The sequence below is a fragment of the Garra rufa genome, chromosome 12 (assembly GCF_049309525.1).
Source record: "Garra rufa chromosome 12, GarRuf1.0, whole genome shotgun sequence".
NCBI classification, from domain to species: Eukaryota; Metazoa; Chordata; class Actinopteri; order Cypriniformes; family Cyprinidae; genus Garra; species Garra rufa.
Window position 1 is genome coordinate 32,329,700 of NC_133372.1, and position 55,886 is coordinate 32,385,585.

At 35.9% G+C, this 55,886-nt stretch overlaps 5 protein-coding genes across 5 annotated transcripts; 3 read left to right on the forward strand and 2 right to left on the reverse strand.

Moving 5' to 3' along the window:
• The first annotated feature begins 8,255 nt into the window (after positions 1 to 8,255).
• LOC141347446 (serine protease 27-like) lies at positions 8,256 to 11,947 on the forward strand. Its single transcript, XM_073852468.1, is given in 8 exon segments — positions 8,256 to 8,304; positions 8,611 to 8,631; positions 8,723 to 8,885; positions 9,557 to 9,825; positions 10,823 to 10,968; positions 11,091 to 11,352; positions 11,394 to 11,507; positions 11,587 to 11,947. Coding segments are annotated over 8 exon segments (1,029 nt in total). The 3' UTR covers positions 11,592 to 11,947.
• A 2,927-nt stretch (positions 11,948 to 14,874) lies between these two features.
• Positions 14,875 to 20,292, forward strand: LOC141347445 (trypsin-like). Its single transcript, XM_073852467.1, has 8 exons — positions 14,875 to 14,946; positions 17,203 to 17,223; positions 17,313 to 17,481; positions 18,395 to 18,663; positions 18,784 to 18,929; positions 19,049 to 19,262; positions 19,348 to 19,461; positions 19,590 to 20,292. Exons 1-8 carry the CDS (start codon positions 14,898 to 14,900, stop codon positions 19,592 to 19,594), a joined length of 987 nt encoding a protein of 328 aa, XP_073708568.1. The 5' UTR covers positions 14,875 to 14,897; the 3' UTR covers positions 19,595 to 20,292.
• An 11,618-nt stretch (positions 20,293 to 31,910) lies between these two features.
• gpr84 (G protein-coupled receptor 84) lies at positions 31,911 to 33,399 on the forward strand. The gene has a single exon (XM_073852638.1). It carries the CDS (start codon positions 31,911 to 31,913, stop codon positions 33,129 to 33,131), a length of 1,221 nt encoding a protein of 406 aa, XP_073708739.1. The 3' UTR covers positions 33,132 to 33,399.
• A 2,876-nt stretch (positions 33,400 to 36,275) lies between these two features.
• On the reverse strand, positions 36,276 to 50,033 carry stat2 (signal transducer and activator of transcription 2). The gene is made up of 24 exons (XM_073852337.1): positions 49,893 to 50,033; positions 48,642 to 48,773; positions 48,347 to 48,494; positions 48,012 to 48,107; positions 47,836 to 47,928; positions 47,681 to 47,759; positions 47,512 to 47,588; positions 47,010 to 47,161; positions 46,767 to 46,925; positions 46,586 to 46,675; positions 46,183 to 46,242; positions 45,750 to 45,770; positions 45,568 to 45,661; positions 45,291 to 45,338; positions 43,718 to 43,801; positions 43,515 to 43,613; positions 43,263 to 43,398; positions 43,125 to 43,177; positions 42,949 to 43,043; positions 42,688 to 42,827; positions 42,395 to 42,583; positions 42,020 to 42,083; positions 39,903 to 39,961; positions 36,276 to 38,592 (listed from the first exon to the last, which is right to left on the reverse strand). The coding sequence occupies exons 2-24, from the start codon at positions 48,770 to 48,772 to the stop codon at positions 38,213 to 38,215; spliced, it is 2,547 nt and encodes an 848-aa protein (XP_073708438.1). The 5' UTR covers position 48,773; positions 49,893 to 50,033; the 3' UTR covers positions 36,276 to 38,212.
• Positions 50,034 to 51,857: 1,824 nt separating this feature from the next.
• apof (apolipoprotein F) lies at positions 51,858 to 54,655 on the reverse strand. Its single transcript, XM_073852301.1, has 2 exons — positions 54,551 to 54,655; positions 51,858 to 53,281 (listed from the first exon to the last, which is right to left on the reverse strand). The coding sequence occupies exon 2, from the start codon at positions 53,270 to 53,272 to the stop codon at positions 52,073 to 52,075; it is 1,200 nt and encodes a 399-aa protein (XP_073708402.1). The 5' UTR covers positions 53,273 to 53,281; positions 54,551 to 54,655; the 3' UTR covers positions 51,858 to 52,072.
• Positions 54,656 to 55,886: the final 1,231 nt, after the last annotated feature.

The following is a 55,886-nucleotide window of genomic DNA, read 5'->3' on the forward strand; positions in this document are numbered from 1 at the left end:
AATAAATTGACACCCGTTTGAAACTCTCTGCGTCTTGATATATCTGAGGGGCCGCTACACATGTGATCAGAGGATTAACTGCAAAATTTAATAGATAATAGAGTGAAAGTTTATCATTTGTATGTGTTTACAAACTCAAGCGCAAGAAAAGGCAAAAGTGAACACACTCAGAAGACTTGGACAAACTAAAGAGGAGTTTCAACATCTGAAAGAGCGCCTGGAAAATAAGGAAATCCGGGCAACAATGGTAAAAAAACAACCCTCTCCATAACAACATTTCCTTACTAATGCTCTCATCTTTGACAAAGTCAATCATTAATTTTAACTGTTATATTGAATTTATGTCTGAGCTAATTGAATAGAAAATCTTTGTCATTGTACAAGCACATTAAGATTTAATTTGAAACTTCCAAATTGATACAAAATCTTAAAAAATACAAATGATTGAAGATTTATTTCTTTTAAATATTTATGAGTTACTAAAAAAAAAATCACTTTTATATTTTTATTTTATTGTTAAAAATCCATATTTTTGTCATAATATTTATATTTAAGTGTATTGTATTTATAATATTTTATTCTGCATTAAAAATATCATTTTGTATTGTCTTAAAATTGTTTTAAAATATATTTTTATTAATAAAAACTGTATATTTAATTTGTTTGGATGGATTGCCATTTTGTTGTCTATTAGATGTATATATGTAGGCATTTATTAGCTGTCTATCCGATGACTAGTCTATTTTTGGGCTTTGTTTAGATGTCTATTAAATTTTCACTGACAGCCCAAATTCAGTCTTGTTTTAGCCTAGACCCATATTTACTGTCTATTAGACATATACATGTAGTCGTGTAATAGTGGTCTAACTGATGTCTAGTCTATTCTTGGGCTATGGTGAGACGTCTATTAAATTTTCACTGACAGCCCAAATTCAGTCTTGTTTTAGCCTAGACCCATATTCACTGTCTATTAGACGTATACATGTAGTCGTTCAAAAGTGGTTAGACGTCTATTAAATTTTCACTGACAGCCCAAATTCAGTCTTGTTTTAGCCTAGACCCATATTCACTGTCTATTAGACGTATACATGTAGTCGTTCAATAGTGGTCTAACTGATGTCTAGTCTATTCTTGGGCTATGGTTAGACGTCTATTAAATTTTCACTGACAGCCCAAATTCAGTCTTGTTTTAGCCTAGACCCATATTCACTGTCTATTAGACGTATACATGTAGTCGTTCAATAGTGGTCTAACTGATGTCTAGTCTATTCTTGGGCTATGGTTAGACGTCTATTAAATTTTCATTGACAGCCCAAATTCAGTCTTGTTTTAGCCTAGACCCATATTCACTGACTATTAGACGTATACATGTAGTCGTTCAATAGTGGTCTAACTGATGTCTAGTCTATTCTTGGGCTATGGTTAGACGTCTATTAAATTTTCACTGACAGCCCAAATTCAGTCTTGTTTTAGCCTAGACCCATATTCACTGTCTATTAGACGTATACATGTAGTCGTTCAATAGTGGTCTAACTGATGTCTAGTCTATTCTTGGGCTATGGTTAGACGTCTATTAAATTTTCACTGACAGCCCAAATTCAGTCTTGTTTTAGCCTAGACCCATATTCACTGTCTATTAGACGTATACATGTAGTCGTTCAATAGTGGTCTAACTGATGTCTAGTCTATTCTTGGGCTATGGTTAGACGTCTATTAAATTTTCACTGACAGCCCAAATTCAGTCTTGTTTTAGCCTAGACCCATATTCACTGTCTATTAGACGTATACATGTAGTCGTGTAATAGTGGTCTAACTGATGTCTAGTCTATTCTTGGGCTATGGTTAGACGTCTATTAAATTTTCACTGACAGACCACATTTTGCCTTGTTTTAGCCTAGACGTCAGGGGCTGTGTTTGAACGGCTAATAGACGTCTTTTAAACGCAAAATTGCTTGCTGGGTTATTACTGATGCGCAAACGCACTGTATATGCACTACTCACTATACATCATATTTCTGCTTGAACACAGTTCAGTATATTCACGTAGTTGTATACAGCGAGTGTTTTATAATGGATGCTCACGTGTTTTGAAGAAGTTTGTCAGGATCAGTGGTGTTCAAGCCCGGATTAACCATACGGGCAACTGGGCAATTGCCCAGGGGCCCACGACATCTAAAGGGCCCAGGACAGCAAGGGCACGAGCAAAATAAATTGCCTTATGTTATTTATCTTATTTACACGAAGGCATGTCATTTCTGTCTCTACATAGTTGCGCGTTTACAATGTCTCCTCTGCGAAAACACGGACGGGATCGCGCGCTCCATTCATAAAAACGGAATTTACTATAGCGCGGAATACTACGGAATTCGTCGATTTTTGGATTAATAAATCAAAAGTTGGTCTGTCACTTAATTCAAATCGCGATATGAACTAGTGTCTGTGAAAACTTAAATGCAAAAAGACCGTTTTAATATGAATGGTGGAGACGCGTTTTTTTTACTACGCACGTACTGAAGCACGCGTGATGCTCACGGTAATTTTTTGCATTTTCATCTCACATGAACATATAAACTCAATCTCCAAAACTGCTGTGAATGTCACTTTTACCGTTTCATTTAAGAAAACTAGCATCATATCATACTGTACACACAGAAACTTCACGGCAACCTGTCAAAATAAAAGTACGGTTCAACATGTAACAACAATATTAGTCTTGTATTCCTTTTGTACAGTATAATGTAGGTGTTTATATATTCCTATTTAAATAATTTACATAAAACAATATATATGATAAAAAATAAATATTACAACAAGATTAACCACTTAATTGTAGAAAAAAATACTACAATTATTATTTAAACGTTTTAAACTGAATATAATTTTTCTTCCATGTATTGATTTTAACAGTAAACCTCTGTTTGTTTGCCAAAAATTAAAAGGGTTTATTTTTCATTTGATTAAAAATAAATAAATGTTTATGCTTTCATTTGATTATCAGAAAAATTAAAACATAAAAATTTCAAAAAAAAAAAAAAAAGCAAAAGATTGTTCAAAATGTTAAAATAGAGAGTTTTGGACTTATTTTTCACTGAAATAAATGTTTTCGTTTTTACACAAAGTAGGCTAAAGTACCGGGAAAAAAAGTAACGTTGGCTACTGGCAAATGGTTTGAAAGTGGTTGCTTATCTATTCATTTTTTGTGAAAATGGAGGATACTTCCCTCCCTCTCAATGTAGTGGGTCAATTTTACCAGATTATACTGTACAGATGCTGATGTGTTTTGTTTTCATAGCATCATATGTGAGTGAATGTCTTTGATAGGGGACATAGTAGTGCATTTGTAGTTCTATGAGCATTTAAATATTTGTAAATCAAAATATGATGACAGTTAGGATTTGAAGTATTGAGTATATTTACTGTATATTATAGTAATATATTCTATATATGACCATATTATGGTGATCCTGGGGTCGTGATGATGGGGCCCTTGAATATTGTTGCCCAGGGTACAACAAAGTGTTAATCTGGCCCTGGTGGTGTTTATATACATATGGGCATCAGACGCTCCAAAACACCCTTTTCTTTTTTCATCTGTGAGGACCGATCTGCCAGAACCGTGCTTGCTAATCTAATCTAAAATTATAATACTTTTAACAGACGATTACCTACACCGACTTCACTGGAGCTAAGTTATACTCTATAAAAATATTGGCCTGACGCTTACTATTGGGGGCTCTGGCAGCTAACGTTAGCTATAATGGATAATCAAATCTATTCAACGGCATCACCGAACTACAGACGGGCTTAGCTAACGTTACGTATTTAAATGGGTGAGCATGAGAAGAGAGACTACATAAATTCACTTGTGACTGAGTTTAAGATGTTAAATTAGTTATTTTACTCAGTAAAAAAAATTGTTGTTCGCCATGGCGGATAGAAGTCAGTCAGACTGGCGGCGGCAGTGGCGGGGGAACGTAGTGGGCGTGGTCACTAGTCGAAAGTGACCAATAGAAAAAGGCTTTTTATCCTGTTAGAGACTGCCCACTGAGATACAGCTTTACTCGCAAGCAAAACTTTTCAACTTGCAAACAAAAATTTTAGACCTGCAAAAAAAGACAGCAGAAAAGAGAGCAACATTTGTGCTTTCGCAATGAAAAATGTGTACAATAAAAAAAATAAAAAAAAAGATTGTAAAAAAATTTACACACACTTTAAATAATTTTGTTATCAATTTCTTTATTTTTGAGATTTAAGAAGACTTTTTTTTGCAAACTTTTATTTTTTAATTACAAAATAAATAGTTTTACTCTTAAACACAGTATGTTTGTTTGAATAATAAAGACACAAAAATAACCCCATACACTACACCACTAGTTCTGAAGTATCCATTAAATTATTGCATGGTCAAATCAATGAACCTCATTCCAATACATAAAGCATCAGCGCTCTGGCTGTAGGCTAATTCTCCTCCCCCGGCAGCAATGGTACGGACCAACCGCGAGCGCAAAGTTAGAATAATGAGTCATGTTTTATGTGATCAAAAATCTTATTCGGATGCTTCAACAAACTTGTAGAACAGAAAATTAAACAGAGAGACAAATATCTGTTTGTGAAGTAAAAAAAAAAAAACAAAGTTTGAAAAATGAAAGTTTGAAGCCAGTTTTTATCTGGTTAATTTTGATGGCGCAAATTGAACAAAGAACTGCAAACCGTTACACGGACCCTTTTTCTTATTTCTGCTTATTTCGTTTCAATTTGAAAATGAAATTAATAAAACGTACACGGACCAATGTGATTTCCGGATTTTTATTTTTAGATTCTGTCTCTCACAGTGGAAATGCACCTATGCTGAAAATTGTAGATCTCTCCATGATTTCTAAGTAAGAGAACTTGCACAATCACAGGGTGATCAAATACTTATTGACCTCACTGTATGTTTGAAATTTGTTTTTTTTAGAAGTGAGATTTAAAAGTCCTGGTTTGAATGAATACTGTATTACTGTCACGATGCAGGCAGGAACACACGAACAACGACGGAGTAAAAGTGAAGGTATTTAATAATCCAATGGAAACACAAGCAGACACAGGAACAGCAGGGTAAGACATCCATATAACATTAAAGACCGACAAGACTACAGGGGAAACACACACCTATTATACACACAGACTAATTACACAGACAGGTGCAGACAATGACGGAGAAACCAAAACACTCAGAACAGCGGGGAAAATGGGAAAAACCAAACAAGGAAGTCCGGGGGGGTGACAATTACTGGTGCTTTTTCATACTATTGTGCTACTATATGCAAGTAAATGACAACGTTTGTTTTTTTTTTTTTTTTTTTTGATGGCTTTGGGCCAATTTTCTAAGTAATAATCACACAACAGATCATAAAAAATTACCTTTTCCAAAGATGCCTGCATTTTTTCAAAAGACAAATTACATATCCTAGTTTAATTTATTAATCACACTTTTATAACGCTAATATTACTAGTCTTTTCACTGATTCAGTTAAATGTGTATTATCAGTCAAATTTGTGTAGCATTTAAGCTTCTCTTAATTCTTAATCAGTGAGTCATTTGGTTTAGTACATCATCTACAGATTTCTAGAGATTTGCAACTTCCGAAATTAATAACTAAATATAATGAATTAAGTGTAAGGTATTTACATTATTATAACCAAAATGTTCACAAGGTGTGTTTGTCCTTGTCTTTGTGATATTTGAGGAAACAAACATTTTTTGAAAACAAATAAAGGGTGAAGGGCAGGCTTAAGGATAGAACATACAGTTCGTACAGTATAAATAATGGAAAATAACATGTTCTTGTGTATGTGTGTGTGTGTGTGTGTGTGTGTGTGTGTGTGTGTGTGTGTCTGTGTGAGAGAGAGAGATTTGTAATTGTGAACACAGAGCAGGATACAATAGAGATGATACAATGATGTAACCATCAGGTTGATCAAAGATGCATTTTTCATTCACGAACAAGGGTGATATGAAACTTGTGCCTTGCATTATTTGCTAGTTAAATAACTGATTGTTAGAAAGAAGATCACACTGTTGTGGTTTGGTGATTCAACCACATGTCCTCAGTATATATTACAATGATCTGTGTTTTGAAACAATGATTAGGAGGAAAAAAAATTATTTGTAGCTGTAATGAAGCATGAAATCAAAAAGGCAAAAAAGGTTCTGAAAGATTACACTGTAAATTCTGTAAAATTTACATTAAAAACTGGCAGCTGTGGTTGCCAGAAAGAATATGGTAGCAACATTTCCGGTTGTACGGATTTTCTTTACAATTACATTCAATTATATAATGTTCATAACCTAGCCTATTGAAGTACTAAAATCTGTAAAAAATAATACTGATTTAACAACATTAGATGTAACATACAACCCTAATGAACATAACTGGTAAGAAAAAAACTATGAAGAAACATAGTTATTTCAATGTACATTTTTATTTTCACTGTAAATTATTAAAAGGTCCATTACAGTTTTCACCGTATTATGTAAGGGAAATTACCATTAACCATTACCATTAAGTAGCATTTTTACAGTCTTTTACTGTTAAAATTATGATTTTTTTTTTAAGTGAACAGTTTTGAAAATGTACACCATGTCTTATTTTATTTACAAATATATTTTAAATAAATTAAATAAAAATATATTAAATGCAATTTATGACTTGAACACACCTCTTCTTGATATAAAAAAAAATCTTTAAATTGAAATTCCTGAAACATTTTAGCAAAACTGCTTATTAAAAATGGTAAAATGTTTATCTGCCAAATCAAAGTATAATCTTTTTTTTAATACCAAAAACAATGTTTTTTTATATCAACAATTAATTAAAAAAAAAACATATTTATAACATTTTTTTTAATTAATTGAAACTAAAGGCTTTCGAAACAATATGAATGTAAGAACTTGGCACATGTTTAAAACTGGATTTTAAAATAATAACATATTACGAGATCAAAAATGTAAAGTCATCATTTAAAATCCTGTTTTGTTCTTGTGACCTTGAACAAAGTACTTAAGTAAAAGTTGATCTGAATCACAAACAAGAAGTAATTCTCTGTTTGATGTGTTCTATATTTAGCGTTTTAGTCGGCTCTGATGACTACTGAGCTCTGATTAATGAGCGAATTTAAAGACAATATGATTTTAGGCTGACAAAAGGCTTATTCTAAGGCCAACTTTCAGGATTCTGTATTCTTCATTTTGCCGGATCTTAAAATCTGTGATGCTTCAACGTCATAGTTATGTTAAAGCGGAGCAGAACCCGAAAGCCAGACTGATCACATCTACATAACCATTAAACAATCACAAAAAGCATCAAAGAGATCCTAGACACTGTAAATGCCAAACATAAGTGCAATATAAATCTAACACAAATATTCTTAAGCACACAATTGTGTCCCTAGTACTAAAGAAATATTGCAAGTTTTACAGCTTTGGCTGACTTGGTTGGCAGTATAGAAGCCAACTGCTCTTTGATATTTCATTCATCTGCCTTTATGTAAAACTACTGAAATGTGAATGAAAAAAAAATCAACACACTGACTCATCTATCCTGTGTATGGCTTTTATGATGAGTAATTGTGACTCCCATCTGACAATAAGTTGTCATACGTAATGCATTGTCTGTGTCTTGGTTTCTAATGGGTATTATATTCATCATGCCCTATATGTGCCTTTTCTTTATTTGTGTTACGAGACATAAAGCAAGCAGAAATCAAAGTCAGACTAAAAGAAAAAAGGCATCAAAGAAATTTGAGTTCTTCTATTTCTTCTTTTTCTTGTAAATTAACTTGTTGGTCCAGTTTAAAATTCTTCTAAAGTCCACATGATATCAAATGAGTAAAAAAAGCTATCAGTTTGCTATTTACTGCAATTTAATATCTCGGAGACTTCTCTAACAATGACCTCGTAGTGTAGGTGTTTGCATTTATCATGACTCTACAAACATACGTGCAATTAATTAACAATGCCAAATTGTGAAAAATGTTCTTAGTGAAGTGATTGGATATATACTTTACAGCTTTGTATACTACAAAGAATACTGAGAATAAAAGCGTTCAACAAATAAAGCAGGAGGAGCATTAAGAAAAGTGGGCAGGTGAGTGAGTGACGAGAACCGCAATGTGAGAAGAACTACAGTATATAAAAGGGTCTGTAAGAGTCTCAGGGGACCACATTAAACACTAGCATCCATTCTTCTAGTAAACAGAGGGATTGTGTGAAGATGTGGAGATTAACATGCGTCACTTTGACCCTGCTCCTATGTACCAAAGGTAAGGTTTCATGACACATCTATGAGAATATATTTTTGTTTTCTTTGTGGCACTGCACATTAGAGCAACCTAAGTGCTAGTTTAACAAAAAAAAAAAAAAACACTTGCAGTTCGGTATCATACATTGCAGGGGCGGAAGGTTAGGATAAATCCAAGGGCCCTGATCAGAATAGGGGCCCAATGCATACAAGTTATGCCCATCAACTAACTTGTTAACTCAATCTATCACTATTCATGCAAAAGGGTCAATAATAAGAAACATGAAAATTAATTTGTTCTAATCTGCATTTATTTCTGCCCGTGCAGGTTCAGTTTCTCAGTTGAATGGTAAGAGCTGCTCTCATTCTAAAGATGTCAACATCAAGTCAAATAGTAGAACTGTAGCAATACTTACATGAACAATCTCTCTTTTTCGTAGTTTGTGGACAGGCCCCTCTAAACAGCCGCATTGTTGGTGGTGTTGACGCACCTGATGGGTCATGGCCATGGCAGGTCAGTTTGCACAGGTTTGGATATCATTTTTGCGGAGGATCCCTCATCAACAATGAATACGTGTTGACGGCAGCTCACTGTTTACCTGGGTAAGATTCACCTGAACACACAAATGCACTTGTTTTAATTTAATTGGTAGAAAGACTGAAACAGTTTATCATGTTTAACATCCAGATGCAATGTGAAAACCTTTAGCATTCAAAGGCATTTCAATTTGTTCTGCCACCAAATAGCAAAAATACCAAATGATACCACTACCTGTCCTCATGATAAAAACACGCCTGTGGGAACAAGTGTATAACACTGCAGTTTCCAACAAAAATGAAACACTAGAGGTGGCAAAACTAAGCACTTGTAGTTGTTTTCGTACACAGTTAGGATGCGGAATCCTTGGGTACGAATTATGTGAAAAACATGACTCGTGATGAAAGAGCTGAAAGATGAGAGATCAAAAAACAAGTTGAAACGGCATTTTATGTCACATTCATTTATGGGTAGGTTTAGGTGTAGTGCAGATGGTATGTTATTTTAAAACGCCACAGAGCATGAGGGTATAGCACCATTCAATGGACATTTTACATTGTATAAGTCACAAAATGTACATGGTCGTACGTATTTTTTTCAGCTGGACAACATTACAAAATACTGTTGTTAGCTCAAGTGGTGGAGGTGGTAAAGCATGTAGCAGTGACATTTTGATGTGATTGACCTGAGTTCAAATACGCCTTTTGCCGAACTCATTTTCACATTCTGTTTTCAGTGTCAGTGCATCCAGTCTGCGTGTGTATTTGGGAAGAAGGACACAAGAAGGACCTAATCCCAATGAAATCAGTAGAACTGTGAGAACAATAATCGTTCACCCCTATTACGACAGTTACACAAATAACAACGACATCGCTCTGCTCCGGCTGTCCTCCACAGTTACCTTCACTAACTACATTAGACCTGTGTGTCTGGCGGGCCAGAGCAGTGTCTTCAGTGCTGGCACCAGCAGCTGGATCACAGGCTGGGGAGATGTTCAAGCTGGAGGTACAAACACATACAAACTGCTGTCAATCGATAAAAAATTAACTAATTAATCACACATTGTTCTCTAATTAATTAATTAATCCCATCTAACATTAAAGTTTTCAATTATAATTTTATGTTGCAATAATTTCACATTCAATATTTAAATTATTGTAGAAACAACATAAAGAAACTATATTTTAAATATTTGTTTAATGCCATCTTTTTTATGACTGCAAGTACTTTTTATAATCAAGTATCACTGATACCAATTCATGGCTATGATATTTTGGTGGCTGTTACCTTAAAAGCTGCAGCTGCTGAACTTGAGGCTGATCTGAAACTGCTTTAAATTTAACTCATAAATAATAAATACTTACAGGCAGTTTTTTTTAAGGCAGCTTTAATCGCCTCTTGTAACTTAAACATAACTATGACACTGCGCACACTCCATACTTGTAGTTTAATTTGCGTTTGAATATAATACAGCTTTAATATAGTCTAATACCTCGCGCGGGCACATTTGTGCGTGCACTTGAAGAGCACGCGCAATGAGCACAGTATAACGGCTGACAGAACAGGAAGATCAAGTTTTACTGACATATGGCCTAACATCTCATCTGACCGCAGTTCACTGATGTGATGCTCCTCATCGCCGGTCTCGTTTCCGCCCTAGTTTGACTCGCGCTTGGCGCTGAGGTGAAGTTGGAGCGCGCTTCTAACAAGTCTCCTGTTTGATGTGTTAGCATAGCAAAGACGTTCTGCGTCTAAAAAAACGCATTTCTTTAGCAGTTGTGGGTGGGGTTGTCAAACTTAGCATTCCCTCTGCGTTAATTGGGTTAAACATTTTTAAGGCGTTAAACTGAAAAAAAAAAAAAAAATACAAAAACATAAATAAAAATAATAATCGCCTGCATTAACGCGCTAATTTTGACACCACTAACAAACCCATTAATTCACTTATACATCAACTCCAAAGATCACTAATTAATAATTACATGTGTGTTTTGGTGTTTAGAGAGTTTACCTTCTCCTGGGATCCTGCAGGAGACTGTAGTTCCAGTGGTGGACAATGTTCTATGTAATAGTCTTCTGGGTTCTGGATCTGTAACCAGTAACATGATGTGTGCTGGTTTAACACAGGGAGGCAAAGACACCTGCCAGGTACAACAATTATGTTTTTTTTTTTTAACATAGAATAAATGCTTAAGATTGAGTAGATTCAGTAGTTTAAATAAGAATAGGAATAAGAAAAAAAATGTCTTTCCTCTTGTTCCTCTCTGTAGGGGGATTCTGGTGGTCCGATGGTGAGCAGGCAGTGTACAGTGTGGGTTCAGTCTGGTATCACTAGCTGGGGTTATGGCTGTGCGGATCCCAACTCTCCTGGCGTTTACACTCGTGTGTCTCGATATCAGACTTGGATCACCAACAAAATCGGAACAAACTTGCCGGGATTTATCACCTTCAGCCCCCCAAGCTCATGCTCCTCTGCCAGCCTAAGTAAAACCCTCTTTCAGACACCTACACAGCTTATACCCACTTAACAGAGCATGCTTGTTTGACTAATGCTGTACTATTTGTATATGCAGCGTCAACCTCCTGTAGAGGGAGATGCAATGAGAAATACAACAGTACCTTTCGCTGCAACTGCAATACTATGTGCAGTACAAACTGCTGCACAGATTACCAACAGCGTTGTGCCAGTAAGTTCAAACACACTTATTTCACATAATAACTCTCTCTTGCTTAATCTCTCGACTTACATTTTTGTTTTTTCTGCAGTGTGATATCACGCCATGTCATACATCCATGGAATATTTATAAACAGGCCTAATCACATCACTTGCACATAAATCAGATGATCTTTATCTGCCTATTCTGCAAAGATTTTACTTCAGTGCTGCTTTGGATGCGTTGCAAAATCAGAAACAAGTGTCAATGCAAATAGCCTGTCAAAAAACTGTTGCACTTACTCAGGTGTACAAATGCATATTGTGTTCAACATATGTTTAACAACAGCACTTACCTCACTCCACTAGTAAAATCCTTGTCTCTTTTGTTTTTCTCTTTCTAGTTCTAGTATGTAACCAACAAGATTAAGTGTAGGCACGGGCAATTTTTTTTTTTTTCATTTAGCTTTTGCACTTTTCTTATACTAAAATGTAATGTAATTATCTAATATTTAAAAATGATTTCTCATTTGTGATTTCTGCTGAAAAATAAATGGGAACTTCTTTAAGTTTCAATGAATTTCTGTGTCACACAATTCTTGACCATAATGTTCACAGAAAACATTCAGCATTTTTACACTTTAAAAAAACAAACATTTACTTTGTTTTTATAAATGAGGACGTCTGTTGTGTTAACATGTTTTATGGGGACATTCCACAAGCGTAATGGTTTCCATACTGTACAAACCGTATTTTAGGTTAAGGGTAAGGGTAAGGGTTTTAGGGTAAGTTAGGACAATTCTAAGGGCCCACGCACTTTAGGGGCCCCCAGAGATCTGCTTTAGTGTGGTAGGGGGGCCCAACTTCATATTTTGTCACAGGGCCCAAAATTGCGAGCGGCGCCCCTGCACACACACACACACACACACACAAACATATATATACAATTAGAGGACAACCTGCAATTTCCTATTCAGTGTGACTGCTTTGTATTATAAGAAGTTAGCCTAACAAGAGTAGAATGGTAGTTTTTAAGCATATTTCAAAATTGAATTGTATTCTAGAGCACAGTATAAAAAACTTAAATAAGATATTTAAAAAAGAAATTCCAACACTTACAGATACCTCCAAGTTATTGGTGTTAATCTGGCACCTAATGCATATTTTCTTATTTAAATGACAAACCACATTTATCTGGCTGCATTCCTCCAATTTTCACTGTGATTGCAAGATGGCGGGCCGCTCTAAAATGTCTGAAACCTTGTGACAGGAGGTTTTCCAGATATGAGCCAAAGGAATGACACTTTCAGCCATATCAAGAGGTTTCTAGAATATTGCAGGTTAACAATGACACTGATTAATTCAAGTCCCCCCAAAAGGCTGGTCATCCACATAAGACAAATGCACGAGAAGATAGGATAATGCAGAGACTCTTAATGAGGAATGGGTTCAACCCTGCAGCTGGAATTGCTTGCCAGTTCAGTGCTAAACATGTCTCGACATGTTTGAGAGAAGTCGGACTAAAGGCACACTCGGCAGTGACCAAGTCTCTGATCAGCATAAAGAATCAAAAGGCTAAGCTCACTTTTACTGAGAAGCATGTTGTGAGGAAAGAGAATAACTGATCCAAAGTTCACTTTAGTGATAAGAGCAAGTTTAATTTATTTGGGTCTGATGGGAATCATTTTGTTTGGCATCAGACTGAGGAAAGACTGAAGTCCAAGTGCACAAAGAAGTCAGTAAAGTCAGTGTCATTATTTGGGGGATGTTTTCTACAGGAGGGCCTCTTATACAGTTACATGGCAGGGTGAATGCAAATGTTTATCAGAACCTCCACCAGTTCTTTCCCTGCAGTTCCTCATGCAATACAATACACCTGTAATACTGGACAACAGGCAAAGCAGTTCCTCAAATCTAAGAACTTCAAAATAATGATCTAAATCTGTTTGAAAATCTTTGGCGACAAAGTTAGGGGTAAAAAACCCACTACTATGAAAGAAAGTGGAAGAAAAGTGGACCCAGAACACACCAGCGCAGTGTCAGAAACTACACTCTTAAAAATATAGGTGCTTCACGATGTCATAGAAGAACCTTTTTTGTCTAAATGGTTCCATAAAGAACCTTTAACATCTTCTTTTGTGCTACCGTGGTTACTGTTCTCTAATTTTGATCACTGTGTTTTCCACAAAATTATGTTTTTGTTAAAATACCTTGGATATTTTGAAAAACATGTTAGTAGAAAAGTGGTATACCTACAGCTAACATTCCTTCAAATTTTGAGTGATGAAGATTAACAATATTTCAGAAGAAATCAAGTATTTACACATTGTTTTCGACTTTAAATCTCCACTATTGACAAATGTCCACTCAGCTCACACAGAACACCATAGATATTACATGATAACTAATATTGTTTGTTCTTGTGCACTTAAACAAAGAACTTTTGAGGTTGATTTGATTCACAAACAAATAGTAATTCTCAGCTTGATGTGTTCTACATTTTGTGTTCTGGTCAGCTTTGACACCTTCTGATCTCTGAATAATGAGCAAATTTAAAGACTAAATGATTTTAGGCTAACAAAAGGCATTTTCTAAGGCCAACTTTCTAGATTCTGTATTCCTCATTTTGCCGGATCTTAAGATCTGTGACGTTGCTACATCATAATTATGTCAGAGGTGAGAGAAGTGGAGAAAACCTGAAAGCCAGACTGATCACGTCCACACAGCCATGACACAATCCCTTCAGGTTAAAAAACACACACATACACATACACATACACTGACTTACCTCTACCATTTATGAGTAATTGTGGCTACCATATGACAAGTTGACATACCTAATTATTATGTCTACAGTCTATTGTCTGAGTCTTTGTGTGGTGAAGCTATCGGCATGCCTTTTGTCATGTTTTTCCATTATTCATGTGTTACCAGAAATAACGCAAGCAGGAAAGAAGACAAACTAAAAGAAAAAAGGAAGTGTTGTCATGATGTCTTTTTATTGTCTTATGTCTATTTTTAATGCTTGAATCCTAAAGAAATGTGAATTTCCTTAAGCAAGTTGGAAATTCTTCTTTAAAAAATTACAAAATACAAAATAATATTAAATGAGTAGAAAGCTATCAGTTTACTACATTACAAAAACGTCTGTCTTTCTGTGACTTTTTTGGCAATGTTCTCAGTGAAGTGGATATGCACTCGACAGCTGTGCATACTAAAAAGAATGTGAAGAATGAAAAAAGATGACAAAAAAAGAAGGAGGAGCATTAAAAGAAAAGAAGTGGGCAGGTGAGTGACAGACGAGAAGTGCAACTTGAGAAGCTTAGATTTATACAGAACTATATAAAGGGGATTTCAAGAGGCAAAGTGAACCAGATTAGCACCAGCATCCATTCTTCTAGTGAACAGAGGAACTGTGTGAAGATGTGGAGATTAACGTGTTTTACTTTGACCCTGCTCCTGTGTGCCAAAGGTAAGGTCTCACGATACATCTATTAAAGTGAGGGTAACTGAGAATAAAGACATTTTATAGAAAAGAGAAAATATATTTTTGCTTTCTTTGCTGCACAGCAAATAAGAGCAGCCTAAGGGCTGTGCTAAAATAATAGTGCATTGACATAAAACTTGCAGTTTGGTATCGTGTGTTAATTCGTAGGATTAATTTGACCAACAGCTCCTGGGAATGTGAGTTGTTTTAAACATTTTAAAAGTGCAGACTCATAAGAATCATTGGTGGCTGTGTAATCAGATTCATGAATAAACGACTCTTATGAGTCGGTTCCTGTATTTGCATGAAGCATGTGAATGATTTTTAATGTGTTTGAAAAAAGTCAAAATCACAAAATCAGAGCATAAGAGACTTCTTTCAAAAACGTAACAAAAACAGTAACACTTTACAATAAGGTTTATTAGTTAACTACATGAATGAACATGAACTAAGAATGAACAATACTCTTAGTTAATGGTAATTTCTGAATTTACTAATGCATTATTAAAATCACAATTTGTGTTCTGTTAACATTAGTTAATGCACTAACATTAACAAAGATTAATAAATAGTGTGATTAATGTATTAATCATTGTTCATTCATGTTAGTTGATCAGTAGTCATTAACTAATGTTATCAAATGACACCTTATTGTTGTCAGGCCCATGGACTGTTGTGTTTGTTTCGCTCCCCATGTGCTCCCCTTGACCTAATTTCTCCCTTGTGTTTCATTGTGTTCACTGACTTCAGATTTCTTGTTTATTGCCTAGTCGTTTATGTATAGTGTGGTCTGCCCCTTCCTTTCTGTCCGGTGTTAAACGTCATTCCATGTGCTACGTGTGTTCCTGCTTGCTCTATGTTTCCCTGTTTGGATTAGAAAAGACTGTCGAAAATCCATGTCTCCTCGTTCCTTAGCTCCTTCACAGTGACAATTGTAAAGTGTTACCAAAAAATAAATAATTTTGACTATTAGTGTATGTAAATACAAGTTATGCCCACCAACAAACTTGTTAACCTAATTTTTACAAAAAAAAAAATAAAAAATATATATATATATATATTTATAACATGAACACACCAATTTGTGTGGTGTACAGATTAAAAAAAGCACTGCTAAAATAAATAAATCGCACATGTGTTCATCAACGTTCACAAGAACTATTCTGACATTATATACAAAGCAAAAAGGTTTCTGAACTGTAATGGTCCTGTGAAATAATTCGCTTTTCCAGATCACATTCTTTAAATAGTAAATTATTGTTGTTTCCTTGTTACTATTACAAAAGCTGATAAATGTTTAACATTGTTAGCCACACCTGCTGGTCATGTGGAATGTACTTGGAGGACAAGGGGGTTAAATGTCATTAGTTCATTGGTTTGGGAAAAGTAGACTACTAGTTTTGCATATTATGTATAATTAAACCGGTTTACCCAGAAAAGTTTTCCGCATGTTTAGTTTCAAACATAAATGTGTGTTGGCAGTTTGTGTACACAACCACCCTACAATGATAAAAATCCACCCACTGGTATTTTTCTCATCTTAAAAAATCTTCTTAAAATCAGGTCATTCTCAACTTCTTGTCAGTGTGACGACACACCGACAGAAGCCGCTCCCACAAAAGTTGATTGACATGAGCGCCTAACCTTAGACCCGCCCTCACCGAGCTGAAACAGTCAACTCTGATCGCCATTGTGTTGACTCAGGTGCAGGGAAAGACAAGAATGTCTCAGATTGAGCAAATGAGGTGTTCTGTTGTTGGATGTAATAATGAACATAGCAGTCGTCATTTACTCCCGACATCTGAGTCGCTAAAGATGCAGAGAATTAACGTTACTTTTGCTTTTGAAACGAATCCCACAGAAGAATGCAAATGGCCTTTCTTAATAATGCGCTAGTTAGCAAGTTTCGCAGCTAAACCCGGCTAAATGTGGCTAAAGTAAACATCATGGCTCATCATCCCAGGGCAAATAGGGGCGGGGGCGAGCAGAGCTCATTCGCATTTAAAGAAACATGCAACAGAATAGCTCGCTCTAAAAAGAGCTGATTTTGGTAAAAAGGTAAAAGGTAAAAAGAGTGTTTATTACACCACCATTGAGAAATTAACCAAAGTATGTTATAAATTTCTCATTAAGACCCTAAAGAATCATATCAACTTTTGGAAAATGGGCATTCGATGACCCCTTAAAGGGAAATATGAAAATGAAATTGTTCTAATGTGTTATTTATTTCTCCTCTTACAGGTTCACATTCTCAGTTGAATGGTAAGAGTTTCTCTCAGCTACTTTAAGAGCTTCTCAACATCAAGTCAAATAGTTTATGTAGTAATAACCTCTCTTTCTCTTTCTCATAGCTTGTGGACAGGCCCCTCTAAACACCCGTATTGTTGGTGGTGTGAACGCACCTGATGGGTCATGGCCGTGGCAGGTCAGTCTGCACACCCCCCAATATGGAGGTCATTTTTGTGGAGGCTCCCTCATCAACAATGAATGGGTGCTGACGGCAGCTCACTGTTTATCTGGGTAAGATTCACCTAAACACACATATGCGCCTGTTTTGTTTAAATTTGTTAAAACAATGAAAGAAAATATGTGAATATATTGTGAAACCCGTCAGGTTTGCATTTGTTCTGCCATTCCACATTTTTTTTCTTTTGTCCTTTAAAACTTACTTGTCGGGCTAGTTTGAAATTCTTTTATTGTACTATTAAAGGGGTCATGACATGTATTATTTTAATATGTTCCTTGAGGTTTACTCTTAATGTTAATAAAGGTTTTTGCACAAAAAAAAAAAAAATGTGGAAAATTATTATTTTTATTTTCAACCCTCATTCTGACCCTCTGTCTAAAACAACCTGTTTTTAAGAGGCAGGTCCTTTAAGGCTTTTCAGTTTGGGCCACGATTATGATTGGCTAATGTCATAGAATACAAAACAGTATCAATGCCCTCTCACTTTTGCATGTGAATGTTTGACAACATGAGCAAAATAAAGCAGTCATTTCCAGACAAAGTATTATAACTACTTACAGTTTGTGATACAGCTGCAGTCAGATCTAGTACCGCTTCATCTTCAACAAATGTTTCTTTGCGAACTCTCCATGTGCCTCATTTACAAAACAAAATGATTGGATCAATCCTCAAATAGATAGTGGCAGTAATTGTAATTTCTATTTGCTTTTGATGTGACGCGACACTCGCATTCAGCGTATCAGCAAATTTTGTGCCCGGGTGACGTCACCTTCCATCTCAGATCCAAGCAAGCCATTTTTGGAGCTTGATTAAATAAATGCTTTGTTTATAATGAGGAGAAAGTTTTAAGTTATGAATCTTGGATGTTTTAATGGTACAAAGACCTCTTATATGCCAAAAGATGTCATGACAAATGTTTCTGTTTCCTTGTTTTTTTATACGTTCACATTTTCTGACTAAATGTAGTACCACTGCATCCAGCATCACTGTGTATTTGGGAAGGAAGACACAGCAAGGATCCAATCCCAATGAAATCAGTAGAACAGTGAGAACGGTAATCGTTCACTCCGCTTACAACAGCGTCACAAATGACAATGACATCGCTCTGCTCCGGCTGTCTTCCACAGTTACCTTTAATAACTATATTAGACCAGTTTGTCTGGCGGGCCAGAGCAGTGTCTTCAGTGCTGGCACTAGCAGCTGGATCACAGGCTGGGGAGAACTTCGAGCTGGAGGTACAAAAACATGCAAACCCATTAATTCATGCATACATCTCCTCCTAACATCACTAATAGTAGGTTGTGGTTGTGTGTGTGTGTGTGTGTGTGTGTGTGTGTGTGTGTTTTGGTGTTCAGTGAGTTTACCTTCTCCTGGGATCCTGCAGGAGACCGTAGTTCCAGTGGTGGAAAATAATCAGTGCAATAGTCTTCTGGGTTTGGGATCTGTTACCACCAACATGATTTGTGCTGGATTAACACAGGGAGGCAAAGACACCTGCCAGGTACAACAATTATGTTTTTTTTTAACATAGAATAAATGCTTAAGATTGAGTAGATTCAGTAGTATAAATAAGAATAGGAATAAGAAAAAGAATGTCTTTCCTCTTGTTCCTCTCTGTAGGGGGATTCTGGTGGTCCGATGGTGAACAGGCAGTGTACAGTGTGGGTTCAGTCTGGTATCACTAGCTGGGGTTATGGCTGTGCGGATCCCAACTCTCCTGGCGTTTACACTCGTGTGTCTCGATATCAGACTTGGATCACCAACAAAATCGGAACAAACTTGCCGGGATTTATCACCTTCAGCCCCCCAAGCTCATGCTCCTCTGCCAGCCTAAGTAAAACCCTCTTTCAGACACCTACACAGCTTATACCCACTTAACAGAGCATGCTTGTTTGACTAACGCTGGTTTGTATGTGCAGCCTCAACCTCCTGTAGGGGGAGATGCAATGAGAAGTACAACAGTCGCTTTCGCTGCAACTGCAATACTAAGTGCAGTATAAAATGCTGCACAGATTACCAACAGCGTTGTGCCAGTAAGTCTACATTCATTTTTAAATTGACAAAAAACACATCATAAGATATGATATGATAAAAAGTAAACTAAACACCAAAATAAACTCCCTCTTGCTCAGTCTCTTGATTTATGTTTTTGTCTCTGCAGTGTGAGGTATGTCATACCTTCCATGGATTATTTGAAAATGGGCTTAATGTGTCACTTGCACATAAACCAGATGATCTTTATCCGCCTGTTCTGTAAGGATTTTTTTACTTGATTGCTGCTTTGAATGCGTTGCACAGTCAGAAACAAGCACCAATGCATACCTGTCAAAAACTGCTGCACTGACTTCACTCAGGGATGTAAATGCATATTGTTTATGTTCATCATTTGATTTAACAAGCACTTTCCTTACTCCATTAGTATAACTCTTCTCTCTTTTGTTTTTCTCTTTCTGAATCTAGTTTATACAAACGAGATTAATAGTAGGCACTTTTTTCTTTTCATTTAGCTTTTGCACATTTCTTAAAATGTGTGTGTGTGTGTGTGTGTGTGTGTGTGTGTGTGTGTGTGTGTGTGTGTGTGTGTGTGTGTGTGTGTGTGTGTGTGTGTGTGTGTCTGTGTGTGTGTGTGTGTGTGTGTGTGTGTGTGTGTGTGCATAGGTTTAACAGTGTGAAGTGGTTAAGTGCTTGCGGAAGAGGTGTGTCATTTTTGATGGATAAGTGGCCATTTCTTTATGTTTATATGCCACACATGATTGACCATATGTAGCTTTTGTATTGTAAGCGTAATAATATGAAATGGATTTTATCAGAATAATTAAATACTTTAAAACACTGTCTTTTAATGGCTTTTGCTGTAATAAATCTCTTCATCAGGGGACGATGTGAGTACAGGTGAAACGGGTACTACATACTATGGCAAGCCATTTTAACATTTAATCTATAAACCATACTAGCATCAATTTTCATGCTACTAGTACTTTTTATATACTAGTCAAAACCGAAAAGTTGATATCTCAGTAGTCTCGCGTAGCCAGACTTTCAGACTGACGGCTGAAGGTCTGGAATTCATGGCAGCTTTCATTGGCCAAGGCCCGCCCATAAGACCGTTTGACTGACATGTCAAACAACCAATCACAGTTCGTTTCGTTCAGCGTCACATTTCAGTGTGTGGAAATGCCCCCAAAACACAGACTGGCGTGCAACAAGTCAGTCATTGAAATAACCAGCATTGAAAGATAACGAAGAAGAGGGAGAACAAGCAGTAAGTCAGTAATTTGTTCGCGAACGTCGCAAATGTGTATAACAACAATGGCGTCTGCATTAGCACCTTTTAGCAAAACGCGAGTAAATCAGTCTGCGCTTTGTTTCCCGGCGGACCAAAAATAAACGCGTCATTCGCGTCTCCCGGAAATCCGGTCAAATTCAACTAATCAGATGACGACTTCGACATTCCTGAAGTGTTTCCAGTTAAGTGTACCATATGCATCAGACGTTTAGCCAACGTTCCGTGGGTGTGACGTCTGAGGCTGAGACTAAGAATCTGAGACAGATTCCCTTAGAAATCAATGGCAAAAATATGAAAATTGTTATTAGTCACTACTGAAATAAGTACTATTGCCTATTTAATTATAGTATTTATTTAATAGGTACTAGTATGTAAGAAATAAGAACTAGTATCTATTGATGTCCCGATCAGGTTTTTTGTGCCACAGATCCAATCCGAGTCATTGAATAGTGATTATCTGACGATACCGAATGTATATTTGGTACACTCTATAAGCACATTAAAGTGTGCATCAAATACACTAAACACTGAAGCTCACAGACTTCACTGTTTGTTGCACATTTGAGCATCTTTTCATTTAATGGTGGCTGGTGAACCCATTTAAAGGTGCATAGTACCTCCTACAGCACAAAACTGGCATGCCAGCTAATGTAAAATAAGTATCGGGCTCAGGAGAGCTGATCCCAATCATTTTCAAAAGAAATGCTAGGTTGGCTCTGATCCCGATCCTTGAGATCAGCTCAAGAAAATCCCTTCTAGTATCTGATGTTAAGTACCAGTATCTAATGAATAAGTACTAGTATCTAATAATAAGAACTAGTACTTAATGGATGAGATACTAGTATCTAAAAAATAAGTACTAGTAGCATGAAAATAAATACTAGTACAGTTTATAGATTAAATGTTACAACGGCTTGCCATATACATTCAAAGCATAAACTACACATTTCACTGATATAAAGTGTGGTCAGAGTTGGCACCAGCACAGGACTGAAGAGGGGTGTCTGAAGTAATGAAAGCGGGTGACGATGTAACGCAAAGTATCCTAGCTATATGTGAAGTAATCCATTTTGAAGTGGATCACATTTGCGATTACATTTGTCAGGCATAAACAAATTTATCTTTATTACAACTATGAAACTAAAAGCTACCGAGTGACTTGAGCAGAGCACTGAGTAATATTCCTGCAGAAAACTTACCTAGATCAGGGGTAGGCAAATTTAGTCCTAGAGAGCTGCTGTCTTGCAGAGTTTAGCTCCAAACCTAATCAAATACACCTGAACAAGCTAATCTTTGTCTTCAGGATTACTAAGGCTATAGGCAGGTGAGGGTTTTTTCTCAGAGTTGGAGCTAAACACTGCAGGACAATACCAACAGAGTGAACTTTGACCATTCATATAAAATCTAAATTCAAAATCAAATCAAAATGTGCCTTAAATGTGTCTATTCTACTTCCTCTTTAAAATCCATTTTCACATTAATCTTGGGGGCAGAAGTTTGGTTAGTTCTGGAAGTTCTGGACTAACTGACATAAAAAAAATACGCAGCACATCCAAATAATGGTGTGGCAGTGAATGAATGAATGACTACCAGTCAAAAGATTTTTTATGTTTTTAAAGAAGTCTCTTCGACTCACCAAGTCTGCATTTATTTATCCAAAATACAGCAAAAGCAGTAAAATTGGGAAATATTTGTACTGTTTAAAATAACAGTCTTCTATTTGAATATATTTTAACATTTTATTCATTCCTGTGTTCAAAGCTAAATTTTCAGCATCATTACTCCAGTCTTCACATAAGGACACTTCCAGTTTCACATTATCCTTCAGAAATAATAATATGCTGATTTGCAGTTCAAGAAACAGTTATAATTATTATTATTGTCAATATTTAAAACAGTTGAGTGCTTTTATTTCAGGATTCTTTAATGATTTGAAAGATCCAAAGATCAGCATTTATCTGAAATAAAAAGCTTTTGTAACATTATACACTGGTGGTGCCTTAAATTTCTCAAAAGTGATGATAAAGACATTAATAATGTTATGAAAGATTTCTATTTCAGATAAATGCTGTTCTTCTTAATTTTCTATTCATTAAAGTAACCTGAAAAATTATACTCATCTGTTTTCAACATAAGGATAATATTAAATATATTTTGAGCAGCAAATCAGAATATTAGAAGGATTTCTGAAGGATCCTATGACTGGAGTAATGATGCTAAAATTTCAGCTTTGAAATTACAGGAATAAAATAAATAAAAAAATGCATTCAAATAGAAAACAGTTATTTTAAATAGTAAAAATATTTCTAAATGTTACTGTTTTGCTACTTTGTATCAAATAAATGCAGGCTTGGTGAGCAGAAAAGACTTCTTTAAATACATAAAAATTTTTGGCTGTGGTGTAAATAGTAAATTTTCTTTAAAATATAGTAGGTCATAAAACATGACTTTGTAAGCTGATAAAATTTGCCATGTCAGCCCAATAACATGCTTCCCCAGCATAAAAATAGTCCTTTTTTGCACAAAACTGCCTCTGATGTAACTCACAAAACGCCAGTCACAAATGTGTTCATGTCTTGCTGGAATGACCAGAATTTCAAGCTGAATCAATTTTTAGCTGCACAATATCCCTGACTTTTCTGATTGTGACATTCATCAACATTTCTTTATTGCTATAACAGAAATCGCTGAATTTAAAAGTTGAAAACACTGAAACCAGACTTGTAAACCATTCTACACAAAATACCAGTATAAATCAAGATTAGACAACTATTATTCCTAAAGATACAAGGAGGTTAGGAATCAGAGGTCCAACGTCAGAGGGGACAAACTACTGTGATCATGTCTGTCTTTTTGTCAGAGTGGAAAGACTGATGGTGATCGGTGAAAGTGCATCTATCTATCTATCTATTAAAACATTTAAAAACTGTATGCCAGAGAATATTCAGAAATGTTTTTATAACTTGGGATGTTAGAATAACATTCTTAGAATGTACTTTGATAAATTACTTTTGTTTCTGTGTTATAAGTCACTTTGGATAAAAGTGTCAATAACTTATATTTAAATGTCTGGCTATCTAGATTAGATCAGATAAGATATTCAGTTGTAAATCATGCCTTCTGGAGCTTATCTTGAGCAAATACAGCTGTGCCATCATGACTTAGAGATTTAATTTCTGTGCAGCTTTACTTGAAATTCATGCTAAGTTCAGTGTATCAGGCTCTCCTGCCACTGACCTGCTTATTTTATGTATATATAAAAAACTTTATATGCTATTAAACCGGGAATATTGCTGTGATTTAGTATGGACAATTTGTCAGCCAAACTGCTAGTATATTTTTGGTGTGTATTGTGTAAACACTTTGTTCTTTGTCTAGGGATATTGTGCTGCTGTCATAAACCTTCATTTAAAAAACAAACTGACAATTATGTATCAGCAAATGTAGAATTGTTTAAAAAGTTTAGACCTTTATGACTTATTATATAAAAGACAGACAAGCAGAACAATCAGTGTTTTAAAGATGATATAAATTTAGCTTTATACAATAGTCCCAGTTCTTTAATTTGATTAGCCAAGCTGCTTTCAACAAGTGACAAAAAAAATCTATATTAATCTGAATGAATCAGCAAAGTAAAGGCAAGATGTTGACTTTCCTTTTCTTTCTTTCTTCATATCCATTGGTAAAATACCATTACTGTGTAAGTTTCTTCCAGGATTGTGCAACAGAGTTGGCTCACAGGGACCTCATATTTGCTCAAAGACGTCTCAAGCGCGCACGTGCACACACACACACACACACACACACACACACACACACACACACACACACACACACACACACACACACACACACACACACACACAACGTGTTGTGGTAAAGCATCAGTACCAGTTATGAGGCAAAAGGAGAAGGTGGAGGCGTGGCTGGAGGGTCTATTTGACAAAACAGAGAAAAGAGACATGCACGCAGAGACAAATTGTACTAAAAGGGGAACAAAGTAGAGATAGCTATAAAAATCAAGGAGGAACGAGAACTAGAGAATAGAGTAGTGGACGGACACCACAGCTGTTGCAAGGTAAGCCACTGACAGCCAAAAATATTTTTTTTCTTTGACTAATGAACTCTTTGTGTTTTATGAATTGTTTTATGAGTCTGTGAACTATATTATACTTCATGTTATGAATAATTATCCTCAAATACAAGTAGCATAAAATGTGTTATTATGCTTATATTTTACAAATACAACAGTTGAAAAATCTGTCACCATATAAATTCATTTTAACCAACTAACTTTCTACTGTGGAATATAATTTTTTGTATAGATGTTTGTCCATACAGCAAAAACTGTTGGATTCATGTTAATATCTTCTTTTGTGTTTAACTAAAGAAAGTCATACAGATTTGGAACAACACAAGTGAGAGAAAATGACAGAATTTTCATTTGGGGGTTAAAGGAGTAGTTCATTTTCAGAACAAACATTTACAGATAATATACTCACCCCCTTGTCATCCAAGATGTTCATGTCTTTCTTTCTTCAGTCGTAAAGAAATGTTTTTTTTTTTTGTTTTGAGGAAAACATTTCAGGATTTCTCTCCATATAATCGACTTCTATGGTGCCCCTGAGTTTGAACTTCCAAAATGCAGTTTAATGCAGCTTCAAAGTGCTCTAAATGGGTCTTATCTAGCAAAACGATCTGCTATTTTCTAAAAACATTTACAATTGATATACTTTTTAATCTCTACACAGAGTACACACAGAGCTAGACAAGATGAGCATTTGAGGTTAAAAAGTATATAAATTGTAATTTTTTTTTTTTTTTAGAAAACTGATTTTGCTAGATAAGACCCTTCTTTCCTCGGCTGGGATTTCTTCTTTCCTCGTTTAGAGCCATTTGAAGCTGCATTTTGGAAGTTCAAACTCGGGGGCATCATATAAGTCCATTATAAGGAGAGAAATCCTGAAATGTTTTCCTCAAATTGAGGAAATTTTCCTAATTACCTTTTGACTGAAGAAAGAAAGAAATTAACATCTTGGATGGCAAGGGGGTGAGTACAATATCTGTAAATTTTTGTTCTGAAAGTGAACTACTCCTTTAACAAATTTTAACAAAGATTAATTTCAAAATAATGTATACAGTTTACTCCCATTTAATGATATATAACTATAGGACGAATAATTGTACAATAAAGACACAAAGCACTAGAAAGATTCGGTCGTGGGAATGAGGTCGCAGGTAATCACAAACGTAGTGATATTTAGAGCAGTATGGAAGCAAATGTCATCCACCTTATTTTCCCCATAAGAGCAAGCACACCATTTGTAAATTTTAGGTACGAGGCCTCCGGTCTCATCAGCTTTCAGCTATTTTAGCTGTACAAAACAGCTTGTTTTGCTGCTTGATATTGCAAACTGGTGTCTTACCTTATTATTTTAAAGTATTATCCTAATTATGAACACAGTGGTTTGTAATGCAAACAGTTTCACTATTTACCATTTTGTTATTCTTCTTGCTGTTTCCCTAAAGCGGCTAATGAACCGTAAAAGTCTTACACATTGACAGAAAACGCTTATTTCCGCGTTGAAAAATAAGGTGGATATTGTGTTTCAACAACAGCTCGTTAAACAAGACATAACATTGAGTAACTTACGTTTTAGACAAAGTATTGTCTATGGTTCCTCTTCCAAACAAAGTCGCGCCTCTCCGAGCAACACAGAGTTGTTGTGTTTTGTTCATGGAACGAGTCATTGAAGAGTTAGCTAATATTAAAGTTTTGACATATGTCGTCATCTGCTGGTGTAACAAAAGACTCGTTTTAAAATTCCCATCACTAATAAACAGCTAATCTAATTTTTTTTTTAATCTAACAAAAATGCACTCGATTGTCAGCAAAGAAAGAGGAGCATTAATAAATTCATTCGTGCGTTTTTTGTAATAATATGCAAGTAAAAAAAAAGAACAGTTTTGTCAATTATTTTATGAATATAAATTGTAGATTTACATTTAAGATCAAAATCTGCAAAATGTTAATTTTACCAAAATAAGAACGATCATACAAAATGCGTGTTATTTTTTATTTAGTACTGAATAATCTTATCTGAATAAGATATTTCGCATAAAAGATGTTTTCATATAGTCCACAAGAAAAAAAAAAGTTGAATTTATAAAAATGATCCTGTTCAAAAGTTCTTAATACTGTGTTGTTTACCTGAATGATCCACAACTGTGTTTGTGTGTATTGTTTGTAAAAATTGTGTATTTGAACCCTTTCTAACAATGACTATGATTTTGAGATCCATCTTTTCACACTGAGGACAACTGAGGGACTATTAGAAAAGATGGATCTCAAAATCATACAGTCATTGTTGGAAAGGGTTCAGATACATAAAAATGCCTGAAAAACCAAGGAATTTGTGGAATCTGAAGGAGTTTTCTAAAGAGCGGCGGGCAGTTTAACTGTTCAGGACAAACAAGAGACCCATGAACAACTATTACTAAATAAACAAACAAACAAAAACCAGCTGTGGATCATTCAGTTAACAACACAATATTCACGAGTTCCCTCTTACCGTTAATAAACTGAGCGAAAAGTTGTGTGTTTGGCGCATAGATATATATACATAGATACCGCATTGGACCGCTCCAAGCACGTAGATGCGTCCGCCATTTTGGAACGGTCCACTTGACGTCATTCACCATACTGTAGGTTCGCAGACCAACGGCTGTGCAGGACTGTGGCTTTTCGAATTTTCAGTGATTACTATGAGATCTATGGGTGAATGACGTCAAGTAGACCGCAGTGAAATGGCGGATGGCTTACGTATAACGGCCCATAGAAACAGTCGCTAATGAGGCATCTATGTATATATATCTATGGTTTGGCGCAGTACCGCCGCTCCCTATAGACCTTTCTCACAACTTCCGTATTTTGCGCCGGAAATACGTAATTGCTGTGTAAACCTATTTCCGCCCCGGTATGCCGGTAACCAGTTAAACAACGTGAAAAACGCTTAACGTGGCTTAATGTATGTAAAAAACGACCAGGAAACCCCGAGTTTCTGTCAAACCTTACGTGGAACAAACATTAACTACTATCAAAAGAACGAGCCCTTATTCCACAGATAAAGTGAATAATATCACGTTAAGCGTTTTCTCCCCCATAGAAGCCCATTATAAGGAAACAGCGTAACGTGGTTTACGTACCTCAACAGCGACCAGAGAAAACCAAACTTATGTGAAATTTTACTTATAATAAATACCTGCTGCTGTCAAAAGAACGAGCTCTTATTCAGCATATAAAGTGATCGCCCCCCATAGAAGTCCATTATAAGGAAACTGCTTAACGTGGTTTACGTACCTCAACAGCGACCAGGGAAAACCAAACTTATGTGAAATTTTACTTATAATAAATACTTGCTGCTGTCAAAAGAACGAGCTCTCATTCAGCATATAAAGTGATCGCCCCCCATAGAAGTCCATTATAACAAACCATGTTAAGCTTTTTCCTTAATGGAGTTCTATAGGGAGAAAAGCGTGATATATTCACTTTATATGCTCAATAAGAGCTCATTCTTTTGACAGCAGAAAGTGTTTATTATAAGTAAAATTTTAAGCTACGTTAAGCTTTTTTTTTTTTTTTTTTTTGCATAATGGACTTCTATGGGGGGCGATCACTTTATATGCTGAATGAGAGCTCGTTCTTTTGAGAACAGAAAGTGTTTATTATAAGTGAAATTTAACAGAAGTTTGGTCTTCCCTGGTCGCTGTTAAGGTAAGTTAAACCAAGCTGTTTCCTTATAATGGGCTTCTATGGGGGAGAAAACGCTTAACGTGATATTATGCACTTTATCTGTGGAATAAGGGCTCGTTCTTTTGATAGTAGTTAGTGTTTGTTCCAAGTAAGGTTTGACAGAAATTTGGGATTTCCTGGTCGTTTTTTACGTACGTTAAGCCACGTTAAGCGTGTATGAACGCGGATAAACTCTTAGTGGAAAAATGTATATCCTTTATCCAATTTGTTCCTCTTTGTGACAGAGTTTTCCTACACGACTCTTATGAGGTCGGCAAAAGTTATCTTTGGCAAACCAGCGAGGGAAGTTGTGTAGACGCTCTCCATTTTAATTTTAAATTACCCGGCTTTCTGCTGTGTTGACATTACACAGGAAGTCTGCATACCCTGCGATTGCGTATTTCCGGTTTCTGTGAAAAAGGTCTATACGCAGAGTACGCAGTCTGCGTAGGGCACCAAGTCCCAGGGGGGCACCATCCCAGCTGCTCAAAAATTTTTTTTTATTATTTTATTATTTTAATTATTATTTATTTTAGTTTTTATATAGCCTTTTTTAATAATAAATTAATATTAATAATATACATATACAAATAAACAAAAATATAAACGTATAGGCTATATTGCATTTTCTGTGAACGCAGAGTAGGCTAGTAAGCACACGTGATGACGCGCAGCGACGCGCCTTAACGTCTGTTTACGGCTGCCTATTTGGCCAAAAATGATGATAATAATTGATGAACAATATGCCTGGTCCTGGAAAGAGACATCAACAGTCCGCCGCCGAGAAACGAAAGAAAAAAAAAAAGCCCAAGATGAAGCCCGTGCATCACTTAGGTACGTTCATAATCCTGTGAAACTTTATTTTATTCTGTCGACGTTAATAGTGTTTTAATGTCGGTAATAATTTCACGACTAACGCATCTTTCTTAATATGAATACAAGCAGATCTAAGTAAACAAAAGGACTTAAAATGCATTATATTAAAACACAGAGGCAATTATGATTATTGATTAATAATGACCATATGGTGACATTAAATAACAGTGTTAAAATACATAATCTAATACAAAAGTAACAGTTTACATTACAATTTTAATAGAAATGCCTGAAAAGGGCACCAAAGGCCTGGTAAATGCAGTTGTTACACTTACATGATGATCGAATTCCTTGTTTAATATTGACCAAACATTTAATTAAAATGTCCACATAATCTTTCCTATCATTTCCTCAACAAAAATATGTCATATGATGGACATCATAACCCTTGTCTGCTTTATTGTCAAAGTCTGCTTTATTGTCAAAACTGCCACATGTACAGTGCATGTACAGGTAAAAACACAGAATAAAAATATATTTACAAAAATACAGACAAATACAAATATTATATATTCTATAAAACACAATTTACAAGCATGGATATGATGATAAAAAGGAAGATAACCATGGTTTTTATCATAGTAAAACTGCTTAATTTCCTTTTTGTATGATTCTGAGATTATTAAATCAATCAGACAACTGTATTAATAAAATCATAGCCATTGGAGGCAACTCTTTTTTGTTGATAAAACTCTTGCTCTTGATCTTGCTATTTCTTTGTTATAATGCACTTATAACAAAGCTCTTTATTTACCTTTTTGACCAAAAATAACTTCCGTAATATTTGGGGGAGGGGGCACAAAAGTAAATTTCTGCTTAGGGCACCCATTTGGCCAGCAGTGGCCCTGGTTTGGCGTGCTGTCCGGGAGCGGGCCTAGAGCTCAGCACTGGTCCGAACTAGGGCTGTATACCTTGGAGAACCTGGCGATACGATACATACCTCGATACAGAGCTGTCTCGATACGATTTGATACAATGTGACACGATTCGATACGATTCAATAAAAATACTTGGGCCACAGCCAATTAGTTAATGCTGAACACATTTACTCAACAAACAGAACTCTGCATTTTTCTTCAATTTATTGAAGACAAAAGTGCATTATAACAAAGTGCATTTTGCTTAAATATTTGCAACTTTAAGTGCTCTGATTAATTGTACACAAATTGTATTAATCTGGAAATTACCACAAGTCAACATTTAACTTTCCAAGGGTACAGTCTGAGCTCACACAAGCACAAAATCTTCTTCTTATTATTCTTAACTTCTTATTAAATCTTATAATTCTTTTTTTGTGACACCATGTACTGCCATAACATATTTCACTATGAAATCACTTAAATGCTACATCTTGCTTTAACATTTGGCACAACAACAAATGTAGGCTACCTCATAACAGGATGGATTTTTAAAATCTTAAGTCTAAACCAGGTTTGTCCTCAAAAAGGCAGGTTGAACAAAAATCACTGCAGCAACAAAACAATAACCTGAGGATACTCTTGGTAATGCTAGCTTTATCCTATGACTTAAGATTTTTGTTCAAAAACAGAAGCTGGTCAACATGCTTTGAGCTTAGTACACTTCTCTGTGCTGTTACTCCATGAGTTTTTTTAAACTCGCGGGCGGCGCTGCGCCCCCTAACGGCTGGGCGGAGTATCGATACTAAGGGCTAGAATATCGATACTGTATCTTTTTTTATTATATCGGTATGTATCTAAGAATCGATATTTTGAGCACACCCCTAGTCCGAACCCTATAAGCGCTCCCCCTATGGGCTGAAGGTGAGGAGACGGGGTGGAGGAGGGGCTTTGACGAGACCAGAGATGATGAAGGTAGGATTGTTGTTATTTATAGGGATTTTTCCCTGTGTTGATTGGATAGGGAGACTGATTACTAAGGGTGAATTGGCCGTGTTAATTATCTGCGCGAGCTCCTCCCGAAACTTGTTAATAAAACATCACTTAAGAATCAAGTGTAGGCCTATGTAAACTTTTGAATGAGGTCATTTTTTATAAATTTAACATTTTTTTTTTCTCTTGTGGACTATATGCAAATGTATTTTATGTGAAATCTTATTCAGGTGAGTGCTAAATAAACAATGCATTAAAAAAAAAAAGTTGTTCTCGGTTTGTATTAAGAAGAAAAGACGATCTTTTTTTTAAATGACCATAACGCTTGTTGTCCATATAGCTTACTCTGTTATGGGAATAAAACACAAAGGTGAGATATTCAGAGGATGTGAGGAAACGGGATGTGGTATGTACTGACCTTAAACTGTGCCATTCAGTTTCAGAAAATGAAACCAGCAGCCCTTAAAGTGGCATGTGGGCAATAAAACACACACACACACACACACACACACACACACACACACACACACACACACACACACACACACACACACACACACACACACACAGCGTATTTGTGCTTACATAAGTACAACAAAAAAATGTGTGCCCTATTTATTAGGACCACAATGATGTGCCATTGCTTTTTTAATGTTTACTGTTTTGTCTCTTCTTAGGATGTGGAATGACACAGATCTTCTGAGAAATGACACCTTTTCTTGTGCGTCACCATCTGTGGAGGGCTACCGTTATTTCGGCGTCCTTTTGGGATCAGCTGTGACCGTAGTAGGAACTATAGGGAATATTCTGACAGTCCTCGCCTTTGCTACTGATGCCAGCCTGAGGACACGTTTCAATGTTCTTATAGTAAACCTTGCCTTTGCTGATCTTCTATACTGCACAGTGCTCCAACCGGTCAGCGTTGACTCATATCTGCACCTGCACTGGAGAGGCGGAGCCACATGGTGCCGGATGTTTGGATTTCTTCTGTTCCTGTCCAACAGCGTCTCCATTATTACATTATGCCTCATTGCTTTGAGCCGTTATTTGGTTGTCACACATCGCAATTCTCGCTGTGCCTGTCTGCTCCTGTCCCACCGTGGAGTGGCTGGGCTCCTCATCTCATCCTGGCTACTTGGTCTGGCCAGTTTCGGCCCACTTTGGCCCGTCTACGTGTTTGCCCCGCAAGTGTGCACTTGCAGTTTTCACCGCACTAAAGGGCGACCATACACCACCGTGCTGCTCTTCCTGTACTTCTTTTTGGGCCTTGGTTGCGTGGGTCTTTTCTACTTTCTGATCTACCGTAAAGTGAGTGTAGCCGCTAAGGCTTTTCTGAAGTACAGGCCCAGTCGTCGCTCATCAAAACGCAAGCGGGCCGAAGCCGAAGGTACGACGGATGACAGCGGGATCAGTGCTGAAGCTTCAACAACTCAAAGCTGTGAGATCAGTAATGGTGAGACAGGAACGGAGCAGAATGGTAACAAAGCGCAGCAGAAATCTGAGGGCCCCACAACCACACAAGAACCAAAAAACTCCATTCAAGATCCCTCAAAAAACACAGAAACATCTTCTAAACCATCTCCAGTAACAACTCCAGCTGCCATCTCAGGAGAGGACAGTGAATTTAAGCGTGTGACTCGGATGTGTTTCACAGTCTTTTTGTGTTTTGTCGGCTGCTTTGCTCCGTTTCTGCTGCTGAATGTCGCTGATAAGGCGAACCGTGCACCACAGGTCCTTCATATGTTCTGTGCAAACCTTACTTGGTTGAATAGTTGCATTAACCCATTGTTGTACGCAGCCATGAATCGGCAATTTAACCAGGCCTACAAAGACCTACTACGCAAAGCTGTGCATCCATTAACTTGGATATGGAGAACCCGTCGGTTTACAATAAGATAAGCAATAATGAAGAATGTTATACAAGTCATTTCATTCTGAGTATGACTGAAAGCTACTGCTTTTTAAGGGATAGTTCACCCAAAAACATGTAAGACCTTTGTACATCTTTGGAACACAGCATAAGATTTTTTTGATGAAATCTGAGAGCTTTCTGACACTCCACAGACAGCAAGGGTCATAAAAATAAAATGACTAAACCACTGATGGACTATTTTGTCAAAGTTCTTGGTACCTTTCTGGGCCTTGAATGTGGTAGGACCCTTGCTGTCTATGAAGGGTCAGAGAGCTCTTGAATTTCATCCAAAATATCTTAATTTGTGTTCCAAAGAAGAACACAAAATTTGGAACGATATGAGAGTGAGTAATTAATAACAGAATTTTCATTTTTGGGTGTTTGTGTGAACTATGATTTTAAGTTATCTTGTGCTGTAGATGTTAAGTGACTTTACATATTTTGCATAATGAATTTTAGAGCTGCACTTCATTCATTCTGTGGAGAACATAACAGTTCTCCGGTTTATGGTTATTCACTTCCATCAGCTGCATTTAAAGCACAATTAAAGCAATACAAACTAATCTAACTCAAAATTGCATGCCATACATTTAGTGTACAGAGCTGGGTAGATTGTGGTCTACTAGATTGTGGTTACAGATTTCAAATTACCTGTCAAATATTGTAGTTAGTAATGTAATCCATTACATTACACATTTTAGGTAATGTAATCCGATTACTTTTAGATTACGTTTGACCTAACTTGTTTATCACATTGATTTAAACAGGATAATAAAAATGCTTGTCTGTTACCATTAACCATTAATCAGAAAATTTTTAACAATGTGCAGATGTGATACATAATAATTAAAATATTTATTATAAAAAACAGGGGTCTTTAAAATTTAAAATATGAAAAAGAATAATAAATTATGAATAATCCTTTAATCAATGAACAGTAATGTAGTTTGATTCTGAGTATTTTCAAATGTAATGTAATTTAATCTAAATACAAGTACTTAATTTTTGGAATCTAATTATGTAATTCAGATTACATGTAATCAGTTACTACCCAGCTCTGTTTGTGCATTATGTTCTGTTTAATTTCCCATTCACTTTCTATATTGTCAAATGGCTTGCACTTCTTAATTTAGCTTATCTTTGACTATTTCTTTCTCAAGTAGTGGGATTTTCCAGTTCTTTCAAGAAAATGTGTCATGTGGGGTTTCACAGCAAACACGCACAAACTTTCTGTTTCATTCCCTCATTTTTCTGATTGCACATATGCAATAATTATGGGTCTGACCACAGAAATGATTCATAATGACATGAACATTCGTAACCTCACGCACAAATGAGCATGCGAGTTTAAAACTGGGCGATGGAGAAAACAAGAACAGACATGCCTCACTGCTTCATTTATTACCTCACATAGGAAACCACAAGAGTTTCTTAAGTCCTTTTTTGCTTGCTGGGTTGTTGTTTTCATTTTGATATATCTTCTGTTTAAGATGGACCTCCAGTGTATGAAATACATTGTATGGATTTATTTTTTATTAAGTATTATTTGCACAATTCCTCAAAATGTAGGTGGATCTGTAATTTATGTATAATGCACATAATATCAGTGTTCTACAATTAAAAGATTATTCAAAATGCTAACTTTCAATTTATGGATTATAATTTTTTTTTTTTTTTTTACTTAAACTGTTATGGCACAGAAATGATATGCACTTGCTTTTGATACAGTTGAAGTTAAAAGTTTACATACACCTTGCAGAATCTGAAAAATGTTAATTATTTTAGCAGAATAAGAGAGATCATACAAAATGCATGTTATTTTTATTTAGTACTGAACCGAATAAGATATTTAACATAAAAAAGGTTTACATATAGTCCACAAGAGAAAATAATAGTTAACTTTATAAAAATGACCCTGTTCAAAAATGTATATACACTTGATTCTTAAAACTGTTGTTAAATGATCCACAGCTGTGTTTTTGTTGTTTAGTGATAGTTGTACATGAGTCCCTTGTTTGTCCTGAACCCTTTTTAACAATGGCTATGATTTTGAGATTCATCTTTTCACACTGAGGACAACTGAGGGACTCATATGCAACTATTACAGAAGGTTCAAACGCTTACTGATACTTGAAAGATCAGGGTAAATGTAACTTATTTTGTCTTCTGGGAAACATGCAAGTATCTATTGTAGCTTTTTAAGGGCAGTGCTAAATGAAAAAAATATGATATTTAGGAATAATAAGAAAAATGAACACATCTTCATTCTGTTCAAAAGTTTACACCCCTGGCTCTAAATGCATTATGTTTCCTTGTGAAGCATCAGTGAGCGTTTGAACTTTCTGTAATAGTTGCATTCGAGTGCCTCAGTTGTCCAGAATGTGAAAAGATGGATCTCACAATCATACAGTCATTGATGGAAAGGGATCAAATACACAAAAATGCTGAAAAACCAAAGAATTTGTGGGACCTGAGGGGTTTTTCAGAAGGAGGGCCTCATGAATCACTAAAAAAAAAGTATGATCCCTTTTTATTTTGATAAAATAATTAACATTTTGCAGATTCTGCAAGGTGTATGTAAACTTTTGACTTCAACTGTATATAGGAGCAGTTGGCTATACTAGAGATTAAGGTTTGAATCTATCCAGCTCCCATTTTCATCATCTATTTTCTTTTATTATGTGGAAATATAATGTGTTTTGATATTACCACCTCAAGTCAGCTTCCAGCTTTTTTAAAAGCCGGACACGACACCAAGCATTTCGCAAGTCCAGGCAAGTGTTCGTGACTGCGTAATCTGTAAAGATTCTTCACATTGCAACAAAGGAAGAGCCATATCAGAAATTACATCAAAGCTATGTTCAAATTTAGAAATTTAAGATCATCAGAAAAAAATCCTTGAATCAAGGGAATTCAGAATGGCACAAGAGTTGGTTATTATATTATTATTTAACATAGGAAAAATCCAATTTTGTCCCTGTGTAAGAGAACAGATATGGGCTTGGTAACCTAACTGGTTTTGACAACGTAACAACACAATATCTCACCACTCTATTATGGGACTTTATAAAACATTCTGCCTGATCAGATAAGTGGCTTGAATTTAAATTTCAAAGACATTACGACAGCTCTATCTCTCATTAGATGTTTTATTGGAGATTATTGTACCATAGTTAGTACTCTCACATATCAAAACTCTTGTTCACAGATATAAGACACATTACATTAAGATAGTTGTCTTGGACAATGACATTGGACACAATGCAAAACTTGGTTACATGCATTTGAAATAAACAAAATCAAACAGAAGTGCTCATGGGGTAAATAATTCTGTGTGATAAAGTGATTATTTCATTTTAGTGGAAAGAGAAAGAAAATAGGCCTTTTTGTCTTGTTCAGAGCGTTCAGAGACTGTCCAGTCTCCTTCAGGATCTAACAGATTCAGTTACACTGCAAAAAGTTTTCACCAGTTTCAACTTAAAATCTTAAGTTTAGCAGCTGCCTTAACTTTTTAAGTTAAATCGACTTAAGTCATTTCAACTCACAAGTTAAATCAACAAATTTTTAGTTAAAATGACTTGTAGTTTTAAGCTGATTTAACTTAAAATATTAAGGCAGCTGAACTTAGGGTTTTAAGTTAAATCTGGTGCACACTTTTTACAGTGAGAGGAGCACATTCACTTTCTCTGTAAACATTAAACAAATTATTTCATTTAGCAAGAAATATGAAGCATTCTGTTCTTACACATTTCTCTACTCTAGTGCATTTTCTGTCATCAGAAATCACAATGTTACTCTCAGAGTAATCATACAATCAGTCTAATTCATCTTCATTTTGTTTATAAGATAGTAATATCTAAAACAAATATTATTGCATTGTTTATTTTTAAAACAAGTATGTTCAGCATGAATAATATGCTTTCGGCTGGGATAACAGAACCTAATTCAACTTTCAAAATAATAAATAAAGTGTCAAAGTTATAATTTATCCATTTTTATAGAAATAATAAGTGCCTAATCAAAACACTGTAATTGAGGATTCAACTATCCAGTACCAAAAACAGCAAAAGGAACTATTTCTATTGTCTTGAAGTTGGTCAGTTTAGTAAAAGCCATCTCTTTTAAAATGATTAACTACAAGGGAAAATTTATCCAGTTTTGAGTTTTGATCCAGTTGACTTAAAAGCAAAGCACTCAGGTACTTTTCTACTATCTCAACAGTAGTACAAAATATAAATTGATCATAAAAGACAAAACAAGAAGGTGCCTCAAATTCTAGAGTTAAAGACTACTATAAACCATCATCCACATTGGTGCCTTTAAATGTCAAATGAAATGATAACATTTAAACCAAGCACTGTTTAAGGTGCTTTAAATTCATTTTTGCTATTGCAAAGGTATTTTTCACCTTTGAGAACTTTAAAATTGCACTATGTGGATGGAAAATTTGTTCCATAGTCATAAATGCATGCACAGAAATGGCTTTGCTGTTGAGATGTTTTTCAAACCATGAGCTCAAAGCTAATGCCCGATTCACATTACTAAAGGTGTTCAACACCTTAATAAAGTTTTTTGCTTTCACTATTAAATTATCTCTCCAATAAAACCCAGTTAATTAGAATAGAAGAATACAAACTGTTCCTTCAATCTGCATAAAAGCTGATTGTATACTTGGATCATAAAAGCATGACCAATACTTGGGTCAAATAGCAGAAATGTTTTTTTTTTTACATAAATATTCATCCAAACTCTAATCCCCACTAATTTCCATTTGCAAAGTGCTCTGATATTGAATTAATTTCAATTTTTTCCCAAGTTTTTTTTTTATAGGGACAAATATTTACTAGCAGCTTATGAATAGGTCAAAAGACCATATCCCAAAGTAGTTTTTTTTTTTTTTTTTTTTTTACTTATGAGCCTTAGACATAAACATACGTAACAGATGGCTGGATGTGTAGACATTCAAACACGAAATGGATAAAGTAATAATGAAAGTATTAAAAATTAAGTAATTCTCTATTTGATAAATATTTACAAATCAGAGCTTTTTAGTCAAATGGGATCAAATTCAGGGGGTCAGCGGTATGTTGGGATAGACAAGGTCTTGAAAACCAGAATCGAGGATGAAGTCATCTGACTGCTCCTGCAAGATTATGCCATTTAGTATGTTTGGGCAGTTTAGAAACTCTTGCAATGTGTCATTAACATTCATGTCTGGAGAGAGTGCTTCTGCAAGTAATGCACTCTCTGGAAAGGCTAGTTGGAGGCCTAATGGTGAAAAGTGGGGTTCGCTTGGAGTAAATGCATCTGAAACAGTGCTCTCGCCATCACTGTCCAAAATACTGTTAAGCACCTCATTATCAATGGTAGAGCTGGAGAACATTGGAGACTTCTCGGACCCATGGACCAAGATATCATCTTCACTCGTGTCAGAAAGAGGAGGATGATCTTTTAAACATGAAAGAGATGAGAAAGCAAAAAAGATACGTTAAAAACCCAACAGATGCATTATTATAATAATAACTTGTATTTCTGATACTGTTTAGCTCCACTTTTAAAAATAAAGGTTCCAAAAGGTCTTTGAAGCTTTGAACCATTTTTAGATCTCTGGAGTACCTTTCAGTGAAGAACCCTTTTTTAATGATCTAATAAACCTTTTTCCACTATAAAGGTTGGCAATAAAATGCCAATGAAAAAAACCTTTATTCTTAAGAGTGTTGCGTTAACTTTAGAGATGCACAATATATCGGTTTTATATCTGTTATCAGCCAGATAACCACTGCTGTCACTTTACTCTTAAAGTTAATCTTCAACTCTTTCCCTGCCAAAACCAGAATTTTCCGTTATTTATCAGACAAAACTTCTGCACTAAACTCAGTATTTTATGGGTTTCCAAGTTTTCACTGATATAAGCTTGGGGGCGCTATTACTCAGCTCCTGACAGTGTTGCCAGATTGGGCGGATTACCTCCCAATTGGGCTTCTTTTGAACAACTTAGACCGGTGAATAATGCATTGGGCGGGTAGACAAATTTGGGCTGCTTTTAAAAAATGTATCAGATTTTTTTTGTTTAAAGGTAGAGGCTATGTTCTTTATTTTTATGTTTTGCATGTTCAGATGTTCATACAACTAAATTTTGAAAAACAAAACAAATTGTGTAAATGATCGAAAATGCTGGCAGTAGCTGGCAACTTTTTTCAAAAACACTGTCTAGGAAAGATAAAAAAAAAAACCTAAATCTGTTAAATTGTAACCTTTAGCAAATCTCAAAGTGTAAATTATAATATAAAGATAAAACCACTCACCATAATGTTTGACTTTTGACTATTATTAATTTAATTCAAACAAAACAGTGCAGAATTTCAAAATCGGCCATAACATCAGTTTAACGATATTGGTGCATCCCTACATTTTGCATGTGCATGTGGCATGCAATCTCATGCTTCCACATTCATAAATTAGTGTTACTGTAAAGGTTAGATTTGTGTAAATGAAAAACAGCAACACCACAGTCACAAGCCCAACACAAACAGGCCCTTTTGTGCAAAGTGAACCAAATGCACTTGGGTTGGGAAAGAGAGAAAGGAAAAATGTAAACAAAGTGATAAAGTTGAACGGGCCTCTGAATGACAGAGAAACATTCTGTGTTTATCAGAAAGCTTATTCAATCAAGACACATTTAGTGATCATCTAGCGATTGAGAGGCATGTTAGATTTGAGCTGATTTGATTTGGAGGGGCCGCAGAGGCAGGACTCACCTCTGTCCTGTGTGGACAGGTCAGAATCTGGCCCCTCTCTGACGCTAGAACGGCCGTTCCTGCAGCAACCAAGCACAGATCACTCCAGTAAACCAGCAGAACAGCCATCTCATTGCCTACTCATTCGATTACAACCTATTCGCTTCTAAACCTTAACATTACATAGATGATACACTGATCCTCAAATAAAATTGCTGTAACGTCTTCAATGCTGTTATCTCACAATGCAATAAATACATAATAACATCTAGTGATAACTTCTACACAGGCAGCAATAAAAAGTCTGGCAAAGTTGATCTTGTTTCTAAGGCCCAGATATACTTCATTTTTTTTATGTTCTCGCATACATCAGCAGACTGTGCTGATGACAAAAATTATGCCTGCATGTGCGTGGGACCAAATTTGCAGTAATGAAGCACTGAGTTCATAATAAAGTAGCTGGTGATATTAAACAAAACAATATCATGACATGAATAGTTATGTATATGAATAGTAATGCATTTTTTGTCTTGAAAATTTCCAAAAAGCAGGTCCCTACACTAGTTTGGCTGAAATTTCATTAGAAGTATTCACAAGAATACACAAGAATACAGTTGAGGTCAAAAGTTTACATATATTTTACCAAAATAAGAGGGTTCATAGAAAAATGCATGTTATTTTTTATTCAGTATTGAACTGAATAAGATATTTCACATTACAAAATTTTTGGGTTCACAAGAGAAAACAGCTGAATTTATAAAAATTAACCCGTTTAAAAGTTTACATACACTTGATTCTTAATGCTGTGATGCTAGCTAAATGATCCACAGATGTTTTTTGTTTTGTTTGTTTGCTTAGTAATAGTTGTTCATGAGTCCCTTGTTTGTTCTGAACAGTTAAACTTCCTGCTGTTCAGAAAAATCCTTTAGGTCACACAAATTAGTTTTGTGTATTTGAACCCTTTCCAACAATGACTGTATCATTTTGAGATTCATCTTTTCACACTGAGGGCAACTGAGGGACTCATATGCAACTATTACAGAAGGTCAAACACTCACTAATGCTCCAGAAGTAAACACAATGCATTGAGCCAGGGGTGTAAACTTTTTAACAGAATGAAGATGTGTACATTTTTTATTTAGCCTAAATATCTTTTTTTTTTTTTTCATTTAGTACTGCCCTACAAAATATACTTAACACAAAGATACTTTAGACAAAATAAGTTAAATTTACCATCTTCAAATTCAAAAAGTTTTCACCCCCATCGTGTTTCCTTCTGAAGCATAAGTGAGGGTTTGAACCTTCTGTAATAGTTGCCCTCAGTCTGAAAAGATGTATCTCAAATTCATACAGTCATTGTTGGAAACGGTTCAAATACACAAAAATTTTGAAAAGCCAAAGAATTTGTGGGACCTAAAGGATTTTTCTGAAGAACAGCATGCAGTTTAACTGTTCCAGACAAACAAAAGACTGATGAACAACTATCACTAAACAAAAAAACACAGCTGTGGATCATTCAGGTAAGAACACAGTATTAAGAATCAAGTGTGTGTAAACTTTTGAACAGGTTAATTTTTTTTTAAATTCAACTAATTTTTTCTCTTAAGGACTATATGTAAATGTCTTTTATGTGAAATATTTTATTCAGGTCGGTACTAAATAAAAAAATAACATGCATTTTGTATGATCCCTGTTATTTTGGTAAAATAATTTTCACCTCAACTGTAAATACAGATAATAATGCCTATGATTAAAACTTCAAGAATTTGTTCAAACTTTTCATGAATCATTTCAAAACAACTGATTCAACTATTTGTTTGTGTTTTTAAATAATAAAATTTATGTATATTTATTGATATATTTTGTATATAATTGAAGATTATTAAATATTATTTGGTTATGCATGACATACATTGAAATCTATTTGGCTACAATGGCTGGTTGGTTGACATTATGAAAACACACACACACACACACACACAAAAGATACATACTAAATATCACTGAAATGCTGAAAAACTGACTTTTAAACGGCAAACAAACAGTTGAGACAGCATATGTGTACTGTCACAAATGTTATGTATTTATGCAAACACACAACACACAAATAAAAAACAATTAAAAAAACACAGACTTACTGTGTTGGTACTGGAGAGACAAAAACCAGTTTGGTTTTAAGGTACTTCAGGTAAGGATTCTCCTCTGAAACAAAAACATCACAAGACAAAGAATATTGTGGTGAAGTAAATACAGCAGAAATAATTTAGTACTTGTTACATCAAACGGGTTAGTTTAAATTAATGTTATTTTATAATAAATTAAAGCATAAAGAAATGAAAGTTGTTTTTCATATTAATACTGATTCCAAAATAACTGGTCAATGTGTAATATTAATACACAGACTTTAGGAGTTTTATTTTATTTTATTTCATTTATAGCGTTGTTATTGTTGATTAAAAAGTAGCTTATTTTGCACAACCTGAAATCTACCACATGCTACTTAAACAACTCACCTCCAGTCTTTTCACTGTAGTATTTGCCGAAGGCCTGGTCTTTAGGAGTGTTTGGGTAAAGGTAACACAGGGGGTTAACTGGAGCATTGTCTGCCTCCATGATCCGAAAATTGGAGAGGATATCAGGTAAAGCAATCTGCTTTAAGTCAGTACTGGTGAAAGGCTTCACTGTTTGCACACTTGCTACGGCTAACAAAAACAGAAGCATGTTCAGTCTGACATCGACTGGATCAGGGTGTAGTCAAACATAAACTATGACTTGAAGAAGTATATTTATTAATGACGTTGTTTACCATTGTTATCATACTGCACCCAGCTGAACGTGATTCCTCCATCTTTGATGCTTTCGCTAAAACGCAAGAGGAAAGTGCCGCCCTGCATCTTCTTCAATAAAAGCCTCTCCTTCCCCTTGCTGACAAAACCCATTATGGACCTACAGGAACAAACAGACTTATGTTAAAAACAATCACACACACACACACACACACACACACACACACACTCCATGATGATTTTTTTTTGATCTGTCTATGATCTATTTATGGCATCCATACCCATCACTCCACAGGTCTGACAGGTAAAGTTTAACCAAGTTTAAAATGCCATCCATCCACACCCACAGTGTGAAGTTTGTATCAGGGAGGTTCTCCTAAATCACATAGAGACAACCAAAAGTAAACAAAACACTCATAAATCCATAGCAGGCATTTCGCAAAGATAGTGTTTTTACCTTACTGAACTTGGTCCAGGATATCTTACAGTTGTCATAGCTCTGTTGTTTACCTGATAAGAAATGTTACATCATTAACAAATACCAGATTACTTTATGACCTTTATTTTACTTTATATTATGTAGGCATATGCATACCAAAAAGCTTTATAGCAAGTGTCTCCAACTGGCCATTGTCTAGACCACGTTTCCCACAGGAGAGAAACTGCCAACTTAGCATTTTCCCAAACTGTGGCCAGGTGGCTGCAGGAGAGGTTTCAAAAAACTTGACGTTCTAGATGCACACACACACAAAAAAGTGAATTGTAGTGATGCAACTAATAAAAAGCAACAGATATTATTATGATGACTCAAGCTATTCATGAACCGAAGGTTACTCCTGCTCCTGACCTCGGGATCTGAACAGAGGGTGTTAAACCACAGAACAGACGCCCAAGCACTCTGCTGCTGACTGGAGTTTGAAATCACCACAACAGGAAGAGTAGAGGTCTGAGATGGAAAAAAGGAAGTATGGTCATAAAAACAGGACTGGCTAATCTATGGAATGTTCAGACTTTACTGAGAATGTTTTGAATGAGGAAAAGATGTCTCACCTCCAAAGGGACAGACAGGCCTTGATAATCAAACTGGGTCTGAAAGGTTATTCTGTGCAATTCTTCAGTCACACTCAATGAGAGCTGCACAAAACAAAAAACCCAATTTATAAACAGACACAAGCAGAATTCTGATTATTTTAATTAAAAACTTGCAGCATTTTTTTAATATATATATTTAGTGAAATTATTTAATTATTGCCAGTAGGGATGCACCAAATGTTCAGCAACCGAGCTCATTATAAGCTCTTTTGTTCAAAAAGGCAGAATAAATTAATCAAGGGTTATACTGTATAAATTAGTTATCAGCTAACTTGTCGATCCATCTTGAAGGCTAACCTCTATGAGCAGAAAGATGTTGTGTAAGCTCAGGTGAGAATATGCTAGTCTCGTGAGAACCAAGTTTTGTTTACAGGAGCAAAGGGAAACCAGTCTCCTCTTGGCTTTTATAAAAAAGCATGGATTCTAAATCTTTCAAAATCGTAAACATTTTAAATCAAACCCCATTCAATGTCATTATAAAGCTCAGAGGAGCCAAGACATTTTTTATATAACTTAATAAAAATTAGGGGTGTAACGATACACGTATTCGTATTAAACCATTCGGTACAAGGCTTTCGGTTCGCGTTACATACATAACGATTCAGTTTGTTGGAATAATACTATTCCATTTGGAAAATGAAAGAACATGAAGTGTGTGAAATGTAATGCTTTCAGTGCAACTGTGCTCAATAACGCAGGTTGTGATGGTGAGGTAGTTTGTTAAGAGTTTTCCCTCTTTTCCTCACTTTTTTTCGCTTTTGAATAGCTTGTAAGTGCATGTGCACATTTTACTTTCCATTTTAAATTAGCGTCAATTCGGCGTCAATTGATCGAATTGACTACAACAAAACGGTATGAAAAACTAACTTACGTTAAACATTTTTAATGAATTAACAAAACGAATACAAATACACCATGCTATAGGCCTAATATAAAATAAGAAATAACACAAAGTTCAAATATAAAACACTAAAAATCAGCAAACACGGTGGAACCAAATAAATAAGAAATAAATCATCTTAGATAAATGGCAAAAGTCAAAAGGCCTTTCAAAGTCTAAAAATATTTTTAAAGCTTTGTATTTCGTTTCTAAACTAAATCTTTCACCAACTTCTTGACTCATCAGCTCATCATCGGTTGCTCGACACACTGCATTCTTCAAAGTAAAAAAAGATAATACTTTATAATATTAGTTTTAAGTTTAAAAAAAAATTAAATTTGGAAATTTTTCTGGCATTTCATTCTTTTTGATGTATTGGAAATGTGCCAAACCGTGAATTTTGTGAAACGTTAAACCCCTAATATAAATAAAGATTGTATTTGTCTGATAGGAAAATGTCATATACACCTAGCTTGTGGGTGAGTAAATCATGGAGTAATTTTCTTTCTTGGGTGAACCATCTCTTTAATCTGCACTGACTCTACAAACCAGTTTTGTTTCTGTTGATGACTATCTACTAGGATCATGCATGTTACGTGCAGCAATGTAATTACTAGAATTTATTGTCCATGAGATTCTTAGAAAACTCACGTCATTGATTCCTTTTCCTCCACCACCAACTTTCTGGTCTTTCAAACTCTGTGAAAAAGCACACATGCATAATGCTTTAGCTTTTTATCTATATATTCAAAATTTGGTTACTTTTTTTTCCCCATGGCCCACTACCAAATTGTCTACCCAGGTATAAACCCCTTAGATCTTGTGCCATCATTTAATATCAATTGAACATTAAAATTTGTTTATATGTAATAATGCTATTTTGTTACTTGTTTGACAACACATTCAAACTTAGACTGGAAATACTCACCAAATGTCTGAAATCAGCGACCATGCCCCCATTCATGCTCTCAGCCATATTAAGGGCTTTACTCGAGGTACCCAGCACATTAAATTTCCGAAACCTACCATATAAACACATTAAAGGTATTTGAAATCATAGTCATGAATTTGTTGGGTGGGTTGATGAGAATGTGTTGAGTAAACACTCACCCTTTCAGTTGTGAAGCAGAACTAAAACAAAAAAAAAATGAAGGGAAGAGAGTAAGAATTCAGAGTCCACCAAATGACAAACTTAAAACCATATCAAACCACATCAAACCACAGAAATCTAACAAGCATGACAGATTCTATTCGCCCTATTTTTTAATGTGGAAAGAACTGAAGTAAATAGTAAAAGTGTTTGCTCTACAAACCACTGTGTTCATAATTAAGATAGTACATTAAAGTAATATGGTAAGACACATTGCAATATCAGCAGCAAAACCAGCTGTTTTGTACAGCTAAAAATAGCTGTAAGCGAATGACACCCGGAAGCCAGACCATTAAACTTACAAATGCGCCCGCTCTTAAGGGAAAAATAGGGTGGATAGTCTTAGAAATACCAATTATACCAAATGAGGAAAGAAAGAGAGAGTAATCTTACTTGTTAATAGAGAAAGTCACCTTCATGACATGGTTGAGTTCAGGAACTTTATATAACAATCTGTAGAGAGGAGATTTATTGTCCTTTAAAAAATTAAACAAAAAAAATCTGTGCATACAATAAAGATACAACTACTCAAAGCAGTACAGACATTTGAGGGAAGTGGGTCACTTTCACAAATATTTCCAAGTACTTAGTTCCTTATATCTAATAGGGGTTGTGTACAGGACAATACACAAAAATAACTGAACAGTCGCCATTTCCAAATGTTTGTAAGTATTTCACAAGCCGTATATGACAACAAAGCATTTAGATTGATCATTACTATTGTAAATAGGAGAAATACTACTTTTCTCTGTTTCACAGGTGGTCTGTAATGTGGCGTATAATGTCAGAGCCTTACCTGACTTTGACTGAGAACTGTACATTTGTGCGCAGCACCAGGGGTCCTCGACCTTGCGGCATAAATGGCTGAGACTCTACAACAAATGAGCTAAACCCCCCCCCAACCCAACAAAAAAATTAATCACATGTACATAAAGAGAGAGTTGTGTATGTGTTGTTGTGTACGTGTTTGAGTGTACCTCTTTATCAGCTGGGTCAGTAGAGTGTCCACTCTAATCTTTAAATGGGTTTTTTGGGCTGGGATGGGGTCATTTTCATAGGTCATCTTCCCTACCAGCTCATCAAGCTTCTGTAAGAACTTCTGCAGCTGGAACATGCACTCTATAATTTGAGTGAACCTGCAAGAGGCCATAAACATCTTAAAAATAGACCTGAATGGTGTTTGTACAGATCATCGCTCAGAGAAATCCCTGTGCCGTTACCATTTCTCTAAGTGTTCCAGACTTGTATCATAAGGAGCACCAATGCAGGACTTCTGTTGTCTTTGTTTCCAGTCCACCAGTTCCTCATCTATGAGCGCTGAGCGCAGAATATCAGCAGCCTCCAACATAACCGAGATATCAGACAGGAAGCTCTGAGACAATGAAGAACATCATGGTTCATTTTAGGGATGTAACTATATCAAAATGTCATAATACAATAATATCTCCATAAGAAGTCCACAATATGATAGTTATTGTGATATTTAAAAAAAAAAAAAGACAAATGGAGACCTATTATTTCATATCATCATGTGACCACGATGATATTGAGACAGTTTTGTTATCGCGATACCACAATATTGATAATACATTACATCTCTTGTTCATAAACATTACTTAGTTTTTAGTTTTTGTTTAATTTTGTAAGTAATTTTATTTTCATAGTCTATAATAGAACAGAATAGTATAGAATAGAATAGACATGCACACAAAATTTTCCTACCCTTCTGCATTTATCGAGTGCATTGAGCATCTTCTGAAGTCCTCCTAATTGCTTTTTCTTCTCTTCTTCTGTGCAAGCTAAAGGCATATTAAACATACACATACATATTAACACCACCATATATAATAAAATCAAAATCAGTGAGTTTAAATAAAGCGTGCAGCCTCACAGTCCATACGGTGCGTCTGATATTTAAAATCAAACTCATCCTGATGCTCCTCCAAACACCTTATGCTGTGCTCCATCACCTGTCAAAAAAAACAATGAATCATGCTCTTGAACAAACACAAACACACCAATACGTGTATACTCACAGACACACACCTCTACTTTGGTCTTAAGCTCTTTCAACCTCTTTTCGATTTGTCTCTGGCTCTCCAACTCCATTGCAGCTGGCTGAACCTGCAAGGTCTGCACCTGAAAAATTGAGAGAGAGAGAGAGAGATAATCAGAAGATGCTGATAATGAGAGTGATAATGATAATACTTTAAGGTACTAACTTGCTGTGCAAGCTCTGCATCATTCAAGATCTCTTTCTCCTTCACCAGGAACCAGTTGATAATAGTAGCAAGAGTACAAGGCTCCTCTTGATACTTCTGAAAACAAGCAAATGTATCACATCATTACACAGCTGTCAATGATTAACCCTCTACTTCTGCAATTAAAAACATATTGATAACTATACCCATAAAGAGATTTTTCCAGCTGAGGAACAATAAAACCATTTGAGGTTATAGTTTTTGTTCTCGGTGTAAACAGGCCTTTAGTCCACCCATATAGTTTTTATTTAGCACGGCATTAGACATGATGGTTTTGGCAAGAGAAGTACACTTACCTGAAAGTTTTGTTTGTAGCGTCTGAAATTACGCTGCAGTAGAAAACTGTCTCTCTCTTGTGCAAAACGACTGAACTGATTGTCCAGATTCTCCAAAAGCACCTGAAACAGGAATGCAGCTTGGGAAGAGTCCCGAGAAGCACGTTCCCTGGAACACACACACAGGCTTTGTTAATACTCCTTGATGCAACTGTGTGCTTCTGTTCATGCATGGTTATTATTACATTCTGAAACACAGAACTATAACAATCAATCCACAGGTTCTACTTGTTGCTCACACAGGTACTGCACTCACCAGTCCTGGCCCTCGATCCACGGTGCCAAGTAATGTCTCACTTCCATTGGGAATTCATCTCCGTTGTACAGATCAGAAGCCCTCTGTGAATACACGGTATCCAGCTGCTGCAATCGCTCCCACTGTGTCATTCTACAAATAAAAATTAATATTTTATGTTTGTTAAAAGATCAAGGACTGGTCAGGGCTGGGATTGACTACCACTACTTTGCAAGTCAGATGTCTGAGCTTAAGCAATGTTCCATTGGTTATTTTCAAATACAAGGTAAGGAGAGAAAACTCTGAATTGTTTGAAAGTTGAAGCACAGAATAATAATGCATGGCGTGACTCTTCAGCATGACATTTTTTTAATCTAAGGACAAATGGGGTGGCAAATTGACCATTTTTTGGTCAGTAACAATTGTTTTTGTATGAAAAGCGTTGTAGAGATTCTTCAAAAAATGATTTAGACTGTAAAGTCATTTATAGTTTTCCAAAAGAATCAACTTTTTTTTTTTACCTTCTATTCATCAAAGAATCCTGAAAAATCACTTTCCACAAAAATATTAAGCAATATATAATAATTTAAACCATATTTCACAATCTTACTGTTTTACTGTATTCTGATTTAAAAATGCAGTCTTGGTGAGCATCTGACCCTGGACCACATAAAAGGGTAAATATTTTTGAAACTGAGATTTATACATCATAAAAACAAGCAATCCATTGACACATAGTTTGTTAGGATAGGACAATATTTGGCCAAGGTACAACCATTTGAAAATCTGTAATCTGAAGGTGCAAAAACATCTGAATCACATTTAAAGTTGTCCTAATTAAGTTCTTAGCAATGCATATTGCTAATCAAAAATTAAGTTTTGATATATTTAAGGTAGAAATTCTGGCTATTGCTACAATTATACCAGTGCTACTTAAGATTGGTTTTGTGGTCCAGGGTCACATTTGAGCCATCATAGAATGTTATCAGACAAAACACACAATTCAAATTTCCACATGACCAAAAGTGCCCATGGCTAAAAAACGCTGCCCTGTCAGTGATAAAGTTTCTTCACACTTGCACACGAAAAACAACCGGAAAAACTGACTGAAGAACTGTGTTTTTTACCATAATGACAAAATTTTGACACCTCAGCCATAAAAATGATATGCAGTACTATATACCGTAATCGTGCACTAGCCCATACATCCGACAGCATAATGACTATTAATATCTGTCATATTAGTGTATAACTAAATTATCAATAACTTACCTGAATCAGTCGTCGGCACTTTTGAAGAAGTGATCCTCAAACCTCAGTTTTGCAAAGCGTCTTTTGCATAAAGGAAAGACAAAATAAAGTAACGTTACTGAACTGAGCGTCAGCTGACAAGTAAATAAACACACAAGAAGCACTTCTCAGGAAACCGACGGCTCTTCCAAAAACCTCCCTCTGCTGTGCTTGTAGTAGAGCTCATCGCTTCCAACGAGTTGCCCTTTTTCCCCACCCACAGAATAATGAAACCCCACCCATATTGTTACGCATTTAAACCGATACGTTCGTTCATTGGCGCAGATGGGCACACTGGCCAGTATAATTGGTAGAAGTACCCGTCAATCAAATTCTTCTCAGCGGAGGGTGTTGATAGAACAGCGGTGGAAACGAAACTCACAGGCTCTCTTCTCGCGTTCCAAGAAATGACGAAGTGAAAGTCATGTTATGGAGGGATGTACTACCGCGGAAATTTAAAAGCCCATACCATCTCTTCACGAAAACATTATGAGATCAACATGTGAGAATACGTTTATTCTACATTTCTTTATTTTACACCATGCATATATAAAACACGAGTATACATTTATATAAAAAACAAGGAGTTTAAAAAGAAATACTGGTAACGTTAGAAAACATTTCTATTTGATTTGTAACTGTTATACATCGATTACATATTCATATGCAAATAACTCTCATGACAATTATGCTTTAAAGTTTGGTTTTATGCTTTCTAATCTGTTTATCTTGTATTCTAATGGTGTTCTGTTCCTCCCACTTGCCTGTAACAGTTAAATATTACCCATGCTTGACTTAAGTCAAAGTCTCAGCTGACGCTGGGGAATTTATATGAATCTAAAGTTATAAGTGGCTACTGGTCATTCCTGTTATGCAGTACCTTTTGAAGTCTGTAACTAAATTAAAACAGTATTTCTATAAATACCAGACTATAAGAAACATGCTCAAGCCCAGGTACTATTTACACAGTGACAAGAAAATTGCATAAAATGTCTTTTGAAATAATACTAGGGATGTAACAATATCAAAATCTCGCAATACGATAATTCTGTCAGGACCACTATCGTCAAAGATAGACTTACAATTGGCATACATTTAAGGTTTGGTGGTATGGTTCTGTTCTGGGGAAACACCCCCTGCCCATCCATGCAGCCTAGTAGCAGGGAGAGCATAAATACCCCCCCTAGGGTAAAAAGAACAGAAAACTCCAGTTTCAGTGAACTATCTTACAAAAAACACATCTTACTGTGAATCTAGTGAACTACTGTAATCATCTGGCGCGAATATGAAGCATAACTGGTGGCCATTGCGTTCCCAAACACATGAAATAAATGAGTTCACTGCATTTACTGTGAACTGAGCCGTTCTGAGGCAATGCCGTTCTGAACGAAGTGCGTGCTTCACATTGAAATGTGTGCTTTCAGTTTTAGTTTGTTTGACAGAAACTGTACCAAAGCATAATGGCCCAAAACACAACAACATTTTATGTTAGAATAAGAAGTTTTTCCCAGAATGTTTTTTTTTTTTGCTATCACAATACGATATTGATAATACCGTTACATCCCTAGATAATACTGTTCATTAACTACTATCCACCTTATTCTTGAACGCAGAAGTAAGCCTATGGGCAAAACATCCGGTTCATTAGCCATTATAGGGAAATAACGAGAGGAATAACAACATGCAGTAAATGGTAAAATTGTTTGCAGTTCAAACCAGTGTGCTCATAATTGAGATAATATGGTAAGATACATAAATTTGCAATATCAAGCAGCAAACCAACTATTTTGTACAGCTAAAAATAGCTGGACGCAGATGAGACCAGAAGCCAGATACATACAATTTTAAATAAGGTGGATAATATAGAAAAATCCAAATAGTATACAAATTTCTATAACTTTATCTAACAGTATTGAATGTTGAATGGGGAAAAAACACACACACTGCTACAATTAGCTCACGTTTGTATTATTTTGTCCCACCAACTTCCTGCTGATGTCTTGAAATACATTTTGGATATTAAACTGAATATATTTATTATGGCTGAACATATAGAAATAGAGCATTCTAAACATTATCTACTACAAGTGGAAACATCCTTGAGGCCCTGGAACAATGCAGCTGTTGTTTTTGAATCTCCTCATAGGTTTGTCCTTGGTCTTTTATTGGACAGTGATAGTTCCTTCCTCCCAGCTGTTCTGGTTCATGAGCAGGTCATCTTCCTCTTTCATGCTGTTCAACAGATATTTAATCCCTGCCTTCACACTGGTTTTTAATCCAGCCCCCAACGCATAGCCTGCAACCCCTGCGGTTCCCCCCGTTACGGCCATGAGGGCGTCTGTGCCCAGATCCACAGTGCTGAAGATGGCTCTCTCTTTTGCAGTGTCATAGCAGCTAACCGAAGCATAATAAACAGCTGTTCCCAGATTGTACAACGTGGAGACTGCCGGAATCCACTCCACTACTGTATACACTCGCTCTTCTTTTTCATTTACACAGTGATGCTGAGGAGCCCCGTTTCTGCGCCAGCGTACAGACCTGACCTTGCAATTCAGAATCCAGCTCTCAGAGTTCAATGAAGGCACTACACGGCTTCCACGCCTCAAGATAACACGATAATATCCAGAATCGCCATCCTGGGTCACACCTGCACATTGGAATCCCAAGCTTCCACAAGCCTGCTGTGCTTCTTCAAGACGCAGTGGATTGCTCTGTTCTGTGGCCTGCCCGAGAAACCGACTGCCTTTCACCCTCACCCATCCATTGCATTGCCCCCTAAGCGCAAGTTTACTCTCATCTATATTCTCATCCACCTCAACTAGCTGATGAATGTTAAATATAACAGCCTGTAGGTGGCGCTGTGAATCAGTGTTCAGCATAGAAGGAGTTTGGAATCTATTGTGTGATGAATCCCTCTCTTTTCCTCTCTTGATCAGCACCAGAATGTCCTGTAAAAATTCATGCGTATCATTTTGCCCCAACACCGCGTAGAGTTGCATTACCAGCGCTTGGGCTTCAAACAAACATCCTGCAGACACCAGCACTGGCACCATTGCCAAGCCTAATAGCTCTTGAGAGAAACCATTTCCTCTCCAGCCTCTATTAGAGAGCTCTGCACAGCTTGCATTGCTTTGGAGATCCAGCTGACCTTTTAGAGAGGCTGAGAGGTTTAAAACCAACCGATGGGCGGCAGCAAGATCATCTTCAACCACTTGTTTTTCTACTTGCTCAGTCTGAGACATTTTTGAAGTCACTGAAGGCCTCGGGTTGCTTTGAGGGAGTGGAGCTCTGCCAAATACCACATCAGACAATAAGAGGTGGATGAGAAGTAACCATTTGAGTTTTGAGTTTCTTCCAGTCATGTTGAAGACCTGTAACATTAAGCAAATCATGGTTTCATATTTAAAAGGAGAAGTTAAAGAAAACCCTGGGTATTAAGACTTGTATGGCTTAAAATAATGTAAATTGTGTCTCTCATTAAAATATGTAGTAGAAAACCTCAAAATGAGATTTAAGTTATTTTAAAAATACACATTGTTTTATACATATTTGGATTATTGGGAGGCGCCATTATTTTGATTATGTAGAATGGCAGCTTTTGGCAAGCTACTGCCACTATCACATCAAAATAAAATAAAATACAAATACGATGCCACATTGTGCGGATTTTAATTGTAATTTTCAGTCGAAGAGCAACAAGAGAAGAGATATAAGTAGCGATAAGAAGAGAAGAAAAGAATGGAAAGATGCCTGTAGACAAATAAAACTTCCTAAATATTTTCGGCTGTGTTCTCTCCACTTTACTCCTGAGGCCTTAAGGCTTTTAGTAGACCACAACTACTGAAAGAGCTCACAAACAATGTAAACATACTGACGCTTGTCATGACGCCGCAGGCCATTGAAGGAGTTTCTCAGCACAGATTTCTTTCGATACTCGATTGCTGTTTCATGGAAGACAGTCATACAGGTTTGGAACAACATGAGGGTGAGCAAATGTTTCATTTTAATTTTCGGGTAGACTGTCCCTTTAAGTGTAGTTTGTGCATGCGGTGTCTATGAAGCTGTTTATGTATATACTGTATCTGCACAAATATGTGCAGCTGTAGCTACACCACAGGGGTGAGAACATGAGGTATATATTTGTGTGCTTGATTTTTTCAAAGTGGAGCTGAACAGAAAGAAGGAAGGAAGGAAGGAAGGAAGGAAGGAAATAAAAGAAAAGGGATGAGCAAATTTTTTTCTAAAACTTCTTCTAAAAATTGCTGTGCTACATGCACTTCTTCTCTAAACATACACTCTATGTTTAACATGGTTATTGAAATAAAATTTGTAAAATGTCAACTTAGATTTTTATTTATTCTTTTATTTAAAATAATTTTGTTTTTACCATGTGCATTTCGCTGATGTGAATCTTATTGAATAGTTTGAAATTAAATATTAATTAAAAAGTGTCAATTAACTTGCTCTTCCATCATAAAGTTTCATAATATAATTTTAAATACGTTTCTCAAGCATGCAGTCTGTCATCTAAATACTAATCTACATCTTACAAAGGAAATTATATTTCAACTCATTTGCATGTTACACTTCCTTTGAAATGATTAATCTTCAGATTAATGTGAGATTAATAAAACTCTTACCTTCTGACAATCCCGATAGCACCTCTGTGTTAGAATCCAGCCTTCACAAAAACATATACATCTCCCTCTCTCTCGTTTTGCCCCTTCTCTCTCGCTGGCCCCATTGCCCAGTGATGAATGTGACATCACGTGGAGAGGATCAATGTGTTCTATGGGCGTTTTGTTTATTTATCCTCATGTCCCCTCTCTTCCTCTCATTCTCTCTCTGCTTTCTCTCTTGAAGACCATGGAGGGGTGCAGGGGCTTTGTGTGTGACCCAGATAAATTGCAGAATACTTGTTTCATGCCTGGAAAGACTGTGTGACAGTGTGTGTGTGAGAGAGAGAGAGCAGGATTGTGCACCCATGCATACATTTTTAGCAAAGTGATTATAAAAAAGACGGAGGACTTTATGTTTTTGCTTACAGCTCATTACCCTCACACAAGGATCCACTTGGTTTAGTCATGTTATAGATCATTCTTGTGCTCAGATCACATATTTAAATCAATATACAACACCCAACATCTGCTCAGACTCAGAGATGACAAACCGATATTTGCATAATCTAAAACAGATTTTGATTTTGGTGACTGATGAGTCAGATATAAAAAAAGAAGTAATTGCAAAGTTTACTTTCAGAATGAAAATTTCCTCCTAGATGTTTGTCTTTCTTTCTCCAAATGAAAAGAACTTAAGGTTTTTTGAGGAAACATTCAAGGTTTTTTCTCTAGTGGACTTAAATGGTGGCCAAAGAGTTGAAGATCCAAACTGCAGTTTCAGTGCAGCTTCACATAATTCCAGTTAAAGAATAAGGGTCTTATCTAGCATAACGATTGGTCATTTTCTAAGAAAAAGAAAAATTTATATGCTGTTTAAACACAAATGCTTGTCTTGCACTAGCTTGACCTCATATATTACATAATCATGCATGCATAATGTATGTGGAAGTACCCCCTGCTGAAAAAAACAGCATATGCTGGTTAGGTATGTTTTGGTGCTGGGATGCTGGTTTTAGCTGGTTTATGCTGCTGGTTAATGCTGGTCCTTTGCTGGTTTATGCTGGTCCTTAGCTGGTTAATGCTGGTCCTTTGCTGGTTTATGCTGGTCCTTAGCTGGTTAATGCTGGTCATGTTGCTGGTCAAGGACCAGCATAAACCAGCAAAGGACCAGCATAAACCAGCAAAGGGCCAGCATTTACAAAGTAAACATGCAAAAAACTCAAATGCCCTTTACAAAAAAAGGTAAAACAATGATGTTGGATGATTTTGAAGTTGGAGAAAATGAGATGGCATTTTTCGTCTTACTCTACCTTTTTTAACCTAAGTAGCTACACAGACGAAAAACTAACCGCATGTG

Excerpts from the sequence above, each read along its gene's own strand:
- LOC141347445 (XM_073852467.1), top strand. The coding sequence starts at position 14,898 with ATGTGGAGATTAACGTGTTTTACTTTGACCCTGCTCCTGTGTGCCAAA. Across the intron at positions 14,947-17,202 it reads CCTGCTCCTGTGTGCCAAAG|GTTCACATTCTCAGTTGAAT; the intron begins GTAAGGTCTCAC and ends CTCCTCTTACAG. Across the intron at positions 18,664-18,783 it reads GGGAGAACTTCGAGCTGGAG|TGAGTTTACCTTCTCCTGGG; the intron begins GTACAAAAACAT and ends TTTGGTGTTCAG.
- gpr84 (XM_073852638.1), top strand. The coding sequence starts at position 31,911 with ATGTGGAATGACACAGATCTTCTGAGAAATGACACCTTTTCTTGTGCG.
- stat2 (XM_073852337.1), bottom strand. The coding sequence starts at position 48,772 with ATGACACAGTGGGAGCGATTGCAGCAGCTGGATACCGTGTATTCACAG. Across the intron at positions 48,108-48,346 it reads GCTACAAACAAAACTTTCAG|AAGTATCAAGAGGAGCCTTG; the intron begins GTAAGTGTACTT and ends GCTTGTTTTCAG. Across the intron at positions 47,589-47,680 it reads TCAGACGCACCGTATGGACT|CTTGCACAGAAGAAGAGAAG; the intron begins GTGAGGCTGCAC and ends ATATGCCTTTAG.
- apof (XM_073852301.1), bottom strand. The coding sequence starts at position 53,272 with ATGACTGGAAGAAACTCAAAACTCAAATGGTTACTTCTCATCCACCTC.